Raw genomic sequence first — 72,089 nt, forward strand, 5'->3', positions numbered from 1 at the left:
AAACAATTGTTACCCCTTAGCAGTTGTATCTAGTTCCATTGATTCCTTCAAGACATTCTGCTGGTCTGGACATGACTTTTTGTCCCTCGGGCCTTCTGAGTGTGTCAGTGCTGATGTCTCCACATGGAGAATTCAGACTTTCTATGGGGAAGTCTGAGTTTGCCAGAAACAGACTGTTGGATCATTCCTCAGCTGATCCTCACCTGTTGAGAGGTGCCAACTAGCAGTAGATAGGTTCATAGGCTGTCTTGCTCTCCTGGGCCTCCCTTTACAATAACATTTTCTGAGGTGCATAAGTGAAAGAGCATAGCAACCTTCTAGCCCAGTAAATATGTCTGTCACTACTTTATAACAAGACACAGGCTTTGTGTCTAGCTGATGAGACAGGCCTTGGGACTTTAGTATAGACTTCACTTGGCCTGCCTGAAGACTCAGCATGATAATGGCTTGCTACACTCTTCCCCACAGTCCGAACTGAAGCCCATCAGCCTTGAGATCCAGAGGGTCTGTGGAAGTGTGAATATAACACCAAAGAAATAACACCAAAGAAAAGGGTAGACACTAGAAGTTTGTGCATGTAAACTTAGTTGTATACAACTTGAACAATAAATGTTAAAACCAGGGTGATTGGACTAACAATAATTCCTTGATTAGACTGCTAAAACAGTGTGTTTATGTTGCCCAGAACAAGACTGAATTTAGCAGACTATTGGAAATTCAAGCAAGCTACTCTAATTTGGATCCCACAAACTGGTGACAGCATGAAGTACCCTTAGATCTGTCAAGATCTTCCCAGGAATTGCTGTTGGTGATATGTCTCCTGCCACTTCTGATGAATATCCTATAACTCTCTTGTTGTATTTAGTGATTTAATAATGGCTGGAAATCCTCTCATCCTTTTTCACCCTATTGTGCTTCTGTCACTCTGGATTGGCTCTTGTAGTATAAGGCATGGGGGTTCAGTCTTATGCTGAATGCAGCCCTTTCTTTTTGCAAGGCTTCTTTAACACCACCTACTTTAGTAACCTAGTTTATAATTTTAAAATATGAGCTTGATTTAGTTGATGGAAGGACTTGGTTAGGACTTGGTTAGTTGCTGGAAGGTCTTTGGCTTAGTTATGTTTTCTCAGAGCTTCAGCTTCCCTACAAGTCTCCTTTAGTAAAACAGGTAATGATGACCAGGGTATTTTAGTTACATGCCCCAAAACAGAAATCTTCTTGTTCCATTACATTATGCATTACAAGTGTCCAAACAAAAATCTAGTACAAAACTAAACTGTATATGAAGTAACTTTGAAAACTGGTAAATACAATCCCTCAATCAGAAATTAAGAAATGTATTATTAAGGTTTTTCCTGAACTACTATTTTATGATTCTGTGTATAAATGAAAATATAATTTAAATTACTGTGCTATGGACCTCTAAAATGATAATTTTCTCTATAACTTCTCCTTAAAAATAAACAGTTTAATGAAGGTCAACATTTCCAGTCAAATAAATCACTTAATCACTAGAGAATCTTTGCAAAAAAAAATCCTGGTATGGCTTAACTTCATAATTTGGGTAGTGCATTTGGTAAGAGCTAACATACAAAGGGTTTGGGATTTTTTTTCTTATGTTTATTTTTATGTATCCTGTGAAATAAATCTACTTGATCAACCTTATATTCAGTGAACAGCTGAACAGGAAAATTGCATAATTTGCAGCTAAAAGTCTCCAAACTCCAGTACAACTGACTTTGACTTTTTTTTTTTTTTTTCCCAATTACAGTTTTAAATGTTTATATTTGCTTTTTAAAGTTACTATCAGTATTTTGTTGTTTTTGTAGTTTAAAAGAAATATAAAAGGCAATCATCAACTGAAACCTTCATTTTTAGAGTTTTGTCTGTGCAAGGCAATTTTTTATAGCTTAATCTGTTAGTAGATTATTTTTTTGATAGAGGTATTCCAGGGACTTCATCAATTAACAATTTTCATGCACAAATTGTCTATTTTGTAATACTTTACAGATTTTATAGTCCACATATATCATCATCATGACTAAGCACATCAGCTGAAAAGAACCTGCCCAAGAATCATTCACAGAAACAGTTTTTTTGGCCAGGAAGATAATAGTTAGTGAATGAAATCAGATTTAAGTCTCTTAAACAAACAGAAGCTTTATATATTTAGAAAGAGGGAAAATCCTTGAAAAACCCTGGGCAAGTTTATGCTGCATCAATAAAAACATTGAACAGAATTGTGTAATTTCAGTTTTATTACACTTAATGGTGAAAATTTCCTGTAAAAGGCTAGAACAGTTTGAAATATTTGACATTAAGACACTTCTGAAAATCAAAGCAACAAATGCAGGATTTACATATTTATCTGAATATATGCCCAACATCCAGACAGAAGTATCTAGCTGATAAGAAGCCTTGTTCATGCACTGCGTGGCTATAATTTGCAAAAATGCTACAGAACCCATATAATACTGATCCCTTGAATTTCAAAGAATGTCATATCAATTGATCCATCCTTTAAAACACAATGGATTTTCTGAAATCGAAAACATCTTTTTCTCAGAAAAATCTGAGATTCCTGAGAAAATTCAGGTATCTCTTCTGTCAGTTTTTAAGACAGGAGGTATCAAGTATTGCAATAACACTTCCCAAATCTAACAATCATATGATTTTGTCACCTATTTCTGAAACTTTAACCATACAGACTGTACAGTTTTAATACTGATTTGACTTCTTTTGTAGTGGTGTCTCTAACATACTAGCAAGTTTATGTCTGTACACATTTCTGTCAGGGATTTTTTTAAAAGCCCAAATAGAGACACTTAATATATTCTCTTTCTAGATGCTGATTCACAGCAGTGTTCTCTGTCAGTAAAGAGGCAAAGTCAGTAGTAACTAAAACTGTGGCACAAGAGAATTATACTATTTCACCTCAAAAAAGGCACTTCTTTAATGCTTCTGAAATAGTTTTTTTTGGTGACAGATCATAAAATCACAATAGTTGAGGTTGACAGGGACCTCTGGAAGACATCTGGTCTTACTGTGTGCTTAAGTACCACCTATAGCCAGGTGTCCCAAATCATATCCATATAGCTTTTGAATATGTCCAAGGATGGAGACTTCACTGTGGGAGAGCTGAGCACGCACACGACCAATGTGATCAAGCAATGCCCGTTTATTACAGCTAAGAAAGCCCTTTTATAATGTTCTCCCACACACGTAAGTAACATGCAGTACAAGTCTTCAAGATTGGACAGTTAACTTAGCCTGCATTTTAAACCTTCTTATGATTGGATAAAAAGTGCCACATCAGCCTTGCCAGGCTTCCTGCCTTGTGTAACTTCCTCTTCCGTCCCAACCCCTTCCAGGGGTTGTTTGTCTCGTCGAGTTTCTCCCCTTCATTCAGGGTCACATCCTTATCGCATTCTTGCTCGGCTGAGGCTCTTATCAGTCTTGTTCTCACACAGGATTGTTCACATGTCCATTCTCTCACAGAGAGCCCTCTAGAATCCCAACACTTCACAACCTCTCTGGGTAACCTGGTCCAGTGCTTGGTCACCCTCACAGTGAAAAAGTATTTCCTGATGTTCTGACAGTACCTCTTGTGTTTCAGTTTGTGTTTATTAACTGTGGTCCTGTTGCTAGGTACCACTGAAAAGAGCCTGGCTCTGTCTTCTCTGCATCCTTCCTTCAGGTGTGTATAAACATTGATGAGATCCCACCTCAGCCTGCTCTTCTCCAAGAGTAACAAGTCCCAGCTCTCCTAGTTTGTCCTCAGAGGAGAGATACTCAGTCCCTTCACCACTGTAGAGGCCATTTGCTGGATGCTCCATTAGCTTTGTTTCTCTCTTGTTCTGGGGAGACCTGGACACACTACTCCAGGTGTGGCTTGACCAGTGCTGAGTAGAAGTGATCTGAGGATGAAGCCAAGTGATGCAGTATGAACACAGAGGGGGTGTGCATTTTTGCCTGCCATATGAATGGTATATATAGATTAAATTTACTGATAAAAAAAATGGAGTTGCCATTACGGTAAGACTAGCATTTAAGAGAGAAATGTTGCAGATTTACCCATTCCTGTTCAGTATATGCAGAATTTTCTTTACATCATAAATCGTTACTAACTGCCTGCTGCTAGAGGCCATGTATTTGCTGATGAAAAAAACTGTGAGGCAGATCAAATTTCATTTGTTTTTGTTCAAACTTCGAACTAGGCAGAAAGAAAACAGAACAGACTCTCTAGGTCCAGAAAATACTGAAACTAGTATTTCAGAAAAGAAATGAAGTAATTAGTTCTTCTCTATTCATCTGTTTATTAGATCCAAGGGTAGAAAACAATCCATGGAATTTACTATGTGAATAATCAATGATAGTTGTAAGGGATTTCTCACATTAGCTCTCAATATGTTTACAGGTCAAAAAGCATGAAGTTTACAGAAAACTGGCAAGGTTTGGTTAGAATTAAAAGTTTATGGCATTGAGATAAAAACAGGAGATGACCTGAGTTTTTACACTGAGGCATGTTCATCAATCAGTTTAACAAATTATGAGAATAACTATAAGAATTAATTGTAGGATACCAGTTTAACCCCTTTACTATCACCAACCAAGTAAACAAACCTTCATACACTTAAATGTATTTCACAGCAGTGTAAATTGGTTGGATTTCCCAAGGGTGAAAATGGCACCAAAGTAAGAAGTGAAGATCCACTACTAATGTCTTAATAAAGTTAGTCATTCAGGAAAATGTTTTCTTTGCCATATATTCAAAACAGGGTAAAGTTGATGTTGCTTCTTTGGACTTATATTGGTGGCAGAATTAGACACAGGGCAGATTAAGAGCTACATTACCTTAATTATCATAGATACAAGACTCTAAACAGGCAGATATGTTAATGCTGTATTGGCAAAAGCACATGGCTGCCCTGAGGCACAATGTAATTTAGAGATATCTTGAGCTAGTTCAGATTCTACAGCAGAAGAGTACATACCTATAAGTTTGCTTTGTTCACTTAAAAAAAAAAAAAGTGTTCAAAAAGAAACAAGACCAGATTTTTTTTGCATAAATAGCTAGAAAACTACACATGGACAATCAAAATGCTGATTTTACATTGTTTCCAAAACAAATGCTTCATCACAGAATCACAGAAACATCTAGGTTGGAAAAGACCTTGATGATCACCTAGCCGAACCATTAACCTAACACTGACCGTTCTCAGCTACACCATATCCCCAAGCGCTATGTCAACCCTGTTAGGACTTAAATGGAACTAAGATTTTACTAGAAGTATGAAACAATGAGAATAGTAAAGAGAAAAGTTAACAAATTAAATTCCTGGTCCTGCAAGCCAAGCAGGCAGGCTAATTTCTACTCTGTTGTGACTCTGGTTGCTAACATATCCTAATCTACAGGCCTCTTCAAAACAGGGAAATATATTTGGTAGAAGTATTAATTACATCTTCAAATACCATAAAGTAGGTAAAAATTCAAGACACAAGGCTATTCTTCACCAGGAAAAAAAGCAGACACAAAGGAAAATTCTTCATTAAAAAGGTAGTACTATTTTTTCCCAACTTTCTTTGAGTGAATTCTGATCTAGGCCAACCAAGAGAAAATTATGTGGAGTGAGATACCACAGCAGAGATAATCCACAGAGGAAAAGGATTTTATTCAGAGTGCCAAGTATCAGAAATAAAGTTGTGGAAGAATTTAACATCTGAAACATTCAGTAAACACTGAAAAGCTGCCTGGAAAATGTGTTGTAAGGATTCCAGGTAATCTACTTTGCATCTTATTTTATAGCTGGTAGAGTCAAGAGAGTATTGTACTGACAAAATGTTGTGCCATGTTTCTGGGAGATAATTTTACAAGGTGAGAGTGGGTCTGTGCACCACTTAGCGTTTAAATAAGAGGGGATGGCTTTGAGATGCTTGAAAAAAACACGTTTTAAATATGCATTTTTTGCCTTATCTGCCTTATCTGATGTCAAAAACTTACTCGTTTTTGCAATTCAGAAAATGGCAGTTCTCAGACATTTAAAAATGCAACTCTATTTCTTAAACAAATTCATAGGTCTTATCTAGCATTCCTATGGTGGGTTTATGTCTGATCAAAAATGCGACACACCATGATACCACACAACAGGAGAACTATGACTTGTGAGACTACGGAAGCTGTAGCTGATCAAAGACAATATCATGAAGCTAGAAGAAGGCTACATTTAATAATCGTTCCTAATAATCCACAAATTTAGCAATTTTTTCTTTAAATATCTGTTTGTATTTCTGCAAGGTATTCCAGTATGAATTTTAATATTCTTCTGAGTCAACCATCAATTTTTTCCTATGGTTCCTGCTCCCACTTCACAGCAACTTTCATGTCCTTATCCTTGTCATAATTTGATCAAGCTTCATCTAAAGTTTTAGAATTCACTAAATCCATTAGAAGTTTGTTCCAAGACAAAATTCTTCTAAATTAGTAATTTTGCTCCTTTGTTTTAAAATTTTCTGTTGCTTTTTGTCCTTCTCCTTATGTTTGCTTATTATTTCATGGAGCACTTCACATTTCTAGACTGAACAACCTTGTTCCTTTCAATTATGTGTTGGAAGAGAAACTTCTCTAGTAATCTTTCTGCACATTTTCTCCTCTAAAAGTGATTTCCTTAGAAGTTGAATGTCCAAGTGGTATACAGTATGCTGGATAGCAGTTTGCAGAACAACTTTAGCAGTTCTCCGTTAGCTCTTATATCAATACACACATAAACTGTAGGTCATATTTGCCTTTTCCATGAGCAACCTTCATCTAGTCCAACAGATTATTCACCTCACATTCTGTTACCATTTTTGTCTGAGTACCCTAGATACCTTTCTGGAAATCAGTTGCATTTTCTCATTTTCAGGTAGGTTGTGTATCCAGTCTTGAATGTCAGGAATTTAAACATCTTTAATAGCTTTAATTGTCTCATATTAGAGCAGTTTATAAAAGCTAGTTGAATCTATTGCATTTCTCTGTAGATTGATTGTTGAGAAACAACAGTATCACTCAGGCAATGTAATCTGTGCAAAAATACATAATATTTTATTTCCTCTCTTTCTCCCTTTCCCTGTGGATTTCTCCTAAAATCTGTATTCTACTAACATGGTATAAACTCTTGAGAGTTCACACCTATTTAATTTCCTGGACTATTCAACTCCCTATTTAATTCCCAGACTGTGTCTAGACTGGACACCACAATGCTATGCTGTCCAGTTTTCTTAAGAAAGTTGTTTTCAGCTGAACACATTGTTTTTCATAGCAAACTCCACTTGCCTCTCTTTTCCCTTCCCTTCTGTCACCTTCCTGTGATAATAAAACCAAAACCATTAGTTGAGAGGGTGACTACTGGATGTACATAAAAACAAACCTAGCTGACCTAGCAGACCAAGGGAGGTTTTTATGTCTTATTAGCAGTATAATAATTTAGCAGTTCCATGGATTATTCTTACTAGTCTAGCATGTAGGCACTCAAGTGAAGATAGCAAAATTGTTTCAAATGACATGTCCTACTGGTATTTTAATTAGGGAGAACAAAATCACTAAAATGCAAAGAAATACAGACAAAAGAATACTAATAAAGGGGCTCTTGGGCTGAACCACAAACTGAAATGATGATAAGAAAATTTCAAGTTTTGGGGGCTGTCAGTGATCAGCAGAGGAACACTACACTGGTGAGCATCTATCTGAGCTCCTGGAGGCTTGGGAAGGTCACTGCTGGCTGTGGTACTGGGGCAGCACCTGGAAGGGACCCCGAGGTGGAGGGTAGGGAAGGCTCAACTGCCAGGGAAGTCCATAGCCCTCCAGCTCCAGCCATCACCCACTGCCTCTGCAAGCTGCAGCAGCAGCAGAAGCAGTAGTCAATTTCTCATTTGCAATTTATCTATACAAATACATAGACACATATTCTCTACTCTGCACTGGTTTTCTCTCTGCAGGAGGTCATCTCCATGTAGTTTCTATGCTGCTAATGAATACCTGAAAATGTGTGCTTCTCTCTGAAGAGCTGTGACACCAGGGAAAGAGAGGATAGCTAGGAATTCGGGAGGGTGCCCTGGCTTTCACTGTGAAACCAAAGTCACTGATAGTATATCCTGTTTCAGTCTTACTTCACTTGTCTCTGAAATGTTTGCTCTCTTGAAAGGGGAAGGACTCTTCAGGACAAACCTGTACTGCCCACAGACTAGCACCAGTGGTGACAGCTAACAGATCCCTGGACCCCTTCCCAGTTGTTCTTGCACAGATCAGTAAAATAATTCCCACTATATGCAAACAAACTTGGTACTTCCTTGTGCACTTCAAAAATTCTGATGGTTGATGTCTGCAAGCAAATTAACTTATTCAATGACTGGAAGCTCCTGCAGATGGAAAATTTCTGCGGTACAGTAGGGGAATAATATTTCCAAAGGATGACATTTGCAAATGTCCAGGGGTTTTTTTTTGTTTTGTTTTGGTTTTTTTGTTGGAGATGGGTTTCCACACTCAAGCCAACTCACTTGGCTAAAGCGGGAAAGTACCGTATGTGGAAAAACATCCCCTTCACTTTTTCCAACACTTATAAAGAACATGTTGAATTTTTTGGTTTCTCGGGAGAAACATTCATGAGGACTTTTTTCGGGTCCTTGATTATTTGCAGAGCGAATGTTGCTAGAAAAAAAATCGATGTGCCGCTTTTGCTGCCGCTGCTAGGTACGCGCCACTCGCATCCACTGACCTCCACTGTGTTACTTCCCCAACACCTGCCGTGGGTGCTTCTGCCTCGCGGGCGGTGGGCGCCACAAGCACGCTTCCACCAGTTGTTAACTGGAAGTTTAAAGCAGAACTTGATCTGGATTTATGAACGTGAAACGAAACACAACGCTGCCCTCACCTCACCCCGGGCTGATCCGCCAGACGTTAAGGTTAATCGCTGCTATTAACGTTACGTTGTTCCCGGTGCGGGGGTCTTTCGCTCAGGGAGACTGCGGCACCGATGTGGACAGTCCCGGCCGGTACACAGACCACGGCCACGGCCTGGCGGGGCTGGAAGCCGTTTCACTGAGAGGCTGAGGGGCCAGTGCGGGGGGGCAGGCAGAGAGGCACCGGCAGCGGCCACTGCAGGCCCCACCCCAGCGCGGGGTCGAAGGCGACACCGCCAAGGCAGGGGTCTCGCCGGGCAGCGGGAACCACGAGACACCGCCCACAGCGGCCCGGGCGGGGCCGGGCTGGGCTGACTTCCTCGGAGGGAGGGGAAAAGTGCCACCACCTGCTCCCGCGGGTCCGGCCCTCCCTTGTGGTATTTAGAGGAGCGTTGCGGCCGGGTATCGTTTGTAGCCGGTGCCGGACAGCGGCCTCTTAGCGCCATGAATGGTGGCGGTATCGAGAACCCAGTGTTCGAGCCACCCAGCCCCGACCTCGGTCGTCAGCGCCAGGCGACCCCTGCCGGGACAGATGCTGGCGTCCCTGCGGCGGTGGCTGAGGAGGGGCCCTGCGGGTGGGGGCGCTGCGCCCCTAAGGCTTTGCAGCTCTGCAACAATCCTGAGGGCTACCTGGCTGCCTACAGCCTCCTGGCTATCTTCCAAGGTAACCCGTCCCTGACATTTTGTCCAGAGCTGCAGGCCTGCTACCCTCGTCTCTGCTTTCCCTGTGGGACCTGGACCCTGCCAACCTTCTGCTGCCCTGGGTGCATTTTACTTTCTGCCCTGAAGCTGTGGGGAAAGGCAGTCGGGAGCCTGGGCTGGGGAAGACAGGGAAAGAGTGGTGGTGGTTTGAATGGGGGGGTATGGGGAAGTAGGGTTCTTCCAGGTACCAGTCTGGTGCTGTTGCTGAAAAGTGACAGTAATGGCTTCACTAGGGGAAGAAAGTACTCAAGTGCCCTGGGTAGGGAAGTTGCTTATACAGTATTACTCTGTACTTCATGCTGTTTCTCCTTTTCTTTTTTCCCACCTATCTTTTTGACTATTGCTGAGTCCGTTGTCCTGTCAGCTCTGTGGGTCACACTCTCATCTGTACTGTGTCCCCATTGCTCACAGGGAAATAGGGCTCTGTATGTGCTTCACAGGTTGAGAAGTGAGTCAGGGAATAAAATGCACAATATAAATCAATAGGCAAAATTGTAGTCCCCTAGCATGTATTTTGTTACCTGCCTGTCAATCAAAAAGGTACCTTGGCATGATTGGATAGGATTTAGGTAATTAAGATGGCTTAAAAAAAGATCTGGTTTTGTTCTGTTGATCCCAGTGCAGCCATCTTTCTAACAACTAGTGGCTTAACTTAGCCTTGGGGGTCCTGACCTTTAGCTTGCTCTTAATTTCTGTTGTTCATCTTCAAATATTCTCGTCCGTATTTTTGGGCTTCTGTAACAAGATATGTTAGGACCTTGGCATGCCTTAGTAATAATGGCTGAGGGGGAGGGGAATACTAAATGCACAAGCCTGAGGTTTGTAAACCTTAGATATATGCCCTTCAAATGGCGCTATTGGATTTATGTCTAGAACCCTTCAACTTTTTTTGGCCTATCTAGAAAACTGTGTTTCATGAAAAACTATGAGGCTTTAAAGCTCATCCATGTTGCTCATGAAAATAATATCTCTGTAGAGTGATAGGGGGAGATGTAGAAGCAAAGGTGCAGTGCTAGAAGAGCAGGCAGCCTATGCCAAAGACATGTGGGATATGGATGCCAGGGTTTCTGCATGGAACTACACTGAGGTAACTGGGATGGTCTGAGCAGAACTGAGCAGGACGTTCTGCTTAAAACCTAGAAGGATCTGACTGCTACTTGTGTTGCCTGGAAAATCTTTAGAAGAACTAGTGTCTCTCAATATGTGTTTCTGTGAACTCTGTTTTCCACCTGTTTAGAATCTGATATTTTCTTAGCATACACATGTTGCATTAGAAAAGAGGTATCTAGAGATTTTTGGGCAGAGCCTGTTGATCCTTGCTTGTATTTGAAAGGCCATGCTACAGCTGATAGGACCAGGAGGTGATTACTGTTGCAGTTGTCTTGCTGTTAGCTCAAACTTATTTTCTCTAATACAATAAAAAGAAAGGGAGAGATGGAAGAACTTCTTACATGGCAGATTTCAGTGGCAGCTGAGTAGTAGAAGACTTTCAGGTGATGCGTGTATGTTTTTGTGGATTAAGAATACAGGTAGACAACCACAAATGCTCCGAATGTGACACTGAAAGATTTCAGATTATATTACACTAGACAAAGGGTCTTGAATATTCCCGGCACTTCTAAATTTGCTGTAGCAATATTTCTTAAAATCCAGTTTGCTGTGCTGATCTGATTGTCTACTCAGCTGAATAATTAACTCAGTATCACTTAATTTTATCTCTTATTAGTAATGTGGATAGATTCCTGGTCATAAAAGGGTTCTTCTATTGTAAGAATCTTTGTCCCCTTATGATGCTATGGGTGTTGGTTATGCCTCTTATCCAGGTCTTGGTTCTGTTATCTAACTGTAGATATATGCCAGACCTCAGAGGTACCTATCTAATCTAGTTCAGATTTAGGGGTTTAATAAAAGGAAACTTGTGATGCTTGTTTTGAAAGCTGATGTGAGCATGGCTGTTATAGACCTTGTGGCATTCTTAATGATGTATTACCTAGATTTTCTGAACAAGTACCTTTCCTTTGGCTAGATCATAAAAAGGAAATCAGGCACTGGAGAATCAGGTTGCAACTCTTTGAGAAGCAGATAAACCAAGAAAAATTTTCAGACAAAAAATTCAGTGTTGCATGTGAAAATATATGGAGAATATTCAGGTCTTGCAACTACAGAGTTTAGATAAAAGCACACAAAACACAACTGGAATTTTGAAGTTATGTGAACTACTATTGTCCTCTCTTTGGGTCTAATTATTTGATTTACCCTCCAAATTACAGAAATCATCAGTGATGAAAATAAAATATATCTGTAAAAGTTATACCTCTAGGAAAGTGTATTTCCTAATATGTTGAAGTATAACAAAGTAATCCTTAACGCATTTTTGATGTGTATAAGTTGTTACACTAGACCTTTTATACAGGAATTGAACACAGCAGGTAGTTATCTGCAGTGACCTGATACATGTGGGTAGATTTTTGTACATGTGTGTCTAACTGAAGGCATGTGTTTATTAGGTTATTGTCTAGCTGTCCTAGAAAAGAGGTTATTATTAGCACCTGATATCCTTTATTTCAGCTTCTCAGAAGATTCTAGGTGAAACTTAACTCTTCATTTCCAGCTGTTTCTGTTTCAAATACATGTTAAACCTGTATTTCCAGAATAAAAAAACACATCTTTGCATATAATGTGGTTACATGACTAATACCTGCTTTTTGTATGGCACCGGGAGTTGCATAAATGTATGATTGTACCTTGTAGTACAATAACCAGATATGCTGCAGTTCGTAGCTGTAGTAGAAAACAAGGTAGAAGTTATTTCACTATTTTGAGTACAAGAAGGACTGTTTATTTCTTCATTCAGTAATTATTCCGTATTTAGTAATAATTTCCTTATTCAGTAATAATTTTATTAAACAAAACAACAGAACCACTGTTTGAGACTGGTGAATATTTTATACCCTGATTGGATTTGTTACTGGAATGACTTTTAAAATATTTTTGTTTTTTTCTTTGTTAATTGAGTGTCTGCAAAATAGTGCTGATAACTTTATTGTGTGTCTGCAAACTGCCATACTTATACAACTGTAAAGCACCTTCTTTTGTTAAATGGATGAAGAAATACTTTTGTTGTTAGAGCAAATGAAGTTGGTTTATGATTAATCTGGATTTTGTGGGTCAGTACACACTGTTCCTAAACTTCTACCAGATGTGGCAGAACAACAAAGTTTTAGATGAGAATAGTTAAAAAAATAATTTCTATACTGCTATTTAAGTGTTGAGATGTCCTTGTAGGATTAGTTTTTCAGATCAAGTTAGTATCAGCCGTGTTTTGTCTTCTCTGAAGACTTCAGTGACTGATCATCAGATGATGGCATTAGAGAAGTTATGCTGCCATTCATTGCATCTATTTTTTTTTTAGAGGTGAAATCTAACTTTCCAATAAAATTAACTGCAAGATTTTAGGTCTTCTAGAATGCAAATTAAAGGGGGCAACTTAAGCTACAGGTAAAAGACAATGTTTTCTAGTTCTGTAATCAACTTGCTATGTAGCACACCTACTTCATGTGAAAATGTAAGGCCTTAGTAAATGTTTGAAGTGCTGGCAAATGGTAAAAACTTGTTTGTTCATTCCTTCATGCTAGTATTGTTCTTTGGTCAATGCTCCTTAAGAAGAAAAGAAGGCAGCTGCCAAATGTAGAAATAATGGCAGTGGAGGAACACCTGAATACTTCTGTTAATCCCTTATGAATTTAAGTGTGGTAAGACTGACAGGTGAAGTTGACATCCTTTATAAAGAGGCTGTAGTAGGATATTAGAAAATTAAGACTGTGCCAAGAGCTGCCTCCTTATAGAAAGCTGAAGTGTTTAGTTATGGTGGGGGTTGCACTGATAAGAAAACAGCTGGTTGGTCACAGATTTGGAGTAATTTTTTTCTAATATGTAGAGCACTTTAGGCAGATCTATTGAAGCTCAGCCTGTGGAGTTGCACTTCTAGATGGTGCAATGCTTACTCAAAACTCACTCAAATCTATTGCTGTCCCCAGTCATCTATCCTTCTGGTCTTGAAATGACAGCAGAGTATTGTGTTTGAATTTTAGAAAGAAGAGTAACTGTAGAGCCTGTGTCATAAGAGCTGCTCATGAGTAATCTGTGAGGTTACAGAAATCATAATCTTATTTGCAACTGTGACTCCAAGTCTACCTAACTTTTTTCCAGTATATATTTTATTACAGGAACAATTTAACTACCATTGTTATCTGACACTGTTACGAAGCACAGCTATTCATCTCACTGATAACAGAATCCTGTTGTGGGACTGTTAAAAGTAAATTTTATAAGTTTAATCATTTTTTCATATATAGACAGGATGTGAGGCAGGATGGGAGTTTGAAGTTAGTAACTAAAAACAACACTTTGTAAAAATGGCCAGTGTGTATAAGCATGCACTGGCAATTGCAGCTTAGTACTACTTTAGGGACATTTTTTCTGAGTTTGCCTGTGCCTAAATAGGGCAACTTGTGCAAGGTCTTTTCTCCAGGTTGTCTGGTACTTTAGCTTCAGAGAACCTCAAGATTCAGAGGGGAAAGAGGGGAAACTTTTTTTTCTCAGTTAACGTAAAGCACCTTCAGTTGCTCTCAAACAGTTGCAAAATATTTTGAAATGGCTTTACACTCTTATATTATAGGAAAGGATGTCTGTTCAAAAGACTTCTTGTATCTTGCCTTTATGGTGGCAGGGAGGAAGGGATATCTGTTTGGCAATCATTTTTTGAAAGCTATGTCCTGAGCTTGCTTCAGTCATAACTTGTATTCTAATGCAAGTCATAACCTTGACTGATTTCCATTTAACTTGTACAGTATTTTATGACACTCTAATGCATTCTGATTTAAATCCATCTGTGCTTCAAACTGAATTTGGAACCTTAATACATGAACAGAGTTTGAGGCATAGTATTTCACTGGCTTAATACTTGAGTGTTGAATCCTTAATGCCCACAGGAAAGACCAAAATTGAATAGGTCTTGTACATTCATCTGGCTTAAATTCGTAATGTATCAATCCATATACCTGGATTTTAAAGCTAATAAATACCTTAAAATGTATGTTTGTAAATATATTCATTTTAACCCTTCCATTACAATGGTTTACCCTTGCAACTTTATCAAAGTATCTTTGACTAATTATATCTTCTTTTTTTTTTTAGGTATTGTGGTAAATGGCCTGATTAATATTAGTATCTCAACAATTGAGAAGCGTTATCTGTTGAACAGTTCCCTCACTGGCTTAATCTCTGCAAGCTATGACATTGCTTTTTGTATATTGTCACTGTTTGTATCTTTCTTTGGAGAAAGAGGGCATAAACCACGATGGCTTGCTTTCTCAGCATTTATGCTAGGATTGGGCTCACTTGTATTTTCCTTACCACACTTCAGTAGTGGAAAATACCACTATGGAGCTAAATTTGAAGGTAAGCTTGTCCTTATGTTCTGAAAATTATTAAAAAAGAAAAATCTCTGTAGCAATTTGGTGCAACTGTTAATTGGTACAACATAGTTAATCTTTCTCAAAGTCCTAAAAATAGGATAGTGTTTCTAAAACTGAAAATGATTATGTGAAGTCTGTAAATTCAAGAGCTTTCTCTCTGCACAGTGAACTTTCTTTTTCAGAAGAGATCTGAGTGTCAATATCAGTTCTTGCTCATAATCAACATTTGAATAAAATGCCTTTTTGACTTGCCTTGATGAATGGAATTAAAATTCACTTTGAGTAAAAAAATGATCTGACATTTCTTTGTGAATAGGAATGCAAGTTAGGTCAGTGATGTAGAATATGTTAAAGAAGAGCTGTTATACTGTTGAAAGGTGACTACATGTTGCAGGTTTTTGGGGTTTTGATCTATCAAAAGCATCTTGAGTAATTCATTAACAAGTTTCACTATTCTTAATTGTTGATTAAAACTTGCGGGTTTCTTTGAAATAAAGAGGGAACAAGCAGTACTGAACTATACTGAAAAAAACAGTACTGAGTTGTGGAAACATGACTCCACAATCTATAAAGTAGGTATGTCTGTTCAGCGCTGAGCTGCACAGGGGATTGCTCCACCACAAATGTGCACACCTCTTGTGGTACCTTGTCTTGGCTTTATGCTACAAAGCATCAAATATTCATAACACACCTATACATATTCATAACCTACCCCCTGCTTCATATTATAATGAGCTTGAAAGTCTTTTTCATATGTTTCACCCTGGTGGTCTCCTAGTTGCATCTGCGCAGTGTGTCCCAGTGGTCATGGGCTGGGGTCGCAGAGAAGAAGTAGCTCTTCTTCCTCACTGTTGAACTTTTTACCTCCATTTCTTGCACAGTCTCTGTAGCCTCCTGGACTCAGGCCAGACCATAGGGTTGGTTTTGACCAGTTTTTAGATCTGTCTTCCTATTCCATCAGGAAGCATTCCCTCACAGCTTCTGTTAATCAAGGCTTCTATATTGTTCTGCTCTCTGGCCCATCAACTGTGATCAATTATCCTATTTAGTCTTAGTTGTCTCTTAACTAACAGGCTTCTAGTCCCTAGCCTGATCTTTAAGTCTTCCATATTTAACCTAAGTTATACCTTCATTTCTTGAGTGCCTAATTCCTACATCCTTTCCTAGCTCCTCATCTCAGTACCAAAATAATGAGAATAGCCAGCTCTCAGATCTTACACATCCTTTCTCCTAGAACAAGACTTTTAAGTGCAGTGTCAATGCCAACTATTTGATCTCAATGACACACCTGTAACTAATGAAGATATCAAGATATGTTCAAGGCAGGATGACATAATCTTTTAGGATTGACTTAATTGTTACTGCTGTGTTTAATGAGATTTATGTCTTCAATGACTGAGCATGTTAGAGTGCTCACTAAAAATAATAGTAGCTATTAATCTGATGGAAGGTTCTAAGTCTTCTGGTTGTTGATTCTCAAATTAATTTTAAGTGTTAATCATGTCGCACACTTCCATGAGCTGTCCAGATATTGACCATTACTTAAATAACTTTGATAAGCAATTGTTCCCCATCTAATAAATGAGGATCTGAGGCAGAAGTTAGTTAAATTGAACAAGGCCAAAAGAAAAAACTCTTCAGTGTTTGGGGGTTATAAGCAGATGGCTACTTGTTACCCCTTAGTAGAGGGGCAAAGGCTTATTGGCCCCATTACAGTTCCATTTCAATACAATTTCACTTTCAGTATTACCCTCCCTACTTCACTAGTATGGAAGGGAAGCTGAATTTAATACCAAAGTCCAGTTGCAACCTGATTCTAGTTTTTTAATTGAAACAAGATACTGACGGGGTGGGAGTGTGAAGGGAGGTGGCCAACTATTGGAATTGATCTCTTCCCCTCCTACCAATTTTGGTTGAAATCTCAAAGCATCTGTTACCGTTTCATCAAACGTCTGCCCCTTCATCTGCCACTAAAGATGTTGTAGGTGTTGATACCTTATTAGGGATCATGTTTTACATGGATTTTTGAAATTTAAAAGTTGTAAGGACAATTTTAAATGGAACATGTACTTTATTCCCCCTGGCACTGTAAAATGACTGTGTTCATGCTGTTTTGACTGCTGTAATGCAGGTACCTATGCTATGACTGTGTTGAGCAGATTTAAGGACTTAAGCTGATTTAAACAAAACACTATCAAAGATAAATGACTACAGAGAGCAGGGAATATCTCCATGACAGACTAGTTGTAAATCTGCAGTTGCTTTGCAACAGCATCCTTTGACGGTTAAGTAAACCACAGTACTTATGATGTTGATGAAGCATCTTAACTACATTTAGTTGCAGAATTTTATAGCACCACACCCCAGAAACCTTCCTTGTTGCTTATTTGTTTGAGTAGTTTCTGGAGATTGTAACATATTTGGAGTACTGGAAGTAAAATCTTTTATTTGATGTTTTGTATTAACATCTACCACCTAATTTATTTTTTAACAGTTCCTAGTTGGTTACTTGATTATTTCCATCACACATAAGTACAGTGAGTTTTACCTGCAGGACAACTTCAAATTATAGTTCAGTGCAATATTTAATATGGCTGCCAGGTTAATTAATAGATCTAGTCTGGAATACAAAATACATTTAGCCTCCAGTATAAATCTTACAGACTTTCTGGAACTTACTCTTGTACGTATCCTACTCTACAAACCTATTCAGTTGGAAATACTTAGCATAGTAATACTCTTCAGAAATAGTTCAATCCATTTCATATTGAAAGAGTAGATAACCAATGGTCTACCTATTTGCAAAAACTTTTAGGCACAGCAAACGTGTCTTGTCTAATCTCCATAAAGACTTCAGACTCAGATATGTAACCTGGAGGTAATTAGCTATTTGTTCCGGTAACTTTTTAAGGGTCTGGTAATCTTTTTTGGTAATTTTGTAAGAGTCGTCAGTCTCTCAGCTGGCTCTGATATTTGTAGTCAGAAGCTCCATCTAGTGGTTTGTAATGAATCGATTCTCTGATTACCTGTAGACAGTACAGAGGACTGTAAAATATGCAGATGCTATAAGCAATGTAGTTTTACACTTCTGTTTCAGATCTTATTGAAACATGAATTTGTAAAAGATGTCTGTCACAGCAAGTGTGAAATGTAGATCCTCACTTGACAAGAGGAAGATTATTGTGAAGATAGTTGAGCACTGGGAGAGATTACCCAGAAAGACTGTGCAGTTTATACCTCTGAGGGGTTTCAAGATTCTGCTGAGTAAAGTCCTGAGCATCATGGTCTGAATTTTGGCACTCAGTTTTGACACTGTTTGGATTAGGAGATTGGACTACATGACTCCCTGATGGCCTCTACCAACCTGGATTACTCCATGAGTCTCTTCAGTAACTGGATGCGACTGTCTTTGGAAAAAAGAAATATCTTTGTTAATAAGTCTTATCATTTGAGTTGAAATGTGTGTGTTGTGTGATTTGAGAAGAGAGAAAATTACTTGAGCACCTTTCTTCAGTTCTCTGTTCTACTGGAAACTCATATGGTGGATAAGTCATTTAGGGTCTGAGAGTTAGTGAGTCTTTTCAGAAGGGCATTAAATGATCTTCCTTCACAGAACATGCCAAGGACAATTCAAGAGAGAACAAGACTGGCATCTGGGTACTAATGGTGACGGAATATGTGTGATGCCAGCCTCTAATCTGACTGTTTTGTCTTGCACCATCAGTATTTCTGTGGTTTATCTGTTAGTTTTGCTCTCTGAAGAGACTATCTGATTAGTCGGTAGTGCTGCTGTTCTCTACACTGCTTAGTCTGTTTATCTACACCTCTTACATATTCTGTAATATGGTAAATCTGCCTTTAGAATCTAAGAATTTAGTCTTCATTGAGCATGTTAACTGAAGCTTTGGGTGACTTTCCAATACAGTACTTAAAGGGAGACAGATTTATAAGTTTAAAAAGAAATAGAAACCAAGCCATTCTTTATTTTTCATGCCTCACAACTCTCTTTAAACTATTTTCTGCCCCACAAAGGACAAAAAAAGCCCCACACCTACTGGCTGTAGTTTAAGATGTGAGTAGAACTAGTTTTGGCCTGTCTTACTTCTAATTATTGTAATTGCTAAAGTATCTCACACTTGGTTCTTCCTTCTTGGCTAGTACGTTGCATTAGATATTTGGGGATATTTTGTCCTTTCCATAACTTGGGTTCAGATAGATATATTAGATTAAAGCATGCAAAAAAACTTACACTGACTCATTGTGTTGGATGGTGTTTAATGGAGTCTGCTCTTCAAAATGCAGGTATAATCCCCTGATTTATAGAAGGGAAAACAAGTTTAAAGAGAAAAGGTAGCTAAAAATGGTCAGCCAGTGATCTTAAACTTCTCACAGAGCTTGGCTTACCTCAGGTTAGACTTTCTTGATCATGTAAAAGCTGGTCTCTTTCCCCTCTACCATTCTTATGACAGCAGCAAACAGGTTTGTGAATCTAATCTGGGTTAGATTTAACCTGTGTCACTTTACCAATATGTTTAAACCTTGGAGTGGTAAAAGATGGGAGTGACAGGAATGGCTGAGATAGAGTAAACTGGTGTTATTCTGGTTTAAACTAATCTCATAGTTTTGTGGTAAAATCATCTTTGCTTTTAAAATGTTTATTGGTAACATGGAATACGGTCTATGACTTCACTCCGCAAATTCACATGTACTTGCTGACTTTAAAGAAAAAAAGAAAAGGTCCAATGGGTGATGCAAAGAAAACCATTATAACTGTATTAAAGTGTATATTGATGGTTCTCTTAATTTTGTAGTTAGACATGATTATGTGGTTCTGAAAACAAACTAGTGTGATAAACTTTCATCTCAATGTCAGGATAAATTTCCTAGGGCATATTAATTGACGAGCTAGAAAACTGAAGAAAAGCTAAAATCAATCAGTTACACAATGACACAGGCTTTTAGATTGACTGAGACATTGGGTATGGGGATTCATGAAGAACAACAGTCTGTCAGAGTTTGACTGCCATTACCCTATGTAATCTGATTATTTCATGAAGCTATTTCTAGATCTCAAATTAGGATACACTCTTGTCATTCAACATTGTTCATGGAATTTTCTTGTTCTTCATTACTTGTTCGTTGATATGTATATTTTAACAGGATACTGTTATTTGTGTACTACAGTAGAATAGCTAAATGCTGTTTTAGACTTGTCTAACGGGTATTAGAGGCTAACTTAAAACTGCAGATATACTCACATATACGGCACATATATAGAATATATGTATATTAACAAAATACTGTAGGACATGGTGTCCTTTTATAGTCAGTTTTAGATGCTGTGCATGCAAATAGTACAAAGTTAACCTGATTTTTTTTTTCAGAAAAGAGGATATTGCTAAAGAAAGCAGCTTGACAATAAATGGAAAATATACTCTAAAACTATGTAATTTTCAGAGTGATTCTTAACAAAATGTTCCCCATGTGGCTGCAGTATAACATTAAAATGAGGATTGTTCCTTAGTGAAAAGGAAGGAAAATTTTAATGATGAGTCCTCTTGAAATGAGGTTTTCTCATCACTCTACAGTGACCAATATCTGTGCAATCACCTGTTGTGTGCTATATGATTCCACCACCACTGTGGTACTGTTCCTTCTGGAGGAAGGCATGTTAAAGCCCATGGATGCATTTATAACATCAGTGTAGACAGTTCTCTTTAAATATCTGCTGTGTGGCAGGCACTTCCTTGTGTTTTATGTCCTGTAAACCCAAAGCATGGACAAGCTTGTCCTTTGTTTCCTTAAGTAAAAAGGGGTCTCAAATGTAAAAGGACCTGAGAAAAATTATGTAATAATTTTGTAGCAAAGTACTGAGAATTAATCAGCCTACTCATCTGATCTGTTTTCATGTATTTACCCAGTATGGTTTATTTCCATCAAACTGATGGGTTTATTCTCTTCCTTAGAGTTCTGTGCTCTTCTGTGGAAAAACCTGGGAAGAACCATGCTCCTCTTTTTGATCTTATTGCTTGGGACTGTCTGCTACTAAAAGCAAAATGATAGCAAGAGGAAGGAGAAGAAAAAACATACTCCCTGGCTTCACTTCCTCTTTTCCCTCCTCACAGTACCAAACATTAAGCTGTTCTGCCTCTGCTTCCCTCTGTGTGTGTGTGTGCGTGTGCATGGACAAGTACTGAGACTTTACATTAACTTCTCATTCTGGAGATATAGCAGTGTGTGCCTATGAGAGATAGTGATGTGGATTTTTTGAGATTTTTTTTTTCTTTTATGGAAACACTTCTCCAAACAGTGTATGAGAAGGGAGGATTGGCTTTGTTTGTGACAGGTGACTGCATTTTCCTCTCCAGCAGTTCAGCTTCCCTTGGGTTGTTTAGGCTCCTCTGTCACTTAAGAGTGGAAGTTGTTCTTAATGCTCCTCAGAATCATAAGGTACAAGAACAAAATGAAGTGTCTATTATCTAGGAGTATTTGTTAACCTGTTGAATGACCATTTGACAGTTGGGTTTTTTGCCTACATCTGGTCAATAATGCTTTCAAAAAGCCAAAATGTTTAATAAGGCTCTTTCATCCATCTTTCGTTCCTGTCAAGGAAACAAAAACCAAGCCATTTGTTTTGGGGGATGTGATATCATAGAAGGTAAGGGCCTTGTCATATAGGAATATATTAATAGGTCTGAAAATTAAAATGGGAACCTGGCACTAAGAGTACTTACGTAGTTTAGCTTTCAGTGCAGGTTTTTCTTCAGCTGAGCTGTGATGAGCTCGGTAACAGAACTGTAAAGTCTTGCTGTCTCTGTCTTTCAGACACATGTCAAATTCCAGGAACAAGCTCTGCTAACTTCACTTGCAGTGCCAGCACAAAGTCTTCACTTCCTGACTATCTGTATGTCTTTATCCTGGGACAGCTGCTGCTGGGAGTTGGAGGAACTCCACTGTATACTTTGGGGACAGCTTTTATTGATGATAGCGTCCCAAAACACAAGTCTTCCCTTTATATAGGTAACTTTAAAAATTGTTTATAACACATTGGGTATATTAGACTGCAATGTCTTCCAAATGCTTTTATGAGTTCCTTTAATTAAATCAATCTTGTAATTGTTTACTTACATGCATAAAGTGTTTCTATATCAGTTACTAGTGCAAGTTAGGTATTAGTCTGGTATAAATTATCAAGTCTTTTAAATAGTTATTTTGCAGAACATGGTAGAGCTACATTGTGCACCTCTCCTGCTGGTTTTTCATTTCAGTCAATGAAGGTTATTAAGTGGTTAATGTAGCCTGCTTGCTAACAACAGAATAAGTTGTAGCAAAAATTTGCTTTTTAGTGTCACAGGTGTTAAAAACTACTGTATATCCAGTCAGTAGACAGACCTTACTGTATCCTGTAACAGTTTTATTTGTTTACCTTCTATTCGTAGGCTTTCCCCTCAGTGCAGGGACACTCCTGTGCATCATGTGATCAATGCAGTTCTCTAGCCACATACAAATTTGGCACTTGAGGAGGAAATATTGGAAGTATCTTTCCTTAATTGAAAGTAAAGGGAAACATGAAGAATGTGTTTGTCTTACTGTAGGGCTGTTTGCGAGCTAAGGAATACTAATTCTTAGCAGTGGGTTTTAATCTTTCCAGTCAGCATTCTCTGGGTTGTGTGCATTTTAACTGAGAAGTTCATTGTAGTCTAAGTGTAGCATGAAGATACTTGCTATTTTCCCTCTTTTAGGTGTAAAATGATAAAAGTATGTTAGCTATACTGGTAATTTGCAGGATGAATTCAAAGCATCTTAGATTCCTAGGCTTTTTCCTGACTAAATCAATGTTTTAGGTGGAAAAATCAAAATCATAATCTATTTGCATACAAATCTTGCTTAATTGTTCCAGGCAAGCCATTTTATTTGATGCCAACAAATAGAATAGTAGAATATGTTGAATCTTGAATAACAAAGCTTTTATGTTTGCTGTTTCTTTATATTGAGAGCAGATTATTTTTACAGTTTTTCTGAGGCCAGTGAAATAGAGCAGAATTAGAGCTGTCTGCATGAATAGAGGTTCAAGAAGTGGCCCGAAAACTTAGGATATTGGTGTCAGTGTTCATACTTAAAACATAAGACTGATACAATACATTAATGTTTATGCAATCTTCATACAGCTGCTGAATTCAGAAGAACAGTGTATTCTGCCTAGTATAACAATAGTAGAATGCAAGTTAGTGGAAAGGTAGCTACATTAAGCCTTTTTTTTTTTTTCTTGCCTTTATGCAATGTATCGAGGATTTAAAATATAATGTGTTGCTTTGTCTAATGCATGAAGGCTTATGCAAGGCAGCAGAAAAATCCCCTAACACTTTCTGCTAGTGTCTGTAAATAGCTGCTGCATCTTAGACTATAAGCTTGCAACTCATAAATTGGTAGTTTCTCCTTTGAAATTGAGTGCCTTTCTGTTCTCTTGCTGAACTTAGGCATCTACATCTGAAGCCAATCAAAAGTTAAGCAATTCCAAATGGTAATTTAAACTGGATGCTCTATGGGAGGAACCTTCTAAGCTGGGTTTGAAGTTCTGTATGATGATTGGAAACTTAACTCAAAGTTCATATGAGCTATTACTTCCAAAATACAGGAAAATCTGGAATATGTCAACTCAATATTTATTTTGATTTAGTGATACTTGAGTGTCCCCTTCTTTGTCTTTTCCCCCTCTTGCACCCCTTCCCCCTACCCCTGTCAGTCCTTCTTGCTGTCTAAAGAGAGTGAAATAATACTAAATACTCAGGATCCAGACTCTCTGGAAACAAATGAGAAATCCAGATTCTTCAACCTGGGGAAAAGCATAGAATATCAGCAGTAAGGATGCATGTCTTACCAATTATTTAGACAAATTTAGTTACTGTTAGTTGCAAACCTTTATCTGCAGAGACAGAGACAGTGCTTCTGCCAGCAGTTTTACAGTGCCATAGAAATCTGGCTGGTAGGCCAGAGAAACTATCATGATGTCAAGAAAACTGTGTCCTAAGGCCAAAAAAAAAAAAAAAAAGATAGACCTAAGAGTGCTCTTTAGTAGGATATGGTTACATGTGCAACTTTGTTTTATTTGGTTTTGTGTTTTTAGAACTGTCAGGAGTGGTTAAGAGCCTTGGCTTTCTATTTTAAGGCTCATGTCAATAAATTGAAGTGCATATGATTGAGTTCTCAGTGAACTCAAGTGGCAGGTATTATTCCAGTCAAAAGTTTTAATGGAACCCTGGCTTCTGGTCTTGGGAGATCTAAAAACCAACCTAAGACACAAAATACAAAAAAAAAAAAAAAAAAAAGTAGGTTCTTAAACATTGTGGGCATGTACTATTAATGACTGATGCTCATAACAACCTCACAAATTTTTTTTCACAAGCTAGCTTGTGATTGTAGGTACTAGATGTGCAAAAGGCAATCTAATAATGCATAAAGATGGTGTCAGTGAAGTATCTTGTTGAACCTCAGAGTTGCAGCTTTTAATGAGACCTGCAAATTTTCTTGTTGAGGGACAAGTACAAATTTTGTCTTCTACTTGCTATAGTTGAAGTAATGGCAGTAAAAGAGCAGGTTGTATTACAGAAACCATTTGGTCTGAAGATGATTTAAGAATTTTTTTAAAAGAAATCTTAAAAAATGTATGGTGAACTTAATGTATTTTCTCTTCTAGGAATTGGCTATGCCATGTCACTGCTGGGTCCTGCTATTGGCTATGTCTTAGGAGGGCAGCTACTTAATATTTATATTGATATCCAGATCCCAGAAAGGCAAGATACAACTTAGTCTTTTGCTTTCTATTTTCTTTTCCTAATAATTCTCATTAAAATCTTCAGCATTTCTCCATGTGAGAAGGCAAAAGAGATTTTACTGGAAAATATTGCATTTTCAAGAGCTTCTTTAACTTGGTAACAAGCTGCATTCACAAGGGCTTCTGGCAAAGGAGTTACTTTCCACATTCAGTAGTCACTCCATTGTGTCTGGAAGTTTTTTTTGTAGGGCAAATACTTAGTTCTAGCTTTCTGAGATATTATTTTACAGCTGATTAACAAAAAATACTTTGTCTTTTGATTAGTTGCTTATTTAAGGTTGGCTTGCAACTATTGATTTCTTGTGTAAAAAATTTCACTGAGGTGGGATATAAGGGGTAGGATACTGCTACTTATGTCCTGGGTAAGAGCTTGCTAGAAAATCTGCCAGTTGAGTAATAGTCTACTATTCAAAAATAATGTTATAAATTGTACTACTGTCCAAACCAACAACTTAATTTTCACTTTTATTTCCTGTGTTTTAGGGACTTCGGATCAATACAATGGCATTCTGAACTTCTGTATTTGCTTTCATATAACTCATTTTATGAAGATTCTTTTTAAAGCTTTTTCAGTATCTTAATAATGCTACAGGATCTTGAAACTGGGGCCAAGCAGTGACTTTTAAATCAGAATGAATTTGACTAAGGAGTTGAAAGCTATATTTGGTGGAATGCAGTATTATTATAACAGAAATGATGAATGTGCTTTAAACAAGGAAACGAATTTAATAAACGTAGAAAGCAAGAAAATTATAATACTGATTTAACAGAAAGCCTTTGAATATTATTTTTTAAAAAATCCACTTTGTGGATTTTTTATGTCCACTGACATCTGAAACTGTTGAATTTGAATTCATGAATAGTAAACCTGCTTCTTCCAAATTATTTTTTCCAGTACAAAGATGGATCAAGATGACCCACGTTGGCTTGGAGCATGGTGGATAGCTTTTCTTGCATGCTTTTTTGCAATTTGGCTTCTTATAATACCTTTTTCATGCTTTCCAAAACACCTACCAGGTAAATATTTAACAATAATAGGCTACTTTGGAAGCGAGATTAGTTTATACCTGCAGATTATAGACTGCTGGACTGAGTGATTGATTCCTCTTTGATTCTGTTAAAGTTAACTGTCTTTGATTCTGATGAGTTAACTGTCTTTGGCTAAAACCTGTTAAATACTTTGTTTCCAGTATGAAGCCTTTAAGATGATGCAAATGAGCTAAAGGGAGGATCTTATGTACCTAATGATGTATGGTAGGACTGGAAACAAGTAGAGCATGGATACTGATGGTCATAGTGTTGGAAGATGCTTGCAGCTAAGCACCCAGGACTGTATTTAAAGCTACTGAGTTACCTACTAAGAATAATAAGGAAATTCCATTGATTTAAATCATCATTGTTGTCTTTGACTCTATTATTGGTTTAGGTGGAATGATAAAGCATGAATCAAAGTATCCCAGAACAGTCTTCTAAAAAGAATGATTTTAATATAATTTCTGTTCAGATGGATATTATGTAGGAATTTCTTGAAAGAGCGTCTAAAGGAATATACTATGCTTATCTGGAAAGAGAAATTATGGAGGAAAAGCAACAATGAAGTAGGGAACTGGAGAGAATGATTTAAAAAAACCTAAACAAACCTGAATGGGCTTCAGGATCATCTGAAATTTTTAGGATATTCCTGATAATATCTTCTTATAGCCAAGGCCTTCCTAAATGGAAGCATGATACTTTTAGCCAAATTCTTCTTTCCACAGCAATACATTATCGATCATTTCATGGATCTGTATCAATAAAATATTCAAGACTTACAGTGTCTGAGCTAGTCTTCCCCAGGAAAGCAAACACTTATTTTTATGCTTCTTTTGACTTCAAGAGCACAGGTATTCAATGTTTCCATTGTCAATAAATATGCCCATTTATAGGAACAGCAAAAATACAGGCTGAAAAAATCTCTGAAACTCATAATGATGGAAGTGAGGCATTTGTTGAGACCAAGAATATTGGAAAAAGTTTTAAAGACTTTCCCATGGCTCTCCTGGTAAGGAAATCTTGAATTTACTACAACTCAGATATTCTGAGAAATTATTTTTCAGGTCTTATAAGATAATTGCTTCTTTATTGTGTTGTGATAGGGAAGTCTCCAGTGCTGCTTATAATGTAATGCATATTCATTTTGTTGATGCTTAAGATTGTTAAAGCAAGAAAAGAATATTACTGAAGTTCCATACAAGAGTGTCTGCTTTGAAATACAGTGACTTCTAGTTTACATGGTACTACAATGAAACAAGTTCCTCAGTGTTATGCTAATTTCCCCCTGTAGATACTGTTGAAGAATCCAGTGCTTATGAGTCTAATAATAGCCAGTTCTTCCGAAGCTTTGGTTGCCACTGGCTTTGCCACATTTCTACCAAAGTTTATAGAAAATCAGTTTGGAAAGACATCAAGTTTTTCAGCAACTCTTGCAGGTAATGTGGCTATTCATTTTAAAACCTTGAATATATTGTGCTGAACACCTCATTAACATTATAGGTGGGATCTTATATAGGCATCTTCTGTTTGAGGTATTCGTGAATAAACTTATATGAAATGCAGGTTTCACAGCAGAAACAGTATTTTTATATTATTCTGGCCTGCCCTGTGAGAACCTTAATACTTAATTCAAGGGTGCAAATCTACTTGTTTTCTCTAAGTTCAGAAGACTTGATGCTCATACTCCAAAGTAGAATGAGAATTTTGTGTGCTGCTGAAACTGTAATTTAATCTTTTTGTTCTTGGTGAAAAACATTTTATTTTTCCTAATTTAAAGTCAGCTGAAGGAGCATTAAGCCTTAGTCCCGATTAAAGGAAGTGAGGTAAAGGGTGGCTGGAAAAATCCAGTGCTTACTGCAAGTAAGGGGTTGACTTGGCCTTTCCCTTCTTCAATTTCACCATAACGTTGCAGTGAGATATCTTACAATAAAATGACTATTCAGGATATATTATAAAACATGTAACTACTTCTATGATTGGCTTACTGTCACTTATTTCTATTATCTGATATGCAGAAGTAATAGGTAGTACTCAGGAAGGCTATGAAAAATTGAGCACTGGAGAAACAAATAGAAAAATCTGATGGAAGAGCTGCACTAGGAGTCATATGATTAACTCTGACACAATTACTTCTGAAAAACAGCAACTAGATCAAAACAGATAGTCCAACAGATGCTTGCAATATGACAGAAAATATTTCTGGAACATGTCTTGCTAAATTGCTTCGTCTGTGTAGTGCTGCAGTATAAGCATATGCTAGCTGAAGTGCTCTTTCTCCAACAGAAATGTGTTCAGGAGGGACTTTCTGAATGGCTTACTACCCTGCATAATACTAGATAGTGCTATTACTATTCAGACATGATTGCTTCAAAACAAAGTATCTGCAAATTTGACATAGAAATACATTGGAATATGTGTTCAGTTGTTAAACAGTAATCAGCAGTGAAGTGGAAAACTGAATGTTCTTTTTTTTTGTCTATGGACCTTGTGTGAATTTCATTTAATTTGCACTGAAAATATTGACAGTGTTAATCAAATGTACAGCTTTAAAGAAATGCCCCAGCTAATGTTGAAAGCTAGCTGTACCTGAACTAATGTTGAGCTAGCTAGTCTGTGTTACTAATGACCATGGTAAATAAACTACCTTTGACTACCGGCATCTGTGGCCTGCGCAGTTCTGCCACTGTACCTGAACTGTCTCTAAAATTAGCTGTCTTGGGTCAGTGCAAGTTATGCTGAATTCTGTGTTGTGTTATAGATTAGCCATATAAAAATGATCACTTATGTATCTGGAATCCTAATGGTGCAAAGAGGATAAATATGGACTATGTGGACTATGTGAGCAAAATGATCCACTGATTTAGACTTCTAAAAATCTTTCTGTAGATGCCTTATAGAATCTTGTGCTGTTTCTTGTATAATAGTGCTTATGTTCTCTTATTAAAAAGTTCAATAACACAAATTTATAACAAAGAACATGTTCATGAGAAAAAAACACAGGAGCAATGAAAGAGAATTTTCTATTTTCATGAAGTGGCCTGCTGGTGTTCAGATTCCTGCCCAATATGTAGTAAATTTAAGTAATCTAGTTTTGCTGTGTTGAACTTGGGTTTTGGCAACTCTAAATTATGCTGTCCAGAAGTTGAACTGGAAAGGCTAAAGATAATGTAAGGATAGAATAAATTACTCATGCCAACAGATTCTGGTAGTATGGTTTGAAAATGACATCACATGGACTGCATCTCAAGATACAGGTAACTGTTGTGATTTTATTCTTAAGATAAAATTTCACTCTGAATCGCTTCACTAATTATATCTTGCATTTTTGTGTAATTACTGGTGTCTTGTTTTCCTCTAGGGCTTGTATTAATTCCAGCAGCAGCAGTAGGCCAAATCATAAGTGGCATCTTGGTTTCCAAGTGCAGAATGGATTGCAAAAGCATAATCAAGTTCATGATAGGCACTTGTTCAGCAGCCCTACTATTAAACACAGTGTTTTTATTTGCTAAATGTGGGAATGAAGCTTTTGCAGGTGTCTCTGAAACATATAATGGGTAAATATATTTTAATGCACTTTTGGGTTTGCTGTTAGTATTTAAAATAAATAAGCTACATCACAGAATATGAAACCTTTAAGAATGTCATATTTTACCTTAATGTATGAGACTTAAATGTTTTATGGAACTCTAAAACCTTGTTCTTGGAATCTTTATGTAATAGATGATTAAGAAAATACGTTGCCAACAAAATGTTCTGAGCAGACTGGACCTGACTGAGAAAAAAAATCCCAGATTCTGTAACTGTAGCCATGGTATTGACTACAGCTAATTTTGTATATCTGTAGAAGCAGCATGTGTTTTGTATCTTGTTTTACTAACCAACTCTTGACAATCTGGTCATTTGTTACTGGGGGTCTGCCATGTGCAACAATTTCATGAGAGAGCACCAAGGTGCACTGCAACTTAAACTGATGGCAAATTTTTCCCTAGAAAATGAAGTAATTATTGTAGCACCACGTTCTAACACATCTAGCTTCCATTTACAAAGTAAGCTTTTTTTTTTTTTCCTGCTGGAATGGCTGATAGAGGTAGAAATTTAATACAAAGAGAGCATAGCTCAGTGACCCAAGTTGAAGAATAAAATGGGTGGAGTAACAAGGTTAACTGAAACATAATTCAAAATATTTTTGGCTAACATGTAGGAAAGACTTATCTAAACAATATGTACTTTTCTTTCCCTTAAGCAACACAATTCTCATTCCTAATGAGAATGAAATCTATCACTTATTTTTAGATATTTGTAGTAACTATAATAAAAATTTTAGGATGAATATTCTTGTTGCTGTGAACAAAGCATAGACTGGAAACAGTATGGCAGTGGGGAAAGTCAGAAAAATGGAAGTAAAAATGAAGCAAGATGAAAAAATAAATATCTGCAAGGATAAGGATTCTCTATAGAATGGATTTAAAAACATGACAACACTGAATGTGGTCAAATCACCACCATAGGCACTATGTTGTATAAAATGCCTTATTAAGGAAATAACTGTAAGATTATAGTGTTTCAATTCTTGTCATCTTAAATAGTACACATTTCTATAGCATGAACAGTGTTTAAAAGCAGGAGAAAGGCAAATAGCTTGCCAAAACTGTGCTCTCAAGTGGATGGTTACTCTGTCATGAATTGACAGATCCAGAGGCAACCCCAGCTGTTTGAGGGTCTGCCAAAGAGCCAGATGCTGCTGTGCAAAATAACACTAGTAGCCTGGTAGCTAGGGACTGCTAGCTTCCATTTTCCCAAATAGCTCATTTTAGAAAAGGGTTAGGTACCGCTATCTTGTAAAAAAGCAGAACCTGTAAGTTATGCTCCAATGCATAAGAAGGCATTTGAACCTAAATAGGATGGAAAGGAGAATCTTTGCACTTTACTGACACAATAGCATGAAGTGCACCATAAAAATACAGAAGATATGTTGGGAGAGAAATTGGATTTATGGCCCCTAATGCACATGCAAGCTGGTAATACTTCTAGGAAAAAATCATAAACATCTAATCAACCGTTAGGTTATATGGTTTCTTCACTTGATCTTTATGATGCTTTTTGAATTACTTAAAATGAACATATAACAAATAGAAGAATGCAGGAAAATTGCGTCTTACTTACGGAGGCTACTGAGTGCACAAATATCACAGAAGATGAGGCCTACTAATTTTCCTAGGCCCTTTAAGGGAATCATAATGCAAAGAGTGATGTGAAAGACTGACCAGATATTTCTCAGGTCTCATTTATGTAAATGTGAAAACAGTAGAATAGATAACCTTAGGTTAACAGGACAGAAATTCATAGGTCTTAAGGACAGTAGTGATTAAAGTAAGCCAGCTTGCAGTTCTCTAATGGAATAGAAATTTAATGGCATGATACTTTAACCATTCATTTGTATTTCCTTTTCCAGAAGGCATACAAATTCCATACAATCAAATTTCATACACTGTTGACTGGGGAAAAAAAAATTCATAAAGACCAAGTTACCACTCATTCTGATTCCATCTTTACAATTTGCTGTATCAATTGACAGTATATTCAAAGGCCACTGTTGACATTCAACACTTAAAACATGGCTCTGCTTTAGTGTGTGAAAAAATGCTAGCTGTAAGATTACGTAAGTAGACATTTCAGAACTGTGAAAACTACAATGCAGACTGATTTTTGAAAGTTTATAGCCCCATATTGAGCAAAAGAATCTGTATGTGGCAACTGAATACTGAAGAGGTCATACAGAAAATAGTATCTGAAGTTATCCATATTTTTATACCAGGTCCTATGATAATAAGCAGCTGACAAAAGTTGAATTAATTTTTATCCTAAGTTAAATACAGTTAACTTCTATTTAATAGCTTTGTGTAACTTCAGCAGTTATGTAGTTTAACTGTGCTGAAGACATCTTACCTACAGCAACTTGGAGTTAAACAGTCGTGAAATAACTCTCAATTCGGTATCCATTATAAAAAATGCTTCAGTTTTATCTAATTCACTGTTACATGTTGGTCTATAGTTTGTTGGACATGTGACCTGCATCAGAGTAGTTAGTGGCACTAAGTGCCAGTTCTGAAACTGAAGAAATGAAGGAATAAGCAACTGAAATATGTAGTAGCAGCTTTAAAAAATTAATGTTTGTGGAAGAATGGCCAAGTGTCTGACTCCTGCTTATGCTGTTGAACAAATGCTTCTGAAAGAATCAATTATGAAAGTGCTCAGAGAATTGACTTAAAAATGAATCTGCATCAATTTTATGGAGGCTTTGAAATTCTTCATGGCAATCGTTCTCCTGCTATTGAAAAATAGCTTGGAGGTGGGGTGGTGGGGAAAGCTTCTGTAAGTGTAGTGCCAGAACTGCATGAGTACAGGGTTACTTCTGAGTTCATATGTTAATGGACAAAGTATATTGTCTCTCTTTATTACTCAATTAGGCTTTAAGCAGAACTAATGTGGTTTACTTCATCTAGTAAACACTTCAGAGAATTGTTTTTATCAAATTCTTTTGCCCAATATTTCCCTGAAAACCTGAAGGAACAGAAATTATCATGATTATTGTAGTTCTGTTCATTCCCACAAGTTGCTGGGACTCCTTATTTTGTTTTGCTTTGAAGGTATACACAACTCATAGAGCTTTTAAAGACCATTTAATGATCTCATCTGCTAGACCTCTTTAGAAAAGTGTTGTTAGAACAGGAAGTTCCATGTCATAAGAACCTATGTACACTAAACTGTATTTCTTCTGTATTTTAATATTTTTCTCTGACCATGCATAACTAAAGTTCAGTCCCTCTTTGTAGGTCAGGGAAGTGAGAGAGATTGTCTGCATGTGTAAACAGGACAAATCTTGCCACTGAACTCATTAAATACTTCTAGGCTTGACATGTCTTACAGCCTAACAAGGCACTATATGAACAAATATATGATTAATGGATTTGCTTATGGTGCACTGTAGTGCTTTAAGCCAGTGCAAACTAACTTTGATTCTTTTATGTAAGAACTAATGTAACAGTAGGGTTCAACTGTACTATAAGCAAATGAAGTATATAGGTAGTTATGATGTCCCTAATATTCCATGTACAGTTTGAATTCTATGTAAGTAATCAGCTTGATTCCTAGATACGTTATTTCTCCTCTTAGTATTTGCAACTATCTTAAAATATCTTGAAGAAACCAAGCCTTCAGGTGATGACTCTGGAACTTTCAGTTTACAGTACGGTACTTAAACTTCTTGTTGTGTCAGTGTCTTGGTTTCAGGTGACTGAACTCAGCCTGTGAAGCTTTTTACTTATTAATGCACTACTATTAGAGAAAAAAACAAAGGCTGTTTTTATTCTCTGCTGTTATGTCTTAAGAAGGTCCCCCCACATCCCAAACTGATTTTTTCATACTAATAATATAGTGGGACTACTTCAAATACAACCATACTATGGCCTATACTGGAATTAAATGCTTAAATTGAGAGTAGTTATAGTAAGCAAGAGGTAGTTTTATTTATATGTCATGACACTTTGAATTTAACATGTGCAGTTGTCTTGGTGCTGGAACAATATACATGTCTCCATCGCAGTGTTAAAAATAATAAAAATGTAGTGGGTTTGTTACTGTACTTGAATCCAAAACAGGGAAAAAACCTTGGAATATGGTCAGTAGAATAAATAACACCGTCTTGTTGCATTTTTTCTTAAAACTGTAAATTGAACAAATTCAAATGTGCGGGAGTGAGGAGATGATCTAAGATCAGAATTGGGTTGAGACACAAAATTTCATCACTTGTTTTGTGAATTAAAATTGGAGGAATAATCTATGAAAGAAACAATAGCTCAAAAATAACTTAGAGAATAAATGGGAATATTTTCTAGAGTTGTAACTACTAGGAACAGGGCTTATTTTTAGACAGTTAAGTGCATATATCACCTGAATTGAATAATTTGGGATTTTTTCCTACAAATGCTGCCCTGCTTATTTATGTATCTGCTGGTTTTAAATTACTTTATTAATTTTATAACTTTTATCTATTAACTTTTACCTTTCAGAACAGGCATGCTATATAACTTAACAGCTCCATGCAATGCAAACTGTAGATGTTCACGCTCTATTTACTACCCAGTTTGTGGCAGAGATAAAGTCCAGTACTTTTCTCCCTGTTTTGCAGGATGTGCATCACATCTCTTCAACAACATAAAAAAGGTATTTTACGCTGACATGGTCTGGTTTTGTTCCTGCAAAATGCATTCTCTATCAAAAACATTCTTCATTTAGTATGTCAGGAAATTGCAGTATTTCTGAATCTAAGTGATAGTTACTACGAGAAAAAGTGGTGTGGATTTGAAGCAAATGTCTAAGTAGGACGAATGTTGGTATGTGTCAGAGTCCAATACTCTGATCAAGTGCTTTTAGATATTCCATTTGTTAAGGGTGTGTTGTTTAATGTCAGATTTACTTGCCTGATGACAATTTATGTCACACAGGATTTCTGAGTTAGCAGTGATATAAAATATACTGAAAACACAATACAAATGTGTTACACTTAGCAAAATACAGCAATTATAGTACACAGTTCAGTCACAATACTAGTGTGATCCCCATTACTGGTCTCTATAACATGCTGACCATCATGATGCTGGACTTTCCCAGTTGTTGGGAAGTCATACATGGATTGCAGCAAGCTCAAACCCATTTCTCTTTTTGAAATTCTGCTAGTTGTCTGGCCTTTTATACTCTGTGTTGGACTGAGTCACACTCCCTCCTATGCTGGTGTGGCTAATTTAGGGAGTTTTCACACTCTTAATAAACTCAGGGAGAATATTTACACAATCAGTTGATCCACTCAGCTGACATAGCAGGTTTTTTTCTGCATAGCTTTCTTTGCAACAGCTGTGGTCACTCACAGCTTTTATTGTTATTTGAGCTTCATGAGCAAATCATTCTTTCCCATCTTCTCTGAGCCTTCTTCTGTGGTAGGGGTTTTAGTCAGTCACAGTATGTTTCTCACTTCTGGAATGTCATGTTGCATATGTTACATCTACTAAACTTTTTAATGCTGAAAATACATTAAACCTGAACATACTTTAAATAGGTATCTATATATTAATAGAAAAAAAATCTTGTTTTGAACACTGTATCTTGCCCTTTCTTAATTGTGTACAGTAACTGGTGTTATCTTCACTGATTTGTAATAAGATAGAGTGCAAAAGTTAGCATTTCAAGGCTTACTCTAGAGCTTCTGGATATGATGCACTGCATATGGTTTTGCCTATAACTTTGTTAATAATTTAATAATGTATAATGTTAATACAATGTTAATAATTTAAATTATTTTATAAAATCTTTGGGTTTAAGTTTTTTGTGCTTGTACCTGCAAACTTGCTCCACACAAAATGGGGACTATCACTGTCTTTTTAGATCACAAAACCAAAAATAGCTTTTGCTCAGGTAAGCATGGTCAAGTTCTGCTGAAGCAGTTTTAAAAATGAGGGTTACGGTGTCATGTGATCATCAGAAAATGGACTGTTTCCCATACTGTAAATCAGGCTTTATTCTTGTATTCGGTGTGATGCAGACCCAATTAGTGTCACTTAGTGTCATTCTTGGAGCTAAATTTTGTTTTATAAATTATTTGTAGACTTATCACAACTGTTCCTGTATTCGGAAATTAGAAAGAGAAAATGGTTCAGAAGATTTTCTCTATGAAGCTGTCTCTGGGAAGTGTCCAACACAATGCAGATTTTTACCTTTATTCCTGACCTTCTTCTTTTTTACTGTTGTTTTTACATTTATGGCTGTTACTCCAACGACTGTGGCCATTCTCAGGTATGTTTTTTGGGCTGGGAAGTAGGTAGCATTCTTGAGAAAACTCAGATCAGTGAGATACACTAATTTGTTTTGCTTTGGAATGTGGACTTAAACCAGTGTGGATTTGCTCTGGTAGTACTTTGTGTAGTAAGCAGGCAGTACCTGAAGCAAAGGGTAGTCATACCACTGTTCACTGTCTCTGTAATTACATTTGGCTAGTAGATAGTTTGAATCTATTAAAAAAAAAAATCTTTCGTACTTGTAGCAAAATCCATATTTTATGAGAGCACTCCTGACTGCTCTAGTCAAAACAAGAAGGAATAAATATGCCATATGCTTGCATGAAGAAAATACTCAGCTAGCTTGTGTATCAGTAATGCCAGGATTTCAAATTGTATCAAGAAAAGAACAAAATAGCAATCAGTTTGTATATTAAACCTTTGATTCTTCTCTCAGTTCAGAACTGTCTTGCAAAATTGTAGTCTGTCAAGAATTGTAAACTGCCTTTCATACGATATTGATGTTGTATGTACGTATTGATGGTAGTCATTAATATAAAACATGACAGCATATATGTGGCTGTTAATCAGTGGTTTGACTGTCTTTCAAATTGCTGAAACTCATATGCATGAAAACTAGGTATTTTTTTGTTTTAAAACATGGTTGTCATGAAAGTAGACCTGTTTATGTTGAAACTTAACTTGTACCTCATACTTCTAGAGAGAAAATGTTTGTGATGCATGGGCATACATGAACTATTCACATGATGCTTTGGGAAAGTGTAGTTGGATACTCCTTTTGGAATTTTCTAGGCAGGGTGTTGGGGGAGGGAATGATATTGCAACAGTGCTTTGCAGTAGCCTCCTGTTTAGGGTTGGTGTAAATCTGGAATTAACAGCTTGCCATATTAGCATGGAGGCAGAATAATGTGAAGTGTTGCATTATCTTCAAAACTGAGCTGACATAGTTTATTTGATAATTCTAAGCAATAACATTTTGAATTTTGAATCCTTGTACCCTTCAAGTGAAATTGTGAAACAGTTTTTATGGAAGACAGAACTGCAGAGCAGTTTAAATGTGCAAAAAATATTTTAAATAGCTAAATATGAAGTAAATTACTACAGTATATTCAGATAGCTTTTCAGTGGGCCTATTCTGTGCAACTTCAAGTGTAAACCCATGTGTTTGTGACAGTGTTTTAGTGCTAGAAATAACCACCCATGCTATGCAAAACTCATTCTCCTTCCTCTACTTGCTTTTATGGGTAGGGGGATCCTAACAGTTACTGCTGATAAGTGCTCATCATGGATGTTTTTCTATGACTAATCCTCATAGATACTCCAGAATGAGGGAGTAACTCCTGAATGTTTAAATACTTTTTTTGTATTTAAGTGCTTCACTGATATTAAACAGTGCTGAAACTAAATTGTATAAATTAGTTCAGTTGTAATTAATCTTTGTGGTAGTATCTTTAAGACACTGTCAGGATAAAATGTTTTTTGCTGGAGAAATATCTGAAAGAAATGGGTAGGAGGTAAGGAGGTAAATTCTGCTAGTTATTAAATCAATATATCAATTTATGTAGCATAGGCTAGAACTGATTAATTGTAAGATCAGGTACTATATGTCAAGGTTATGGGAAATAAAACACTGTGCTGTGCTGAAGCTTAGTTTCAATTCATGTATTGCTGCTTTAGGAACAGCAGCTCAGAATTGCATCCTAGCACAGTCCTTAAAACCTTGGTTGTTCTGTGGAAAGAATGAATGTTCAACAGTATATTAAACAGTATATCAGGGTGTTGCTGGTAAACTAGATTTTTACTTATACTGTTTTATTAAACTAGTTCAATCTAAAATTCTTAGAGCTACTGGGAGTTGCCTCTATCTTTGTTCAAAACACCTCTTGAAGTTGTTTGGTTACTTGTTCTGCATGTTGGATTTCTAAAACCCTTTGCATTTAATAGGTTAAAAGACTGTAGTAAGACAAAGCATATTAACTGAGGGACAAAGCAGAGAAATGGAACAGTTTGTTTACTGAGTCTTAAACTGCAAACCTTCTCTACAGGTGTGTGCCAGATAAACAGCGCTCATTTGCTCTTGGAGTACAATCAGTATTTCTACGACTACTGGGTATGACTTTTTTGTTGAAACACTTGCATCCGAATAATCCATTTATTGAATGTTTTTTTTGAATTAAAAATAATGCATTAAGAGGCTTTCAGTGGAACTTGAAGCAGCCTGTCTTTGGCTTACAGATTACACTTGTAATAAGGCAGCTGCTGTCTGGGCTCAAATTCTCTTTAAGTAGGGCATTGTGTGCTCACTTTAGGTTTTCTTGTTATTGGCATGAGCAAAATACACGTAACAGTCATTCTTTCAGCAAAAGGCACCTGCTGTCACTTCCCTCAGAGGGAAGCCTAATTAAAAAGTTGCGATAAGAAAAAGTGATGGAAAAACAGCTTCATGCAGTTAACATCTCAAGTTCCAGAAGTTAAAAAAAGGTGACACCGTTTTATATAGTTTTATCCTTATTGGCCATGCCAGTATATTTTAAAATAGATAGCTAGAGTCTTCCTTCTACTCCCTTCCCTCTCAATTCCTTTGACTGATTTCACACTTTATTGACATTGTAGACATTTGTAAATAAATAATGGCTGAGTTTTTATGTAGGAAATCTAGTACTTAAATTCTAAAGCTCAGCATCTTCAGGGTCTCAGTAAGACAGGTAAATTACCTTAAATAAAACTTAAAGATAATTGTGGGTATCTGAACCACTCATTTGAATTTTCTAAGGCATATTTTCAGTCTTTTTTTAGTGTTAGACACTTTTAAAATGGCATATGTAATTCAATACTGGGTCAAGGCTCAGTTACTGATTAAATTTTTATGTCACTGCTTAGTACTGCAGCCATTCCCTGCCATTTGAGATCAAGTATCTAGTAGTGTGAGTTCTGCTTTGCTGGATCTACTGAAACTCAAATTAATGTAAGTCATTCTACCATCAAGTATAACAAGAGTAAATATCCTCACAGGTAGAAATTAGTTGGGCGGTAGTGTTAAGTGTTACATAAGGGCTCCTCTGTTTCATTTTACACAAAGCTATGTATGGCAGAGTATTAACTCTTGACTTCACTGTGGAGCAGAGAACTTTTTGCACTGCCTGTACTGACTGTGACTGTAGAAGGCAGCGACTAACAGCGTTACTACCAACAAGATATTTATGCCGTAGACTTGAGGAATCATGCATGGTTCCTAGCCAGAAGAGCTGTAGTGATGACATGGCTGCTTGTTAGCTCAAGAACAGTTTAGGCCTTGAGTGGGTTAGATAGACATGCAGTGGTGTACCTGAAGTATTTATTATAGATTTAACTATACCTGGATCCAAAATATTTGTGCTTTATAAAGCAGTGTTGTAACAAAAATCACACAAATCTAATAAATTCTATGCAGGAATAATTTTAAACACTACTCATTTTATGTGAAATTTTTCCTAGAAGCTTGGCTACATCTGAGGGATGGAAAAAAAAATTATAATTGAATATATTAACATAATATTTTTGTTCTCTGCATATGGAACAAGTTAGTATATATGATATGAGGATGGGGACTACTTTTACTTCAGTTAAAATCCTGCTTCTTTGATTAGATATTTTTCCCCCTTATTTTAATCACATTTTTATTTTCCAGTGAAAACTGAGGAAGTTATGAGAAGCTTAAGTCTTTGAACAAACCTCTTGCTTGATAAAGTGAGAGCTGCATAGAGAATTAACTGATACTCTATGCATTCTACCTATTAATTGAGAGCAATGGAAGAGGTACACTTGCTATGTAATATGGGACTTGCATTAAAATTTTTAGTGTGTGCCTCTCCTATTTTACTTTCCCCACCAGCTTGGCATTTCACTGTATGTGCATTAAGACTAGGTAAGACTTTTCCAGATAGCTCAAACGTTCTAACATGTTACTGTGGTTTTTAGGTACTATTCCTGGACCAATTTTGTTTGGTGTTGCTATAGACAACAGTTGTACTCTGTGGGATATTAATGAATGTAAAACTGAAGGAGCCTGTTGGGTTTATGACAATGAAAGAATGGCTTATCTGCTGATGGGCATAAGTAAGTGACTTCTTCATATTAAGTACATGTACAAGGTAATAGATACTTTGACCTTGATTGCTAGATAGGAATTATTTTTAAATAGACCCTTAAACTTGTATTTTTTAGCACCAGTGGGTTTTTTTTTTATTTTTTTTTGTGTAAATCATAAAAAGCAAAATATCATGGAAGGACCATGGCCACATTAAGTGGCTCTTAAAAATGACCTAGAAAACTTTTTTTTTATAACAATAATACAAAACAGTTTTGCTCTTCAGTCTTTCTTCATTGTCACACTTTACTAAATTTTAAGGGATTGGCACACATTTCAGTCTTACCTGGCTGGGTCTGTTGGCAGCTTAAGGTCTGAGGAGCTTTCTTCCTCTTGTCATGTTTCAGTTCTTTTCCCTAAATTAATACCAAGGTCTTGAAAATGTCTCAGAACACTAGTAAAAAAATGTTCCCAGCTTGTTTAACAGTCTCTTCCCTTCAAGCGTGAGGTATGCATGTCTGGGGGAGGGAAGGCAGGCTAAGCTTGCAGCTGTGATAACTGCTGTCGTCTTCTGGCAATTGTGATATTTCCAGTGCATAAACTGAGCTGCTAACATCTAATCTTGAAAGTGAAAATGCATGAATCACAACTTCAGGTTTCAGTATCTCATAGGTATATTTGTGATGCAATACAATCTCTCCTCTTCCCCCCCATCCTTTCCCTCCCAAATTGCACAAACACCATTGTGTACCAGTGTTGAGTAAATGGAACAACTCTTTAAGGTAGCTGAGGAGAGAATACTTGTATATGGGGAGTTTGAGAGGTAGAGAAAATATTGATGTGATGAAGAACAGTACTGAAACTAGAAATAAGGAAAATTTGCACTTCAGACTAGAATGGGGTGAACGAATACAGAACTGAAGTAATGACAATAGCTGCTGCAAGCAAGAACTGGCAAGCAGGTGAGGGGTCTGAAGTCACCAGAAGGCTGCCTTTATCTGCCCTTTGCAGTTCATGTAAAATACATTGAAATTCACAGCATCCATTTAAAAGTCTTACAGTGTAACTAACCCCCTGAAACTAAATGATTTTGTCTGCTATTGAAGGTGACTGCAACAAGGACTTTTCTATTCTTTGCATTCAGGTGCTGCTTGCAAAATCATCACAATCATCTTTGTGGTCACGGCAGTATGTTTGTATAAGCCTCCACCAACAACTGCAGCCCTGTCACAAAAGGATTCAGAAATGGTATCTGCTATGCACACATAAATCATGAGCAAATCAGGGTCTTTTGAAAGAAGACAATAAGAATAAGCCCTGTTAAAACACTTGTACATAAGTTCTTGTACACCATTACCTATATATCAAATATCATATTCAATTCTTGAACAACTTAAAATATGTGTGAATGTGTGTAGTGTTATCTAACTTGCTAAACCTACTTTTTAGTATTCCATTATGTATATCAAAAAAAGTGACATTTAAATTTGCAGTCTAATTTATAACTTAAGTGAAACAAGGTGGAATTCGCCAATCAAAAAACGAGGAAAAATGAGCTGAACTGGGCTGACTATGCCCCATTTCCCCCTGCTTATAAAGTAATACCTTAGTGAGACTAATGGGAGGAAGCACATAACTTGGTATATTAAAGGGAACTGTGGAAGTTTAAAATGGACTTACTTTATTGTGCACATAATCTGGTTAGTGCCTTAGTTGGGGATTTTGACTGTAGATTTGGAATATGCAAGTATGGGTGTATTTTTAAAAATATTTTGGCATAAGATCACTTTTTAGTATTTGTAGAAAATGTATGTAGCTATTATAGGATAGCTGGGTTTGTAACAGCAAAATATTTGTTAATTTAAGTACCTGAGTTTTTATCTTGAATATATACAGAAAGTTGCTGTCCAGCTGCTTTCTTTAAGCATTGTCAACATTTTTCTATGAAATTTGAAAATAAAACCTATTTTCTTGTCACTGCTGTGTATGCCATGTAATTTCTAAGTGACTGAGTTCTCGACTTCTTCAAGAAACACAATGCTGAAAGCTAGCAAAGAATATGTATGGAAGCATCAAAAGTAGGAGAATACAGCTTTAGTTGTTCCTTTTGACTTATACACTGCATGATATTAAAACAGTATTTATATAGTAAAAACAGATGTGCTATATAAATTAGCCACTCAATCAGATATAAAATTGTGTTGTCTGCTACTGAAATGTCATTCAATATTGTCTGGAAATTTTTAATGAGCGAGTTATCCTCTGCACTTGCTTTACTTTATTAATGTAAACTTTCTTTTTGTTGCACTGGCTATGCATGTTCCTTGTGTAGCAGTGTGTGCCTTTTTCATCTGGTTACATGGGCTGGACTCACTGACTAGTAAGATGTTTAAACAAGTGCAAGAGCAAAGGATTATGGCATATGGGTCATGTTTCATCTAATTCTTTAAATGCAGCTGTTAAACTAGGTAAATGTTAAGTATACAACTCAGGAAGAGGATCCTCCATAACTGTTTGGAAAGAACTATTGAGGAAATAAAGCAAAATAGACTACACCTCCTGAAAACACAACATGGCTTTTGAGATAGAGGAGGAAAGGGGCAGGATACAAAAACTGAATTTATGAATTTATTTGGTTGAATGTCTCCTGATAACATAGTTTCCTGATAAATGGGCTTATAGCAAGATGAGTAACTTTCCTTGAAAGAGCTAAATCTTCTCTGAAGTTTGGGAATATGGTCTAAAACTCTGAATTCAGTTTCCAACACTGACATAATTTGTGATGGGTAGAGCAAATCACTTAATCATAGTAAAGACATGCAGTATGGTAGCTAAACTGGTATGTTTGCTTCTCTTGTTCTGACTTAGGCTGTGAGATCATAGTTTACAGTTTCTGCTGCTTAATGTGATTGCACAGATTACAAAACTTGTAGGGCAGAGCAACAGGATGTCCTTTTTCTGAAGAAGTTATCAGCACTCTTGGTTTCACTGGAGTGGTTATTTGGGTGGAGAAAGAGAAGGAAGGAAGTATTGCCATGGTGTAAAATTACTGTTAATGCTAAAAGCTGTTGCAATTTATAGTCTAGCCAATGACTTGTTAAACGTCTCCCTTGCTAGTTTAGGAAGGTGTTGTGGTTTAACCACACCTGGCAACTAAGCAGCACACAGCCACTTTCTCAGTGCCCTCATGGCAGGATAGGGGAGAGAATTGGAAGGATAGGAGTGAGAAAACTTATGAGTTGAGATAAAGACAGTTTAATAGGTAAAGCAGGAGCTGTGTGTGCAAGCAAAGCAAACCAGGGAATTCATTTACCACTTCCTCTCTCCATCAGGCCTGATAGTTACTTGGGGGAGACAAAAAGCTGTAACTCCAACTGTTCCCCCTTCTTCCTCCAGCTTTTTATGATGACCATGATGTCATACAGTATGAAATATCCCTTTGATTCCTTTGATCAGTTGTCTCCCCTCCCAACTTCTTATGCATCCCAAGCCTATTTGCTGGCGGGTAGTGTGAGAAGGACCTGACTCTATGTAAGCACTGCATAGCAGTAATGAGAACATCACTGCTTTCAGCACAAATCCTAAATATAGCCCTATACTAGCTACTATGAAGAAAATTAACTCTGTCCCATCCAAAACCAGCACAGAGGGGCAGCACAATGATTAGAAGAGAGACCAAATATTTAGAACTTGTAAGTTTACCCATTTACCTTGCATCATAGTGATGTTAAATTAATAGAACAATAGATAGCTGAGGGCAGTAGACAGTGTCAAAGGCTTTACTAAGTAAAGGTAAACATCCCAGACAAGCTGAACAAGTGTGTGGTTGGTATTTGGAATTTGGAGGGTGAATTAAAAACTGCCCAAAGGACTGTACCCAGAGGGTCGAAGCACAAAATCCAGTTCAAGCCAAGTAACTAGTGTTCCACCCCACAGACAAATACTGGGGCCCATCTAGTTCAACCTCTTAATTAATGACCTGAATCATGGGATAGATTGTGCTCTGAAGGAGTGGCTGATAGACCATGTGGTGGTGCTGCCATCCAGAGGGACCTTAACAAAATGGAGAAATGAGCAAATAGGACCTCATGAAGTTCAAGGGGAAGTGCAAAGATCTGCACTCATGGACCAATAACTTGAGGCATCAGTAACATATGGGGGATCACCCAGCTGGAAATCGGGTCTTCAGAGAAGAACAACCCTTGTTGTCCACCATGAACCCAAGGGCCTTTGGCAGCAATACACCCTTTCTGCAAAAAGCTGATAGCATCCTGGCATGCATTAGGCAAAGCACTACCAGTAATTTGAGGAAGGTTATCCTTCCCCTGTACTCAGCACTGCTGAGGACAGTAGTTCTATGTCCAGTTCTGGGCTTTCCAGAACAAAAATTTTACAGTCTTACTGGAGGGGGTTTGGTACAGGGCTACAAAGATGATTAAGGGACTGGAGTATCTTTCATACTGAGAGAGCTGGGGAAGCTCTCTTCAGCTAGGAGAAGAGAAGGGTCAGGGATCTGAGCCTCGAAGAGGGGGAAGACAGACTGTTCTTATTAATGCCCAACTGTCTGGACAAGAGGCAAAGGGCACAAACTGAAACACATAAAGTTCTGAACACAATTTTTTTTCTTTAACTGTGAAGGTGGTCAAATGTTGGAACTCTGCCTGAGAAGCTGTGGAGTCACCATTCTTGGAGATGTTTAGAACTTGACTGGACACAATACTGAATATTCTGGCTGAACTTTCTTGAGCAGGGAGGTTGGACTAGATGATCTCGAGCAGTCCATTCTAACATAAATGGATCTGTTTTTCTGTAAAATGCTCCTCAGTGTGGCCTTTGTCCCATTCACCATATGATGTGTAACTTCTGTATGAATTCTTGCAAGGAAGACCTATCTGTTCCTGTGCAGTGTCCTTTTGTTTCTTTTTCTGGGTTTTGTTGTTGGTTTTGTGTTGGGTTTTTTTTTGTTTTTTTTTTTTTTTTTTAATTTATTTATTTTGGTTTGGTTTTAATATCAATTTCTATCTCACATTGAACAATAATTAGCAGCTAGTACTGTGTGTATGTCTCTGTAGGTGATATAGCGCTGATAACAGTACTGAAAAGGCAGAGGTTTTCAACACTTTCTTCTCCTCTGTCTTTACCAGTACTGTTGGGCCCCAGGCCTTGGCAGCAAAAATCCAGGTCGATGCAAACACACACCCACCATCAGTGAAGGAAGAGTTAGTATGTGAACTATTACATGAGCTTGACCCCTACAAATTGATGGACCCTGATATTGTCCACTCAAGGGTGTTAAGAAAGCCTGCTGATGTCATTGCAAGATGATTCTCCATAATCTTTGAGAAGTTGTGAAGATCAGGGGACGTCCCAGAAGACTGGAAGAAGGCTAATGTCACCCCCACCTATAGGAAGAGCTTAAAAGAAGATCCAGGAAATTACAGGCCCATCAGTCTTAATTTAAAGTCTGGGAAAGTTATGGAATGCATCCTCCTGGTGTCACCAAAATCCGGGATAAAAATAACTTATCGACACCAATTTGATGTAGATAAGCAGACACTTCTTTATTGACGGCCGGACGTGTAGGGGAGTGCTCTCACCAGCAACACGTGCCAGGCACCAGCATCATACACCTTATATAGAACTTACTCATACATATTCATTAAGTCTTCATACATAAGCATACAACTTCTAAGAAATCATTAACATATTCTCCTCCTATTTCCGATTCTGCGCAGTAGAGGTTAGAAATGTCTAGGGTCTGGGGTGTAATGTGAGTAGGTGGTCCATGAGTCGGTGGTCGCGATCTCCCCCTGCTGGAATTACCTCTTGCTTAAGGACACAGTTTTCTTGGCAGGTACCTGCAAGCTGTTACGGTTACTTCCCTCAGTTCCCATTAATCCTGGACCTTGACAACTACTTGCATTCTTCTAGTCCTATGTATGTATTATAAATCAGCTTACAAATTATCTTGTGTTTTGGTTACCTGTGTTTTAACTGTTTCTACTAGATAATTACGGCCAATCCCTTCGGCCTTGGTATGGGGCTGTACAGGGAACGCTCAGAGTAGCAGCTGGTTGCTAGGTTAAAAATACAATAAATGTAAAATGATTTTTACTAAAATATCTTTTAGCTCCACACTTATATTAAAATCACAATACAGTCAAACACAATTTGATCAGTTGATAATAAAATCAGTAACACTGGGGGCCATCACAGATCAAATGATGTACATGATTGGGAAAAGCCAGCATGGATTCACCAAGGGCAAATCCCTCGTGACGAACATGATAGCCTTATACGACAAAGTAGCCTGATCAGTTGATGTGGGGCAAGTAGTGGACATTGTCTAGCTGGAGTATTCCAGGTCTTTCGATATGGTTTTCCAAAGCCTCCTCCTAGAGAGACTGATGAATTACCAGAGGATGGTGGTAAATAGCTCTTTTGCAAACTGCCAACCTGTCACGTTGGGTTCTTTAAGGACCCATTGGGCCCAGTGTTGTTTAATGTCTTTAGAAGTGATCTAGATGATGGGATCAAGTGTACCCTGATGAAGTTTGGTGATGATACCAAACTGAGTGGGAAAGTGATACCTTAGAAGGGAGAGCCACTCTGCAGGTATCCTGAGGTATCCAGACCTGGGTAGGCTGGAAGAGTGGGCTAATAAGAACCTTATGAAGTTCAGCAAGGACAAGTGCAAGGTCTGGCAGCTGGGAAAACATAATCCAGGAGTGCAACACAGAGTGGGATCTACCTGGGTGGAGACCAGCTCTGTGGAAAGGGACCTGGCAGTCCACATGGACAAGAAGCTCAATATGAGTGAACAGTGTGCTGCAGCAGCAAAGAAAGCCACCAGAATGCTGGGTTGCATCAGCAAGGGCATCTCTAGCAGAGATAAAAAAGTCATTATCCCACTCTACTCAGCACTTCTCAGGCCACACCTAGAATACTGGGTTCAGTTTTGGTTGCCACTATACAAAAATGATGTGGACATACTGGAGAGGTTCCAGAGGACAGCCACAAAGATGATCAAAACTTGCCATATGAGGAAAGGCTGAGAGAATTGGTTTTGTTCAGCCTTGAGAAGGCTTAGGGGAGTCCTTACCACCATGTTCTATTACTTAAAGATGTACTTAAGTACTTTAAGTACTTAAAGGCTACAAAGAAGATGGAGACTCCTTTTTTATAATGGAAAAGACAAGGGGAAGTAGGTGCAAGTTACTCCTGGGGAGACTCTGACTTGACGCAAGAGGAAAATTTTTCACAACAAGAACAATCAGCCACCAGAATAATCTGCCCAGGGAAGTGGTGAATTCCCCAACACTGGACACTTTAAGATTCAGCTGGACAAGGTGCTGGGCCATCTTGTCTGGACCATGCTTTTGCCAAGACAGGTTGGAATTTAGAGTGCTTAGGCTGCTAAATTCATGGAGTCATATCTTTGAGGTGGTATTAACTACCACAGATTTGGGGTTTAAGAAGAATCTCAAGTACTGTCCAAAATAAATATAGCTTAAAACTTTTTGAAATTTGCATCTTCTAACTAGCACGAAACCCTAGTGCATATGAGGCTGTCCAACTAAACATTGCAATTAAACAAAAGTTTTAATTCATCTGTGAAACAGAAGTAAGCTAAATATAATGCCCTACATGGCTAGCACAAATAAAGTCTCCAAGAATTTGATGGAGCATCTGATCATCAGATCTGTAGGATTCCAGGAATTTTACAAGGGAGTGACAGTAATGAGCTATTACATTTGAGACTAAACCTCTGATCTAAACTTTCTTTGTTGTTTTGTGTTCTTTTATCTTAAATTCAAGACTGCATTTTTCTCAGTTCTGCAGAGGAAGGATGATGATAAGGTAATCTCAAGCCTTGTTTAGAGAGTGGAAGCTGGAGCCCCTGTTAGAATAAGCTTTATTTGTATTTGAGCACTTCTCCAAAGTCAATAGCTTAAACACCAAAATTTACTGCAATGGCAAGAGAACATTCTTCCTGTCTTCATGAATACTGGGAAAGAGGAAAATCTGAATTTTAGTTTGCATGTGGCTACCATACATACCAGTACTTAAATATGTAAGGTGTTTTGTATACATACCTTGCTTGCAGAGTCTCTTTGCACTTGATTAGAGGTATCTAAACACAATGACCTGATATGTTTTGGTTGTAAACACAGTAGTCTGAAGTACATCTACTGATATATTATGGACAGAAACATGGGAAACAGGAATGTTGCAGTTTGCTAGCTGTTTTCACATATTTGAAGTTCAGTTGCTGACCATTACTGAGGTGGTGACAGGAGGCCTTGCACTGCTTCCTGGCCTAAAACTTTAGGTTAAAGGTAGATCAGGTGTAAGTGAGTGCAATAAAATTACTGGAAAAGCATCTTTCAGGTCTGAAAGTCTTCAAAACGGTTGTGGGTTGAGTAGTATTTCAGTTTGGGAATGAATGAGTGTGAAATACTCTGTAATCTTTTGTTATAGTAGCAGAACATACAGTTGTAATTTATCACTGGGGAGGTTGGTGGGTTTTTTGGTTTTATTGTTTGTTTGTTTGATTTTTGCCAGCAGATGGCTCCATTTCTGCTAACAAAATTCAGATTTTTTTTAATTTTTTTTTTTTTTGAGGGGAGGAGGTTGGAACATAATGGGTCTTTAGAATACAGAGTAGAAAATACTCAGTTTTTACAAAAATATTTTGCTAATGGAAGTGTGACTAGTGTCTTTTGTCTGCTTGATCTCTGTTTTTGCAGTGGCAGTGACTTCTAGTAAATACATGAATATGCCTGTTTAATATCTCTTTATATGATGTGTATATGCAGCACTCTATGCAACTCTGGTTTTGTATGGGTTCTTATGTTTCTTTTTCCCCAGACAAATCCACAGGCAACAAAGGTCAATGTTAGATTAGAGAAAGTTTACAAAAATATGGAAGGAGACAATCTAATATCTCAGTAATAAGTGATGCAAAAGAGCTGGAATACATATTTGTTGTGCTGCTCCCATGGCAAACATACTCAGAAGAGTGAATCTGCTATACAGAGGAGTCTTATGAATTTGGGCTACCTACTCCTGTGTGCGCATTTCAAAGTCTGTATAATGTGAGTGCTGGTAACTGGTTATAAAACACCCAGTCCTTTCCAGTCTACAGAATACCTTAGTAAATGCACAAAATGGAAGTCCCAGGGGCATATATAACATTTTCTCAGACCATTATTTAAGCATCATATTGAATATTTGCATTTTTAGCATGAATTTGAGCTCTTGAGCAGAAGTGAATTATAAACGAGGAAAAGAAAATCCAAGCTGCGTATGGAGATTGTAATTCCCTCCAAAGTATTCAGGAAATTCTGATAATGACTGGGCTGACTTGAGACCTGTTTGCCCCCAGTATTTTGCTCTGAGATTGTCTTTAAAGGAAAAATGTGAGGAAATATTTAACTTGTCTGGAAATAAAAACAAAATCATAAAGTAGGGTCAGTTGGTCTGAAGATAGTGAATGTTTTGCTATTTATTTAAGGGGAATCAGGGTGCTTAGACAAATTGCAAGACAGTTGTTTAATATTTGATGTACTTACCATCTATCCATCTGGAGCATGTTGGTGTCACAAAATTGAAAGGATTTGATAACCTATAAACCTTGTAAGAAAAGACTCAGCTATGACAGAAATGCAAGCTGTAGAGATAAAATTACTGCCTTTCAGAAGTTTTTTTCTTACCTAGACATCTTTTGAAAATGTCTCAGTTGTCATGTTTTAATTGGCTAGATGTAGAGGTTGGTTTCATGGATTAGAAAAAGCTTGCCGATTAATGCAAATCTGCAACTCCACCTTTGCGCTTTGCTTTTCTCAGGCATCTGTTGCCGTTCCTTCAAATGGCAAACTGTCAGGCTACTGATAATGGAGGCTCTAAAACACTGAAGTAATTACCTGCAATAAGTGAGCTGAAGCAGATCCAGCAAGATACTGGCAAATAAACATAATAAACCAGCTATAGCTATAACAGGAGACATGAAATGAAACAAAATGAGGTCTGAAAATGTGATAAATGGAAAGAAATTAATACAGGAGATGAAGAAGATTACATTGCTATTGTATTTCATTCTAGTCAATGTGAACAATCTTCATGTGAAATGCTTTGTAAATCAGTTATTTGTGCCTATGGGAGCACAAGGATATGCAGTGGTTGATTGCACAGGGACATAACCTCCTGGAAACAAACCCTGTAAACAAATCTGGTACTGTGTGCACATTACAATATGTGGTAAGATAGCTAGAAGAAAAAAGATATATTATATGCAATTTAAAGAAGTTTAACATTTGGATGCTATAAAAATATTTTACCCTATTGTAAGGCTGTGTCTTTCAAATGCACAGTCTAATTTTTTGTGATTTTTGCTTACGAGATATATACCAATGTTTCCTTTCCAGCTAGCTGGGTTTGATTTTTACAAACATTCTCTTGAATGCAGCTCTGCTTTTCTTTGTGTGCCCCATCATTTGAAACAACACTGCAGTGAGGAATCTCTTTAACTTTACTGAAGAAAACAAGATAAATGTGACTTATTCTTGTCAGTTCCCCTCTTGCTTAAAATTAGATTTTCTCCATGACCTCCTTGAGAAATTTTTGGCTGTGAGTGAATCTATATAAAATTTAACAGACACAGAAGACACAAATATGTGAAACTGCCAGAAAAGTTCATCAAACTTCATCAGAATGGATAACTGAGTGCCATCCACTAAAGAAAGTTACAACTCAGCCATCTGCTTTTTTTTTTTTTTTTTTTTTTTTTTTCAGCTAGAGGTCAGCCAAGAGATTGCATGTAGATCTGGAGGAGTAACTGCTGCTCACAGATGCCCAGTCAGACAGCACTGGGAAGGCTGGGAGCTGTGCTGAAGATGAGGACAAGTCCACAGGAAAACAGGCTGAGTTGATCCAAGCTCATGGATCAGCTTCTTTCTATTGTAAAACCCTTTGTTTTCCTCTCACTTAGGTATAGTTTCTTGTGATCATATACCTCTCAGCTCTTGCTCTGTTTCCCCAGAGACTTTTAAAAAGTTACCCTGTAAAAAGCAACTTTATTCTTTCAAAGTTATTCCATAAGAAGTGGATAACAAAATCAAGTTTTCTGGTTTAAAACTGCAGTAACCAATACTGAAAGTAATCCAGGCAATTATTTTTATAGTTAAAAATCTTCAAGATAACACAGATTTCATATTCAATTATTTTATTTCAAACAGGGCTGTAACTTCATACCAGTATCATTTTTACTACTATTTAGCACTCACTACAGAAAAACTGTCTCTTGCACACCCTGTTCACTGGAATAGGTGGAAAAGGTTTTGCCTAGTGTTTTGATCCTACCATTCTGTCTGCAAATATTTAACTTCAATCATGTGAGCACTTCCCTCAGATTATCCATAGATTTCAAGCTGAGCAGATGCATAAATATTTATAAAGAATGGGATATAAGCAACTCTGAGCTACTGAGGCAGTGGTTTCTACCACAAAATGCTTTTCTCATCATGTTCATGCCTTTAGAAAAACATGCTGTCATTTAAAGCACAAGGCTCATAGGAAAGAAAAAGCTATTAAAAACAATTGCTAAAGTGGTTAGCTGTTATTAATTCAGTTCCTGTGTAAGTCAGTCTTTTTTACTTTATGGATCTTCCTGCATTTGTCAGTAGGGACTTATTGCAACTTCTGGGGGTATTTCTGTTTTCTCAAATACTTGAGCTGTTATGGGAAGTCTACTTCAGAGTCTTTTTTGCAGTTAGAATTTTTTTATTGGTATATTACAAAAAAACATTCTTATTTTCTTGCCTCCTTCATTAATGAGCTGAAGTATATTGGACATTTTTTGAATACTGAAGCTACAGTCCAGGAAATAGTTAAATAGATTTTTTTTTTAGCTTTTTCTTTATTTTTCAAAAATTTGAGGTCATGTATGTGAGGAGAACTAACAAGTGCCTCAGGTTTGCGAAGTTTAAAAATTACCTAAGTCTAATGAAATTGTCCTCCTTTTTAAGAGTGAGAATCAGGCATTAAGGCATTGAAGACAACTAAGTGTTTTAGCCCAATAAAGTCTAAGAACCTACTCAAGAGATTTTTGTCTGTTGTTACTTGGTCTCCCATGCAAACTTTGAAGTGCTTTACACAGTTGCCAGTGATCAGTCCTCAAACTAACTGGAGAGATATTGACTAATTCAATGAAAGTTTTCCTGTGTTATGTATCACTGCATTATTTTTGTTGTTATTGTTTCAAGGATTGCAAATTGCAAAAAATGTTGAGATTATGTGTGAAAAGCAAACAATATATGTTTTCTGGGGTTGCCTGCATTAGAGTCAAACAACTCAGTGTTAAGTGGTCTACTGGAGAAAAAAAGTGCTATCCAAACATGCTGTGTAAAAAAACTTCAGAGTCCAACATTCAAGAACCAGAATACTAAGCAGGTAAGGTGGGCAAGAATTTAGGCAATCAGTACTAGATGCTAAGTATTTTGATTTTATTTTTTTTCCCTTTGTACAGTTTTCATGATGTGCTAAAGATGTACTTGATTTAAAGTAATTTTAATGCTTTTGTAAGTCAAGTCAGAATACTGTTCAAAATGAATTGCTATAAAGGATGCATTTGGGATGATACAGATGTGTGGAATGCACAATGCTGATAAATAACAATTCCATGTACTAATAGCCTGATTGAGCTTTGCATTCCTTTGTATTCTTTGCTGTGTACAGTTGTGTGGTGTTATTTTTCTGCTTTAGGTTTTTTGGTTTGGGGATTTTTTTTATTTTTTTTTTTTCAGTAGTGCTTGTAGCAGGTAAGATGGTTATTACTGGCAGCTGCATGCATTAATTGAGAAAATAACTGCTTTTTTCCCCCTCCCCTTTTAATAAAAGTAACAAATATTAAAATGTTTGGGACAGCATGGGGACTTCTAACTAAAATTTCTGTGAAACTCAAAAATCATAATGAGTGGCTGCTATGATCACTGTATGAAATATTTATGGAGATACCACTGCTGGACCAAAAAATTTATCACGTAATGGGGTGGTTTGATGTACATGTTGGAAGCCCACTAGCTACAGAGCAACAGTTTGTTGACAATAAAATGTGATGGAAATCAGTGTGGACTGGATAGAATTTGATCCATTAGAACATCTGTCCCAAAAGTTAGAAGTAAGACTTATTTGTGTTAGATACATACAGAAGCTACATAAATAACAGACAGCTGGAAACACATAGGTAAGGTTTAGGACATTATTACTTAGTCCATGAAAATAAAAGTTGTTCGAGAATAGAATATGAACCAGTCAAGAAGTATATTCCCAGGATAATCTAATGTAATAAACAGGGAAAAAAAAATATATCCACATTTCAGTTAAGTTTTTTTATATTTAACTAACTTTGTTCTAGTGGTGTTTCCTGCTCAGCTAGAATATACTATTACATGCTATTTATTAACAAAGATTATTGTATCATGAAGTCAATTTCAGGAAAAATGTTGGAAAAAAGAGGTAGAAATGCTGCAGGCATAAATCTGGGAAAAGAAAAAGGTGCAATAGTTTGAGTGGACATTCTGTGTAGTACCTTGCATACATATAATTGCATATTAACCTGCTTTTTGGAACTTACTCTTCAATTTCATTGTTTGGGGGAGCTTTGCATTTTGTGCATTGTCTTATGATGACAATAAGTGCCATTCAACATAATATCTCTTGAGTACATAATTGGCAATATTAAAGTTGGTATGGGCACAGTGATTGTATTTTTCTAAAGAATTAACAAACTAAACTAGACTGATAGCAGTAATCTAAAGATTTCTTCCATTTGTTGGTTTGTGTAGTTTGTTTATATATAGACAGTCTCTGCAAATACTGTGGTTTTTAAATCATCATCAGAATCAGCTGACCTGGGCTCAATAGTGCTCAATGCTGTCACTATGTGCTCTGCGGAGAAAGTGTGAAATTTTTTAATGCACAGAGTGAATAGGCCATAGTATCTAATTTTTAAGACTGTATTCTTTGAATAGGTTCAGACTTACTTCAAGTGGCTTTTCTTTTGCCTGTGAACTCTAATGGTTTGCATGGATTGCTTGGTACATTCATTATACATTTTGTTGTCCTTTACTTTCATATTGAAATGAATAAAGCAGAAGGTGATGGTTACTAGTTTTAACTTGTAACTTTTTCACATTATTTGTGGCAGACAAAATATTTTCCTTTTATTTCCGTTTTAAAATTTGATTTACAAAGTAGTAATATCTGACACGTTCTGTATGGAATTAGAAATGACAAGCATCCATTACTTTTTGATGTAAATATGCAAAACCGTTAGAAAGATGTGCTGATTAGGTTTATTAGTATTTGTCTTAACAATAATGTCCTTTTAGCATACTACATAACTTCAATTGTAGGTGGTAAGAGAACGTAATTAGGAGGCCAGCTTATTACATATTTTAACATCAGCATTGCTAGAAGGAACCATATATTCCTTCACAAGTTCTATTTTTACTATTTTACTACTGTATTTTTTACATAATATTGAAGTTAAGTTTTAGAGAAAACAGCAAATCTTTCAGAATGTCAGGTACTTAGCATATTTAAGCTCTTGGAACAACAGATGGAAAACTTACCTTTTATTAAATTGTAGCTCTTAAAAATGTGACTTTGAGCACTATAAATATATGCTAAACATTAAAATAAATCTGCTGGTGACAGGCTACAAACACCTTTTATAGGATACTATACCTTTTTGTATTCAGAGCTGTATCCCATTAAAATGATTGTGAGATTGCCGTAATAGGCTGTAAGGTGACAAGAAAGTACGTAGGTGTTTGTGCCATGCTCAAAACACTGAATTGAGCCACTCCATCCTTTATGTGCATAGGTTGGGTTTTTTGCCCCTTATTTCCTCCCTCTTATATCTTTATAATCTCCTGATTATATCTTCAGGATGCTGCAAATGTAATAAGATTAGTGGACTGTTTAGAACAACCTTTGGATACTATGGAAGTATTTTTATTGGGTGTTGGCTTTACTGTGAAAGAACGTGATTGTAGAACTGGGTTACAGAAATGAGCTAGGGTATGGTCTTGGTTGTAATGTGTTTTTTCTAACCAAGTTCATTAATGGCTATCTTCATTCATGGGTGATTTAAGCCATCCCATACCGGATAATTTCGTATCTTTGAATGCAGACCAGTTCATAGTATCTGCATTTTACAGTAGATAACACTGTGCTTCCACATCACAGGACAAAGTTAGAGATTCTACAAGAAATGCAGAAAGGACGATCCAGGAAACTATAGACCTGTCAGTCTGACCTCAGTGCCAGGGAAGGTCACGGAGCAGGTCATCTCGAGTGCCATTAAAAGTCATATAATGGGCAACCAGGGGATCAGGCCTAGTCAGCATGGGTTTATGAAAGGCAGGTCCTGCCTGACAAACCTGATCTCCTTCTACAACAGGACGACCTGCTTATTGGATGTGGGAAAGGCTGTGGATGTTGTCTACCTTGACTTCAGTAAGGCCTTTGACACTGTTTCCACAGCATTCTCCTGGCAAAACTGGCTGCTCGTGGGTTGGATGGGCACACGCTTTGCTGGGTAAAAGACTGTCTGAATGGCCAGGCCCAAAGAGTTGTGGTGGAGTTAAATCCAGTTGGCAGCCGGTCACGAGTGGTGTCCCCCAGGGCTCGGTGTTGGGGCCAGTTCTATTTAATGTATTTATCAATAATCTGGATAAGGGGATCAAGTGCACCCTCAGTAAGTTTGCAGATGACACCAAGTTGGGTGGGAGTGTTGATCTGCTCGAGGGTAGGGAGGCTCTGCAGAGAGACCTGGACAGGCTGGAGCCATGGGCTGAGGCCAACTGGAGGAGTTTCAATAAGGCCAAATGCCGGGGGCTGCCCTTGGGCCACAACAACCCCCAGCAGCGCTACAGGCTTGGGGAGGAGTGTCTGGAGAGCTGCCAGTCAGAGAGGGACCTGGGGGTGTTGATTGACAGCTGGCTGAACAGGAGCCAGCAGTGTGCCCAGGTGGCCAAGAAGGCCAATGGCATCCTGGCTTGTGTCAGCAATAGCGTGGCCAGCAGGGACAGGGAAGGGATCTGAGCCCTGTACTCGGCACTGGTGAGGCCGCCCCTCGATTCCTGTGTTCAGTTTTGGGCCCCTCACTACAAAAAGGACATTGAATGGCTCGAGCGTGTCCAGAGAAGGGCAACGCAGCTGGTGCAGGGTCTGGAGCACAGGTCGTAGGAGGAGCAGCTGAGGGAACTGGGGTTGTTTAGTCTGGAGAAGAGGAGGCTGAGGGGAGACCTCATCGCCCTCTACAGCTCCCTGAAAGGAGGTTGCAGAGAGCTGGGGATGAGTCTCTTTAACCAAGTTACAAGCAATAGAACAAGGGGTAATGGCCTCAACTTGCACCAGGGAAGGTTTATACTGGATATTAGGAAGCATTTCTTTCCAGAAGGGGTTGTTAGGCATTGGAATGGGTTTCCCAGGGCAGTGGTGGAGTCCCCATCCCTGGAGGTGTTTAAGAGTCAGGTTAATGTAGCGCTGAGGGATATGGTGTAGTTGAGAACTGTCAATGTTAGGTTAATTGTTGGACTGGATAATCTTCAACATCTTTTCCAACCTAGATGATTCTGTGATTCTTTCCTTCATTATTTAGTGCAACTTGCCCAGTCATCTCATGCTTCACTTGAGGAGTTACTATCTGAACTTCCAGTACCACTGGGGCAGCCATGGGCCAGTCTTTGTCTTGGGTCACAGTGATGGATAGGTTTTAAATGTCATGCTTTCATGCTAGTTGTGCATATCACATCTACAAGAAAACTCATTGATGAAAATATTCACTTCCTCTTTAGTTTAGGAAAAACAGAACATGAGAGCAGTTTTTGTACTGTCATAATGGCTTTAGTCATTGGTGTAATTCAGAAAAAACTTTGCCCATTTCAGAAAGCCATCCATCACATGTGGGCAGTCACACTCATTCAGTATGAGAGTAGTGCAATGTCTGTGCAAGGCTGATGACACTGAGCTAGAGGTACAACCTGCAGAAAGAAAGTTGTTTGGAACAAAAGTCCATATTTTAGATTCTTGAAATCCATGAGTGGTTGCTGTCTATCTCAGGAATAAAGTCTAGAGGCACCTCAATTTCTGTTTGCAAGCTTCTCCAGATGCTCAAAGATGCACCTTTGGGTAAGTCTCATTAATTGTATTTACACTAATCCTGTTTCTGTGAAAATGATGTCTTGGTGCTCCATATTTATTTTCTGTTGAAGCTTTCAAATCAGATCTACTCAGTGAATAAATCAAAGCAAGATTTTTCTAACAAACCACACAGCATGCCCAGTGATTTATTTGAAATTCAAACTGTGTTCATTCCACTTCCTACATCATCACTAACATAAACAGTCCGAGTCAGGATTTCACTGGCAATTCTGTTGGTATATTTTGCAAATGAAACAGCTTTATTTTCCTCTGTTACTTTGGCTCTAAGACCTTGACAGTATACATTACTATAAACTTGATTTTGACACTGAAGGAAACAGTTGTATCTTAGCAGGCAGAAAAGTACAGAGAGACCATGAATCAGGATAGAGCACATTATGCAAAGAGGTTCAATCTGGTATTGAAGGACATACAGGGCAGGGCTGCAGTTTTGCAGTTACTTCAAGCTGCAATCATCACATTTCCCAAAAGTTTACCTGCCACTCAGATAAATAGTTTTAACCTGGTCACTTCTCTGACTTAATTTCCTGACCAAAACTTTTTGCTGACAAAAAGGAGTGGTTGTTGCAGGGACAAAGAAAGGTAGGGATTGGAGGGTGGGGGTGAGTGAGGATGAAGGGATGACCTTCTGAATGTATTTGATGGAGTTAGTGCAAGTTCATTACACATCAGTGGAATGATACGCACCCTATCATGGAGGGTGGGAAGTCTGGTGACCATTAATTCTGTATCTGACTGAGTCAAGATATAAACTTGTTGATCTATCATTTAACATTGTTTAATCTTATTCAACTTGTGACCGTCCATTTATGTTTAAAAAATCTTCTATTGAAACAGGAGTAAAAGTGTATGAAAGTGGGTTTTCTCTTGTTCTGTAATGGGGCAACAGAAATGCACATTCTGAGGAATAAAAAAAGCTTTATAAAGAGAGGAGGCAATGATGGTGAACAGGTAGTCAGTAGAGACTACGAACCCTTGAAAGTTTTAAAAAGTTGACTGGACAAAGGTCTGAGCAAGTCGGTCTAGTTCTTGAACTAGGAAGTTGGACTAGATTATCTCCAGAAGTAATTTCAAGCCTATGACCCTATAATAGTACTGCAAGTGACCTCTCCAAGATTATTTATTAAGGTTGTTATTAAATTTGGCATTTTTTTCCTCTAATCTTCTAACCATGTCTTACAATTCAGTGGGAGGTAGTTTGTATGCAGTCTAACCATTTTTCTTTACTAAATGATCTGAACCTAACCATTAGAAATATTTTTTCCCCCCCTTTACTCCTCTTTGATAGTTCCTGATTCGATATTTTTTGAGCAGGCATATGTGCCCTGGATATATCAGGCAGGAAATTTACTTTGGTGAGCTGATGATTCTTTGTGGTTGGTGATTCTCCTGTCTTTAAACTTTAATTGAAGAAACAGAAAAGCTAAAATTTTTGTGTTTTAATGTTTGGGTGTGAAGAAGGTGACTTAGTATCCAAAGAGCTAAATGAATGATTCTTAATCACAGGTGGATTCTTGTTCTTTTGCCAGTTAATGACCAGTTGGGAGGAATTAATGGTCCTCAGCTGCATTTTGGACCATTAAGTACTGAGGGTATTATTTCTTAGTAAGTGCCTGTTGTTAAGAATTTTACTATTACAAGCTAAATGTATTTTAATGTCTTCTGAAATGCTTCTGGTTTTTTTTTCCCTGAACTAGTTTTGCATATGTGATGTCATTGCCCAGACTTAACTATTTATCTGATACCAGTTAAATTGTCAACAAAGAAAACAATAAAATGGAAGTTCCTTCCAGTTTAAACATTGAAGAAGTTAATACTCAGTAGTATGTTCTATTTTCAGGATCAAAATCCATTATTTTTTAATCCACTTAAGCAAGGAAAAAACACTGTATAAAACCTAGCCTATTTTTGTTCTTCACAGTGTGCTTAGGGATAGCGTGAGGACAAGGATAAACATAATTTGCACAGTGTTGGGTTTGTTTCATATTGGGATTGTGCAGTATCTATGATAAATCTTTGGAATATGCACACTGCACATAGTTTTTTTCTTTAAATACATCTTTTATTATTTATTCAAAACAGATGTACAAACAAGTTTGAGATGAATGATCATGAAATCTTTGTACTGTCTCAAATCAACTGTTGTCCCTAATGTCAGAAAAGATGGAAGTGAGAGAAAAATCTTAGATTTATTATTGAGTTTATTCTGGAAAATTTCCACATAAAGCAAGTATCTTTAATATAACTAATATGTCAATCTACTGACCCTGGAAATTACAAAAGCTCTAGAAATTACCTAAGTTTTTTCTTCACCCCCTATATTACAATTTTAAAATCTTAGATCCTTCTCTTTCTGTTAGTATAAGAGGTAGTATTTCTACACCATAATTGCAGTATGTCTACTATAGCAGAATTCATAATGAAACAGTTTCCGTATTTCAGATTTCCCATATCAGTTTTGAAAATATGGCAAAATGTAGTCCCCTGACATCCTTCTCATTGTTTTAATTTTCATAGGAGACCCAACCAAATGATGTTTTTTGACAAACAAAATACAATAAAAGACTACTTTGTAGTGGAAGTTCTATGCTTAGCTTGACATGTAAAAGAAAGATGTTTTTATGTCCTAGGTGGGAGGGAGGTGTAGAAAAGTAATTGCTTTTCTTATATTATAACATGTAACAAACTGAACAACACAGCTGCTTCAAATTAGAGAAGCCTGTTCAATCTGGTCTGCTTTTGCTTTATAGCTGATCTGCAAACTTAGCTTATGAAAAAATACCTTGCTATTTGGGGTTGAAGCTGAACACAATACGCCTGGGCTACGCAGTGTTCAAGTAGTAAAGCAAAATCTAGAAAGAAAGAAATGGGAAGTTGTCTTTTCTGCTGGAATGTCACAGTAAGTTCGGCTACTAAGCAAATATTCATGAAGGCAGGCACATCCTAGCTGAAGGATAGCACTGGAAAAGTGAAGTGAGTCAATGCACTGTTCTGCTGCCATAGATATAAAGGCAGAAATTTAGACAGTCACCAGAGTCTTGTGGACTTGGATTAAGTAGAAAGCATTCAAGATTGGAATGGGACATCTAGGAACTGACTAGAATGCTGTTGCACCCTGGACCCCATTTGATCATATTTCATCCTGTTGTATCATAATGTATCATACTGTGCTCTTTGAATGAAAGAGTAAAGAATTTATCAAGAAAACAGAGTAGGTATTGCTATGTAGGGCTTGCAAGTTTTTTCAAAGACATTTATTTCACTGCTGTGATCATGTCATACCATTGATTTCCTTATTCTATCTGCATCTGACAGAAAACTAAAATGTTATGTAAGGCAAATGTTCTGGGTCCAGCTGTGTTCCCTCTGCTTTCTTTTATTATGGTTCAGAAGTGGACATCTAGAGAGAAGAAACAGAAACGGAGAAAGTACAGCAAGCAGTAATCCTTCCTATGGACTGTTCCAGGCTCTGGCAATTTTCTGACTCAGGGATTTTGTGAGTGGTTTCTCTGTCTGAACTCTGAGTTTATTAGCAGATGAGTTTTCCATGAACTTGTCCATTCTTCCCTTAACCTCTTGAAAGCTTTTGCCTCCATGACATCCTGTGTTAAAGTAGATTACGGGAATGCACCTTGCAGGAAAAAGGGCAAATTATATGTGAGTAGGCTTAAAGATGATAAAAACTGAAAACTTCTGAGATTGTTTAAAATTAAATTGGTCCACTATGTCTATGTATAAGTTATCACATAGCAAGGGGGTAGCTTTTCAAATTTTCCTTGGATTCACAAATTCTACAGAAGAGTTGGCATTACCACCTTTTCTTGCAATCAAAAAAAGATGAATAAAAGAGAGTGATATACTTGGTGAACCTTGTTTTGCATTTACTCTGGTATCTTATCTTTGATAGTGTTATCAAAGTGATAGTGGAGATTCTGAGTATTCTGAGCACACCACAATGCCACATTGCTCAGCCCACACACATTGCCCAGTCACCTTCCAACTCCTGCATCTGCCTTTTGCTCATCCTGTCAGCTTGGCTTTCTAATCTCTTGGCCTTTGCAACTAGCAACTAGCATCACCATAGGTGTACTTTGAGGGAAGAGGCATGAGGATCTCTGTAATGCGTAATTATGAAAAGAACCAAGTTGGAGCAGCTTCTGAAACCTTGACATTCCTAACCTTTGACTCTACAGCTCGGGAGTTTATAGACTGATTTTTATCTTCTCTAATGTTGTTCTTGTTAACTGTATCAGTACCTTGTTTATTTTGAATCTCACTAAGCTGGTTCCTTTGCTATGTTGTTGCAATGAATTCTCCAGTTACCACTTTTCAGTTTCAGAGAATGTTGCTTTCTTCTTATGTTATGACAGATCCAACTGTCTGTATGTTTCAGCTCATCCTCTTTTTTTTTTTTTTTTTTAATTCATTATTTCACATGTCTCTAAATACTTTTTTCTTCAGTCTAGTTGTGACGTTTCTTCTCTCTTCACAAGGAAATTTTTTTGTGTCTGTTGTTACTTTTACTGTGTACCATCTCAAATGGTTTTCTGTCATGGACTTAATATGAGTTTTGTCATTGATTTATATAAAATATTTTCAACATTAGGCTATGTAGATATCACCGAAGAACTGGGATAAAAACTTATTGACACCAATTTGATGCAGATACTTCTTTATTAACGGCCAGGTGTGTGGGTGAGTGCTCTCACCAACAGTGCACGCCAAGCACAAAGATCATACAGTTTATATATTATTGAGTCATACATATTCATTATGTATTCATACATAAACACAAGAATTCCTGGAAATCTTTATCATACTTTTCTCTTTCTTCTGATTCTGCACACTAAAGCTTAGAAATCTCTAGAAATGAGTCTGGGGTGTAATGTGGGTCGGTATCCCATGAGTCGGTGGTCACGATCTCCCCTTGCTGGAATTACCTATTACCTAGTTTCACTGTTCCTTGGCAGAGATCTGTAAACCGTTACAGTTCATTCTCCCCAGTTCTCATTAATTTCGAGTTGTGATACATCTGAGACATTATCCAATGTATTCTAAGTAATAAATCACTTCTGTCTAGACATCTCTATAACAACTTCAAACAGAATTATTTTCAATTATAAATCTAATTACCTAAGCAGTACCTAGGTGTACCTAGTAAATGATTACTGACCAATTCTTTGGTCTTGGTACAGGGCTTATACAGAGGAATTCATAGTAGCATTGGTTGCTGACTAGATGTGCAAAATGCAAGATAAATGTAAACATGTAACCTTATTAAAATATCTTTCATAATTCTCTATTCATACTAGAATCAAACAAGATTAATTCTGATTAGTGGCATTAATTCTGATTAGTGGCAAATCAGTAACAGAGAGAGTCACAGAATATCATGCATTGGAAGGGACCCATAAGGATCATTGAGTCCAACTCCCTGCTCCTCACAGGACTACCTACAACGAAATCGTATTACTAAGAACATTGTCCAGTTGGTCCTTCAGTTCTGACCGTGCCATGATCACCACCTTCTCAGTGAAGAACCTTTTCCTAATGTGCAATTTGAACCTCTCCTGACACAGCTTCAAACCATTTTCTCGTGTTCTATTGCTGGTTACCAGAGAGAGGAGATAAGCATTTCCCCCTCCTCTGCCCCCCTTGAGGAAGTTACAGACTGTGTTGAGGTTACCCCTCAGTCTTATCCAAATTAAGCAAACCAAGTTACCTTAATTGCTCCTTAGAGATTGTGCCCTCAAGACCTTTCACCGTCTTGGTCTTCCTCCTCTGGACACACTCTAATAATTTGATGTCCTTCTGATATTAAGGTGCCCAAAACTGTACACAGTGCTTGAGGTGGGGCTGCACCAGTGCAGTGTAGAGAAGGATAATAACCTCCCATGACTGGCTAGCAATGCTGTGCTTGATGCACTCCAAGACATGGTTGGCCCTTTTGGCTGCCAGGGCACACTGTTGACCCCTGTTCTAATTGCTGTCAATCCAAACCCCCAGATGTGTGTGTATATATACATATTTCAAAGTGTTTTCTTTTTTGACCATCCTCTGTGGACTGAACAGTTATTCTCACTGAGTTGACCATGGCAATGAGGTGATGTTATACAAATGAAAGAATTAAAGCTTATTTGGGATAGGTACTTATGACTGTTGAGACACTTAAATGTTACTGAATATACTTATTTATTTAAAGTCTATTTCTATTCCACTGAGAATGATAAAAATACAGCCAATAAATACAGACAGGTTTTATTTAATCCATCATTTTAAAGATTAAGCTTGTTTGAAGATGAATAATTGATCATTTAGCTATGGGTAGCTACTGAGATTTCTATTAAAAGTGACTGTCTTTTGCGTGTGAAATCTGCTCATATACTTTAGTTTTATGGAATTATTGGTGTGTAACTGACAGATTACTGTATGTTTTATTAACTAGGCACTGCTTCTTGCCAAACTGCAGAGAGTAATATTATGAACAATACTTTAAGGGATATAAAATTATTGCTTGTCAGGTTGCTTGACCTCAATTTTAGTGTGTTACCTGTTTAGATTTATTTTTATCTATTTTTGGAGATAAAATGAATATATTATGTTTAATGATTTGCACATTTTGTAAAATTGACTGGTTTCATGTTCATGCTGAATATGCAAGACTCATAGAGATAGGATGCTAAAACCACAATGCAAAACCCAGCAATGACAGTTAGTTCTTCAAAACCACTTTAGCTAAGTAATACAACACAGTTTATCCAATAGAGCTGATGCTTAATTTTGTTGTATAGCATGAAATTTAAGAAGTAACTACTAAAGCGGTACTGCCAGAAATACTTCTGTAAAAGGTGTCATTTTTGTACTTTATATAAGCTCAGGTTGTGATACCGTGGCTTGTGCTGAAAAACATTTTTTATATTCTGTAGTGTGACTCCTCATAAAGTTCAAATGCATCTGGCTATATGCTTGGAGCTTGGCTTTTTTACACTTCATGCATGAAGTTAATAGAAACATTTTGTACAGGGCTGTGTACTTAGAAATATAAGCTTCATCCTTCTCCCAACATGCACTTCTTTTTATCAAGGACATTTTAAGGAAAAATTTCCAAGATTTTGGAATAAAATAATCAGTGAAAAACTGATAGGGAAATTTTGATCTACTTTCATTTGCATTTTGTTGAGTAGTTGATGACTACAGCAAAGAATGCGCATTTATTCAGTGGGCCTGACTTGCTGAGAATAGAGTGCACCAAGGTCAGCTGATATGTTGCATTAAAAAGTAATAATATTTTAAGGAGAAGTTAATAATGTAGAATGTTATTACTTCATTCTTGATGGTATGGTGTTGGGAGATAATGGATATGTGAGCAATCCTACACACGTGCACGCCTCAGCAAGGACATAGAACAAAGAACTCAGCAACCAACTCAAGGAGATGGGTTGGGTGGAGAAAGACATTTGAGTGTGGCGCTTATTATCCAATCGTGAGAAGGCTCGAAGTGCGTGGACAAAGCTAACTGTCCAATCATAATGATTGTACCACGTACCGTTCGCGTGTACAGGAGAAACCTATAAAAGGGCTTGCTTACCTTCAATAAAGGGGCATTGCTTGATCATACTGGTCGTGTGCGTGTCCATAGCTCCTGCATCTGGCGCCTGAACAGGGACCCTCAAGATTGGCACAAGTCTTCGCTGAGGACTTGACAGAGGTGCAATCGAGGGTGGAAAGCTGGTCGAAACTGATCCAGACCCTGTCCCGGGGTCTGAAGGTGAGAAGCAGCACGCTGTAATTTGGGTTGAAGATCCGCGAAAAGAAGCGGCGGCCGGCGAGGAATGGGTTCTGTTCTCGGCAGGGACGAGCAAGCAGTAGTGAAAGTCCTCCAAGATATCCTCTCCATGAGAGGCATAAAATACGATAAGTCCACCCTGACAGGCTTGGTGAAATGGAGCCAGGAAAGAGGACTTATCTCCAATGCAGGTCTCATATTTGAGATATCTACCTGGAAATCCATAGGAAAAAAGCTTTGGGACACGATCAGTGAGGGGGGAAGGTCGGCAGAAGAAGTGAGTGACTATCCCGTGCTCTGGAAGCTGATTCGTGAGACAGTAGAGGAGCTGAGCGACGACCACATGGCTGGGGACTGCGTGGCTGGGGACTGCACGGCTGGCAACCACGCGGCTGGTACTTCCGCCTTTGCAGCGGTAGAAGTGGCTTCTGGCTCTGATATGCCGCCTCCAGTGCCTGCGCCGCTGGCAGATCCCATCACGTTATGTCAGCTGAAAAACCTGTTTACTTCATCGGTCGCGCTGGCGGGGCCGCGGCGAGCAACAGGGGTTAGACCGGGAGCTGCACAGGCGGGAGATGCCGGAAGCGTGCCTGGTGCCGCGCGAGAGGAGAGTGAGGGGAGAGCGGGACAGTCACCGGAGCCCAGCGGGGGGCAGGGCACGGATGGGAACATGGGCGGAACCGACGTATCGCCGCCCGCGCCTGCCGCGCAGGGAGAGAAAGCCCCCGCCTCACGAGTCGGCGTTTCAAACAAAGAAACTTCACTCTTGCAACTTATAGACAAGCTTGAAAAACTGGCTGCAACACAGGAGGAGAAGATGGAGCACAGATCGTACACCTTTTCATCTGGCAAGCAACCGCAACCGTCTGCTCCTGTCCCGCCACCTGAGTATTCGGTTCCAGTACCTGCTTCTAATCCATTCTTGCCATCATCACAGGTGGAGGCTGCACTTCCTTAGTCTCACCCTACAACTTCACATCTTTTTTCTTCACAGGTGCAGAGTGCCTCTGTGGCCACACGCCGATGGAAAGGGATTATTGGAGATGCTATAGTGGAGGGGTCTTTTATTCCTGAAAGCGTACAAGCGTTTCCTGTTTCTATTAACAGTGTTAGTGGTACTAATGAATGGGATCCTTTAGATTGGAAATTGCTTGAAAAGGCTAGAGCTTCAGTAATGCAAAATGGTCTTATTAATTATATTTTTTTCATCATCACTGTTAACTCCAAAAGATATTGATCAAATAGCAGCAGTTATATTGGGCTAAATTAGCTAATAATGAGCAAGCTCAGCCACGACCACAAGGCGATCCACTTTATCTCGTTCAAGCGCAAATGTTATTAGGTACCGGACTCTTTGCAACAGTAGATCTACAAGTCAATTTCTCTAATGAAGTGTTGCGACTATCGCAGTCACTAGCTTGTCAAGCCCTAACGTCTGTGCCTGATACAGAAGGGAAACTGTTGCAACAACTAGTTCACACTCTTGATCAGAAAAGTGTTGTCTACTTTATTATTCACATCAGAAGTCACCAATCCAAAGAAGGATTAGGGTCAGTCAGCAAAAATGTTGCATAATAAGGGGAAATTGTTGGAATTGTTGTAATTGTTATGTTTGTTATTATTTTGCCATGCTTAGTTTGTTGTATTAACAATCATTGCAAAAATGCCCGCACAGAATGTGGATTGCTCAAAAACAAAAAGAGGGATATGCTGGGAGATAATGGACATGTGAGCAATCCTACACATGTGCACGCCTCAGCAAGGACATAGAACAAAGAACTCAGCAACTAACTCCAGGAGATGGGTTGGGTGGAGAAAGACATTGAGTGTGGCGCTGATTATCCAATCGTGAGAAGGCTTGAAGCGCGTGGACAAAGTTAACTGTCCAATCATAAGGATTGCACCACGTACCGTTCGCGTGCACAGGAGAAACCTATAAAAGGGCTTGCTTACCTTCAATAAATTGGCATTGCTTGATGATACTGGTCGTGTGCATGTCCATATCTCCTGCAGTATGGCATGTTTATTGTCAGAATACATTGTCTCCTTGATGATTTTCAGAATTTTAGCCGCTAGATGGAGCACGATATTAGGATTCCCTGTGGTTAGGACAAGCTATGGGGCAGAGCTTTAGAAGGTGTTACTACCACTTTATTTTTGACTTGCAAATCCAAAGGTTTCACTGCCCATTGACTTCTGTGATGTGGAAAGACATAGCTTACCTTATTATAGTTACATTATATTAAATTAAAATTATGAAGTAAACTTTTGACAAAAATCTGTCCATTTCCCCATGTTGTGTTGCTGTTTTGGAGAGAATTGAGCTGTTACCTTAGGTGCCAGTATCAGTAAATTAATGTATTTTTGAAGTGGATTTTAAATGATATTTTAAAACTCTTGCAGTAATTGAACTAAACTAACTTTTTGTCCTTGGAACTTTTGTTTGCTTGTTTGTTTCTTTGGCAATTTAAAACTCTGATTTTTAGCTAGTGTCAACTCATGGGAAAAAATGCATTTTAGAGAAAATTAGTTCTGCTGAGACTTATCCTGCACAAGCTACAGTTTCTCACTTTCTGCAAAGTAGGTCAAGTATCAGCATTTTTTTTTCCTTTGGTCATCTGTCTTTGGGTTTAGTAAGAAAACACTTCATCCTTCCAGTGTTATAATACTTCAGATGTTCAGATGCAATTAGTAACCCAGTGATATATTCAGTAATATTAATGTAATGATAGGACTACTAGCTCAAAGTATGCCATAACAATTGGAGATAATTATTAACTCCTAAATATTTGGAACTAAGTCTTTAGTTATTTTGTATTTAGGAAAAGATTTTCAAAGCAGCCTGAATTTCCACTCTTCAGTCAAAAGTAGAAGCAGCCACTGAATAGCTGTTGTGGGCAGAATAGCTGTGCTACATTTGTTTTGAATCTCTCTAATAAGGAAAATATTATAATGAAATTTTCATGCTCAGTCAAAGGCGATAAAGAGTGAATATTCACAGTTAAAGGCTTGTCCGTAATTAACATGCTGAAATAGTTTTCACAGAGATTAGGGAGGAACTGTGATTATCTGAATGGATATCTTCTTACGCAATCTTCTTATACAAATCCACATAAGTAAATTTGTAAAAAAAAAAAAAAAAGTTAATGATATATTGATGAAAGAAATGGTTTGTATGTTTGTAAGTGTGTTAATTTTCCAGAAACAGAGTTTATACTACTATCACAACGCTTTATTTAGCTATAAATGTCAGAAGTGTCTAATGGCTGGATGGGACATAGAAGGTTATCTCTTGCATGTATTCAAATATAAATAAATAATGAAGTGCTATGAACAGTTGTTTTTATATTTAGAGATAGGTAGATTCCTATGCTGCTTCTTATCAACTGGTGGCTAGCCATCTGCTCCTGTCTTCTAGTAAGATCTTCTAAAAATGTTGAGGATCACAACCAACAGTGTATGTTGAAATACCTCCTACTGAAATAATAGGTGTATGAGGATGATACTGATCTTACAGTAATTTGCAGTGACTCCTGAATGCACTGCAAAACCTAAAAAGCTGACATGTCAGTTATATCCAGGGATCATATAAATCTGAGATCATATAAAAAGAATTAGAAGTACTGAACTGCCCTTGAGATGAATTGATCCTGAAACATCTGCTAAGTAAATAAGAGAGTTTAAGCAGAGTCTAAACAATCTTTTGTTAGTGGCAGTTTCATTTATCAACTTGAAATGAGCCAAAGACTTTGTAAAATAAGAAAGTATGTGTTGGGAGAAATACTAATACAGAACCTTGGTCTTAATGATTATATTTTTTGATAAGCAGATGATGATAGGCAGGATTTATGAAAATGCCAAATAAATTATTAAGCAGCTAATCGTAACAGTCTGATGCATTAGTTTAAAGCACAGGAGAATCTCTAGTGAAGCTAGACTGCACAGATAATTGAACGAAGGTATGGATCTGTAAATTACTTTGTATTCTTTATTGTGGCAGTAAAACAAAAAAGCAGTGATGAAGGTAACTCTAATAGATAGCTCTGAAAGATAGATTGCTGGTACCTTCGTTTGCTCCAAGCAATCCATTTGTGCTATCTCAATATACAGTCATTATTATGCTTCTGCTTACAGCTTTACTGAACTCATCTATAGACTTCTTTATAGCATAAGTACTTAATACATTTTAAGAGCAGTTGGCTATAATGTATGTCCAATAATATATAAGTAGGCTGTAGCACAATAATTGCATTATATGGATTTTAGAGACCCCACTGCCATCTAAAAATGAATTATTATTCAGGTTAGAAGTCTATGGGTTACAGATATTATCACTGGCAGGTCAAAGCTGTGAGTATAGGGCTTTTTTCCAAAACAGTAGCAGAGCCACAATAACTTCTTCTTATGATTAAGTAATGGATTGCATGGCAGAACTCATGCACCAGATTCTCATCCTCATTCAACACAAACTTTCTGAAGGGTTTTGGGAAGAAGTGTTGATGTATTTTCACTGTCTCTGTAATGACCAAGGAGCCAAGATCTGCAGGTTAGCAGAGCAACTGAGGTTCTTCCTTATGTATAAGAAAATTGATTCTATTAGCTCTGTGTCAGCTCCTATGTAATACTAATGAAGACCACTGGCATGCTTTGTACTTCTGCTATGTCTTTTCCTCCTGCAGCAGCATGTATCAGGGAATCATCAGATCAGTGCTAGGAGTTAAGAAAAGTGAAACAACACCCTTTCCCCTGCCAAACACACACACATTCTGTTACCAGAATGCACTACTTGAGGGGAAATCATGGGAGAACCTGGATAAAGAATTTTTTCACACAGTCATGATGATTCATTGAAATTTGTATGTTTTACAGAGAGTTTTTTGTTTGGATAGTGCCTTCAAGTATCAAGCAATATTGTGATATGTGCTGGATATATTCTCCTCTCTAGGGGGAAGCTCTGATAAATCCCAGACCACTTGGTGGCTCAAGTTTTGCCCTGGATCATGTCCCTTTCATCAGCAGGTGTTTTCACAGCCTTCCTGGGGATTATTAGGGACTGACCTCTGAAGAGCTCAGGGTTTGTAGCATGCATACCTCAGGAGTAGCTGTCAGAAGATAGTCCTGAGATTTGAACTTCTGGTCTGGTCAGGACTCATTGCTGCTGTTGAGAGAGGGCTTCTGGACACATAGGATCCCATTATTTTCATTTTTTGCACAGACCTTCAGGGCTGGTACTTCACAGGCATGAAACGAATTATGACACAAAGTGAAATAAATGTTCTACACTGTACATTGGATGGTTGCAACAAGGATGCCAAAGATTTGCTGTGCATGGAGTCTTGTCTCATCTAGAGCTGAACCTCTTGTGGATGATTCAGATTTCTCTGATATTGTTGAAGAACCATTTAAGGGGTAGGGAAAATATCCCTTGGAAATTATCTATGGAGAGCAGATACTGTCTTCAATTACACTGTCAATATGTCAATATTGTGACACAAATGTATTGACAATTCCTTGTTCTGACCCTACAACTTGCAACAGTGTCCTGTTTTTCAGGGAAGTTTGCTGAAAAAATGGGGTCCTTTACGATTAAAATACTCAAATATGCATGCTTTTTTCTCATTGGAAGGCACACTGATGGTAAAACCAGTCATCTAAAAATATGATGGCTTTAAGTTTCAGCTACCTTTTCACTGGGACTGATAGCCCCATTGTCTTTGAAAATGACTGAACTGTCAGAGCACACTTGAGGTGAAATTTGCCCATTTAAATATGTTTTAATGAACAGGACAAGTATTACCATTTTTAAATTATCTCAGATGTGTTTTTTAACAGTCTTGTTTCACGACATTTTATGAAGGAAAACTGTCTGTGACTTGGAGAATGCTTGTAAGTATTTGCTACATCAAAGAGCTTCATTTTGCTACTATTTTTTCTGAAAGCAAACAGGTGTTGACAGAAAGCATTCAATTTACTTTTCCTTGGTGCTATTTTTCAGTAAGGCTGAAGCAATAACTAAATAATAATGAATGCAATGTAAAAGAGAAAGAATGGAAGTACACCAGTATCTTTGACCTTGCAATTAGAGTCTGTTTTCTAGCTAGTGAAGAAACATTCTTCCTTAATGAGCTTTATAATCTTTATTAACAGAACTTGGTGAGATTATGTACTTCATACAACCTCTAAAGTAGATACATGAAAGAAGTGAGAGTTTGGTCATATCAAAACAGTTGCTAAATAATATCTTCCCAACATCTACTTTTTGGTGGTTTTTTTTTGTTGTTGTTGTTGGTTTTTTTGTTTGTTTGGTTTGGTTTGGTTTGTTTGTTTGTTTGTTTGTCTATTACCCTAAGAAAAGGTTGATGCATAGTAAAGAAAATTGTTCTTTTCAATCTCAGTCACAGAGTTGAGGTTTGGGATGATGCTCTAAGGTCTGTTTTCAAAATTTTGGTTTGCAAAAATTGTTCCCTAATTAACATGGGGAAGGGCCATAGAGAAAAGTTAATGATCAGCTAATTTCTTATCTAGTAACCTAAATCTGATATATACTTTCCTGCCCTAACTTCAAAAAGTACCATGCAAGTTTCATAATTTTGCTTCTCTTTCCTTATGGCTAGCTAGTATACCAATTTAGTCCATCAATCAACCAACACAATTAGTGTAAACTCTGGTATAAAATTGTCACACTTTGAGGTGTCATTAACCTCTTGGTCATACAGTTTATTAGATTTAGAGTGTAAGCTTGTCCTTTTTGACTTTCACTGTACTCAGTGCTATAGTAGAAGCAGCACACATAAAACATGCTAAGCTTTACTGTTTAGGGTTTAGGTTCCACAGATTCTGTTGCTGTAAAATTATTATAATGAGTAGGATCTAAGATTATGTATATTGTGATTTAAACTTCATCTAATTTTCATTATTATCAAGAAAAAAAAAAATAATCAGAGAATCATCTAGGTTGGAAAAGATGTTGAAGATCATCTAGTCCAACCATTAATCACTGACTATTCTCAACTACACCATATCCCTCAGTGCTATGTCAACCCAACTCAAACACCTCCAGGGATGGGGTCTCCACCACTGCCCTGGGAAACCCATTCCAACGCGTAACAACACGTTTTGGAAGAAATGCTTCCTAATATCCAGTATAAACCTTCCCTGGTGCACGTTGAGGCCATTACCC

At 37.5% G+C, this 72,089-nt stretch overlaps 1 protein-coding gene across 1 annotated transcript; it reads left to right on the top strand.

Annotated features, from left to right (window-relative positions):
- The first annotated feature begins 9,362 nt into the window (after nucleotides 1-9,362).
- SLCO4C1 (solute carrier organic anion transporter family member 4C1) lies at nucleotides 9,363-41,788 on the top strand. Its single transcript, XM_074932225.1, has 13 exons — nucleotides 9,363-9,598; nucleotides 14,833-15,096; nucleotides 21,939-22,133; nucleotides 24,808-24,904; nucleotides 25,841-25,962; nucleotides 26,871-26,986; nucleotides 27,269-27,413; nucleotides 29,336-29,531; nucleotides 34,047-34,200; nucleotides 35,636-35,823; nucleotides 37,871-37,935; nucleotides 39,783-39,920; nucleotides 41,036-41,788. Exons 1-13 carry the CDS (start codon nucleotides 9,379-9,381, stop codon nucleotides 41,158-41,160), a joined length of 2,025 nt encoding a protein of 674 aa, XP_074788326.1. The 5' UTR covers nucleotides 9,363-9,378; the 3' UTR covers nucleotides 41,161-41,788.
- The last annotated feature ends 30,301 nt before the right edge of the window (nucleotides 41,789-72,089 follow it).

This window comes from Athene noctua, chromosome Z (assembly GCF_965140245.1).
Source record: "Athene noctua chromosome Z, bAthNoc1.hap1.1, whole genome shotgun sequence".
Taxonomy (NCBI): Eukaryota; Metazoa; Chordata; class Aves; order Strigiformes; family Strigidae; genus Athene; species Athene noctua.

Excerpts from the sequence above, each read along its gene's own strand:
- SLCO4C1 (XM_074932225.1), top strand. The coding sequence starts at position 9,379 with ATGAATGGTGGCGGTATCGAGAACCCAGTGTTCGAGCCACCCAGCCCC. Across the intron at positions 24,905-25,840 it reads GATATCCAGATCCCAGAAAG|TACAAAGATGGATCAAGATG; the intron begins GCAAGATACAAC and ends TATTTTTTCCAG. Across the intron at positions 37,936-39,782 it reads AGTATTTCTACGACTACTGG|GTACTATTCCTGGACCAATT; the intron begins GTATGACTTTTT and ends TGTGGTTTTTAG.